General features: G+C 40.0%; 2 protein-coding genes across 3 annotated transcripts; one reads left to right on the plus strand and one right to left on the minus strand.

The window, feature by feature from the left end:
• Positions 1-11,338: 11,338 nt before the first annotated feature.
• On the plus strand, positions 11,339-39,079 carry SMAD5 (SMAD family member 5). 2 transcript variants are annotated; one of them, XM_085312829.1, is made up of 7 exons: positions 11,339-11,472; positions 29,063-29,648; positions 30,789-31,040; positions 32,051-32,170; positions 32,823-33,044; positions 35,562-35,818; positions 37,116-39,079. In XM_085312829.1, the coding sequence occupies exons 2-7, from the start codon at positions 29,246-29,248 to the stop codon at positions 37,257-37,259; spliced, it is 1,398 nt and encodes a 465-aa protein (XP_085168955.1). In that variant the 5' UTR covers positions 11,339-11,472; positions 29,063-29,245; the 3' UTR covers positions 37,260-39,079. The 2 variants fall into 2 exon arrangements, with proteins under 2 accessions (XP_085168955.1, XP_085168954.1); XM_085312828.1 differs by lacking the exon at positions 11,339-11,472 and adding an exon at positions 19,386-19,568.
• Positions 39,080-52,167: 13,088 nt separating this feature from the next.
• SMIM32 (small integral membrane protein 32) lies at positions 52,168-52,642 on the minus strand. Its single transcript, XM_085312649.1, has one exon. The coding sequence runs from the start codon at positions 52,623-52,625 to the stop codon at positions 52,305-52,307; it is 321 nt and encodes a 106-aa protein (XP_085168775.1). The 5' UTR covers positions 52,626-52,642; the 3' UTR covers positions 52,168-52,304.
• Positions 52,643-71,809: the final 19,167 nt, after the last annotated feature.

Genomic DNA, 71,809 nt, shown 5'->3' on the forward strand with positions numbered 1-71,809 from the left:
AGATGGCATTAATTTAGCACAGCCCAAGGCTGCTGTGCAATATGCTGCTGCTTGGTCCTTGTTTAGAACCAGCCCTAAAACCTGCAGCCTCACGTTTGTAGGCTGCTATTTTATCCTTGCTGCAAGAAGAGGAAACCTGGGCATTTGAACCCAGTTCTGAAATTCGCCCAGCAAAGTTCCAGCTGACAACGGGAGAAATGTTAGCACACAGTGAAACTCTTGGGGCCCATCCCAATGCTTGCTGACGTCAATGGAAACCTTTCTGTTGACTTCAATAGACTTTGGATAAGGCCTCTGGTTTGTAATTGCAAGCATACATAGCTTCTCTCCTTCCTTCTTCTGACCAGAGACGCTAAAAGAGAGTACGTGACATCTGCTCTTCAAAAGCAATGGCTAGTCAAGCACCTTGCTTGCTTACTTACAAAGGGAGCAGGTAACTGGAGTAACATGTATGCAGATAGTATTAGATGTATGGTGTCTGTTTTACTGTGATTTAGTTTCAGCATATTCAGCATGAAGAATGCCATCTTGATGGCAGTCCCGCAAGAAATTCTCAAGCTGCCTCCTCCTGTCCACCTTTGGTGTTTACCGCCAGCCCCTGTTCTCAGCCACTTCTTCAGGAAGGGCCTACTTCTCAACCTACTTTTGAATTACTAGCTGTAAAATTTTGGTCTAAGCAAACCCAAAGAGTAGATTTTTTTTTTATTCTTTATTCACAAAACCACCATAATTTTCATGCATATAACTCGTAGGTGCTATCTGTCCTTCTGAGAAAATAAAAACAGCTAGCCCACCAGAAAGCCCATCCTGCAATCCAGCAGCGTTATTTTGATGTGAGAAAGTTGAATACAGAGTCCTTCTGCTGTCTCTGATCCTCAGGTTCCTCTCCTCCAGCAGAGCCTGCTCCCTGTTCTCTTCCAGCTGTCGACTGGATCCTTGAGAGTCCCCCCGTCACCACATCTTTCAGTGATTTTAGTGCAGGTTATTTGAAAATGCAGGCACACGAGTGAAAATATGACGATGGATTAGTTGTGTTTTGACTATACAGTATCTTTTGCTGCTAGTTTTAATATTCTGTACATTCCCATATGATTATTTTTTTCTGTRTTGTCTTTCTTTCATTGAGCTTGTGAATGCAAATCAATTCTGGGATGTTATTAATTGTTCTTCTAGCTGATAAAATGCCTGTGCGGCATGAGGGAGCGCTAAGTCTTGTCTGCGTCTTCTGAGGGCAAGCTGCATGCARTCAGAAACTTTGGCATGCAGTTTACAGTTATTCTTCTAGTAAATGGATCAGTAAAGAATTGCTGATTTTATTTTTAAAGAAGTGGGGGGGAAAAAACCTTTTCTCAAAATTCTGAGAAAAYTGAGGTAAAGGTAAGCTTTTTTCTTTTTTTTTTCAAAACCTCTTAGCTGTTAAAAGAACAAGCAGCTGTTAACTTTGTGCTGCTAAATTTACTGCATTGCTTTTGCAAACTCCAGCCACTATGTGGTATTCCTTAAAAAGGCGGTTTAGATTCATGAAGGAGAGCTTTCCAAAATTTTCTCCTCATTTTGTGTAAATTTGTCATTATGCTGCAGAAACCTTGTTATTGTTCACCGCAGGTTTTCAGGCAAAGGCTTCCTTTCAACCTTTCCTATATAGTAAATCTATGAAAATTCAGCTCAAGGACAGATATGAAATTTGTTGCTGCACATTTAAAGCTTTTCAGTATTATTTTGGTACAATTGCTTTATTTTACATAGGTATGCTGTTGAATCCGCACAGTCCTCTATTTAAATCCGTTCTAAATCTTTTTCTGCTGGGTCGGCTGGAAAATACTGTTCTACCATCCTTGGGGTATATTCTTAGCCAATGGTAGAAGGATATTTCCAACCCAGGTCTAGTCAAAAGGGGAATATTGTTAATAAATTTCATCTTTAGGACTTGTAAATCATCACAGGARTAAAGAGATTTAGAGAGAGGGTTCTGATGTTTCCAGTTACTGTGGGGGTTGCATAAGTCCAGTTTTGCTGCCATCTTTTTAACAGAATAATTGACTGATTCAATTTTTTCCCCCCTCTACTTTTTCCTTTAGGAACGGAAGACAGGATTTGAAGCTTTTCTTTGCAACGCGTCTAGGTAACGTGGTGTCCATTCTGTGGGCCAGACTGCAGCTGCCACGGCGCATTTGCTAGGAAGCAAAGCCTTTTTGGGGGGGGTGAGAGCGGAAGGCACAAGCTTGCGAATTCCTGGGGTGCACGGTGCAAAGAGTGCACAGCCTGGTCCTGCTGGCAAGGCACGAGTCAGCACGCTGCTAAAGGCTCTGTGCTTCGTGATCCTGCTTTGTAAGGCCACAGCTACCTTTGGCACAGTGTCCTGGTCCCGTGGAAGCCGAGCAAAGCGGATGAGTGCTGCCTACAGTGGACGGGTCTGGAGGAGGTAAGCAGATCCCCGCACTGACCACTCACACCAGAAGCAGCATCAAAGAGAGCAGTCTCAGCAGGGCAGCCACGTCCTCTCCCTGGATGTTACCAGGAAGCGGTGTGGCTGCGTGAGCAGTGAACTCCTTTCCTTTCCAAGAGGTTAGCCCACCGTGCCGTGATGGGGCCACCCTTTGTTCCAGGCATAAAACTGGTGTAGGACCCGCTTCCTGGAGGGAGGGAGGAAGGAAACTGTAAGGAAGGAAGATTAACATCGCTCTGAGTCATGACCTAATTCACAGCCTGCCTCCGGGCAGCACGTGTCCTGCTGACCATTTGTGGGTTTTAGGACAAAGCTACAACAGCCACCTCTGACTGCGCCTTCTTATGTATTGCAAAGTAATTACTCTGAGGTTTTTAAGTTAATATTCTAGAATTTAGTGTGTAAACTGTTCTGCAAATAGGAAGCTGTGGAACAGATAAAAAAAAATGGGCTATTTTTGAAATTTTACGATGAGCAGAGGTCAGTGCATAGGCAAGGAAGCACAGTGCCATAAAAACTGTATTACTGCTCCACTATTGGGCAGGTCTGATGTACTGAGTTGGTGGCTTTGGCTAATCCCAGAGGGCCAGATGTTCACACCAGACATTACTATCATAACTGGTGTTAGACAGAGTCCGTGCTTACTATCTCCAGAGAGATTTGAAGAGTAAACCCAAAACAGAGTTTGAGCAAGTCTAAAGAACCCAGACAGAAGATGTCGCAGAGCCTTAGCGACTTACACTCATTTTGCCTTGTGGATATACAAAATTCTTCCATCAGTTACATACTCATTTTAGAAGAGCTGAGGAGCAGTCAGGAATAATCAGTAACTTCTGGCTTGCACAGCACTGTGAGGAGCTTTCGGAGTAGGAAAATGCCCTTTCTTGTTCTCCCTTGCCGATACTACATCTTTGACCTCCGTCACAGTCCCTTCAAACCAGTGCTGCTTGCTAAGGCTAAATGACCTTCATCCACCTGATATTGTAAAAGATATAGTTCAGGGTCCGAGTTTCATGAAAATGAACCCACTGGAGACGTTCATTAGCCAAAGGCTTGGTATGGTGATTCAGCTGAACGTGGAAACGAGATGTGTTCCAGTAACACGCTAACCAAAAAAGCAAACCTGCCATTTTCTCGTGTTGGAAAAGTGGGAGGTGTTGACAAGACTTTGAAGACAAAGATTGTCTGTACAAGGGGGCGGCCAGTGGGGAACACAGACGTTGCGGGCTTTGACACTGGTTTGCCCTTTGCTCTACCCATGCAACTCTGACAGATTTGGGGTTCAGAGAAATCACAAAGGAGACAAAATTGTCAAAGCTTGAGATGCAATCAATACCCAGGTGAAAACAATCCCAATTTCGGAAAACAAGGACARCAAAACACTGAACGAAGGTTAAAAACTCTTTGCTAACATTTGGCACTCCAGCCTCAGATCCATGGAAAAGAATTTGATAACTTAATACAGAGATATTCTTGTTTGTCGCTTCTCTCCAATCTTTCATGGTCATTTGAAAATTAAAACAGATCTTCCTCCTCTAAACAGTCTAGCACAGCGAAAGCAGTTTGTTACAAAACATGTTTAAGAACGTTTAAATAAAAATATGTACCATAAAGAAGGAACTATTCATGATTCATCACTACTCTGACAGGCTGTGAAGTTATTTCACCCTTCAACACAACYGCTAAAACATAATGGAATCCCTACTGAGTGTTTTCATGCCTACCAGAACATAAAAAACGCGTAACAAAATGCCCAGTGTGCCCCTAACTGTTAGTTTGGATGAGTAAGGAGGCCAACAGAAAGCAGTGGCACTGTGGGAAATATTTGTGGTGAAGGAAGGAAACAATAACTGAAAGGAAAGTGATAAAAATGGGTGATTCTCTCACAACCGTGCACCAGCCAGGGCATCACATTGTGCCCCTTGGAACGGAAGACGATCTGCAGGCAGAGCATCAATATACACTAAGGGGTGTTTTTTTGTCTGTTTTTTTGCTCTATCACCATAAAGGATTTTAAAGGCCAGATTTAAAAWAGACCTCCAGTGGGAAAGGAGGCTGTTTCTGCTCCTTTTGGTTACAGAGAGAACTGTTCAGCTTAGGAGAAAAACTATGTGAAATATGCTTCGAATGCACCACTTTAATCTATTCTTTTTTACTTCTAATTTACTCACTAATGTACAGAAATGGAGCACTAAAATGGCGCATTAACATAAGGCTGAACTCTGCTGTCACTAATCAGGCCTTATTCAGAGAAAAAGCAAAGAGACCTCTGCCTGAAAAAAAAACCAAAATGTATGATTTGGCCTTTAATATATAATCATCTCAATTAAATTTTACTGAACTCATTGAACTTGATGAACTCAAAGTGGTTGCACAGGTACAAATTAAAGGTGAATTGGCTGTAAATGATAATTTGCTCTAAAGAAGCTATTAACTCTTACTGCTTTTTTCCTCTCATTTGCAGTGGAGATAGAAAGCATTTACACTGTGTTTGATGTTTAAATGCAAGGAACGTAGTAAGAATCATCCTGAATTCTTGCCACTCGTAACAAGGAAGTCACCTTTTATAGAGGTTCAAAAGCCTTTTTACACTCAGAAGCTGGGCTGGTTTAATTTTGCTCTCATTTAACACTGATGTCGATTTGTAATGATCCAACAGGAAGTGATGGCTAGAGTGTTGTAAAACTGGTGGAAACAACTGGATTATCGTTGACTCATCACAGGGTTTTCCATGTCAGGAATTTGAACACCTTAAAATCATTCTTTCCTTGGACATCTTCTTCCAGAAGAAAGGACTAAATAATATGCTTTGGGCTTATACATGGCCTTATGCTCTTTTCAGTACAAAACTTGGGAAACTAAGAGAAAAGGAAAAAAGGCAAGCAGAGGAAGCAACYGGTCAAGAGTAGGACCAAAGACAAATTTTCCTCAACTTAGGAGATGATAGGTATTTGTCAGTCARGTAAAGGGTAAGACCCAGGGAAGCCATTCTATTCAGCATTTTTGTTGCCTATTAATTTTGGAGTTACTAACAGTAGTAGGAATACTTTGCACTTTGAGAGAACAGCTTGACCATTGCAARCTTCTAATGGTCTCTCTTGATTATCATTCATCCTTGCTTCCTGTAGCAATGCTGGCCTGCAGGGAAAAAAGTCCAGTCTTTCTCCACCTCTCCTGGGAACGTGGGAACGCATRGCATGGGATGTTGAGAGTGACTGCTCTGCCTTCCCTACCAGGAATATTTTTAAAGATTTCTTATACACACCTTTGTTTCTTCAAACCAGCTGTTCTTCACATGACGTTTGCACGTGGCAGCTCAGGTGCTGCCATCCCTGGCGCCCTGGTCACATCCACAGGTGCCTTCCAGCTTTTGCATGGATGAGCAGCTGTTGGCAGCTTCTCAGATCTCCAAGCTGGTCATGAAGCATTCAAAATTTTTTCTACACTCTTGGTTCTGAAGGTATCAGGTTTCCTGTCTAAAGTTCTCCTAATATCCGTTCAGCATTGTTCTTCTTCCGCTAAGAATATTTTTTCCTGTATTTGAAAATAATTGAAGCGGTTTTCACAAGATAAAAACGGAAGTATGCATTTGATGTATTTTTTTTTGTATGCCAGGCCTTCATTAATATCGCTATTTGTAGATGTAATTGTATAGAAAACAGAAATGCTAATTTTACTGCACTTGCTTTTGGTCTGATTCCCAAAACTCTGAAGGCGTTAGCAAATTCTGAAAATTTTCTATTTCAGACTAACTGAAGTAACTATTACAACACAAAATTTAATTCCTTTAAGATCGGATTTTGGTGAAATTGACATTATTTTATGTTGGATCTCAATTTCCATCAAAAATATTCTAGCCAGTGGCAGAAGTTAGTTTATGTCAAATTTCCAACTATACTTCAACGTCTTTTTAAAATRGTCACTTCTCTGGTGAATAGGTCAAACGTTAATGAAGTTTGAAGTTATTTTTTGAGCAACCTAAGACTTAAAAAAAACCCTTTATTTTGTATTTTACTACTTTGGTGGGGGAAAAGTTACTAATTAAAAGTACCACGATAAAGAAAACTGCTTTTTGGCCCTACAACCTGGTTTACTCTTCTTACAAACAACCAACGCCACCAAATTACCAGAACATATAGTATTTACAATGCTAGCTACAATCTAGCATTCCCAAGCCTCACGGTTTTATGTCTGTGAAAAACTTGCATATTATGATTTCACCTCAAGATACAGAATCTCTCTATTCAAGTTTATACATGATGTGGAAAGTCTGAGATTTACTCCGAGGTATAAAATTAGTCTAGTTCCAGTGGAATGATAGAGATGTGCCAATTTATATCAAGTGAAGCTATGGCCCACAATGTCTCAGAGACATTTGCTTTTGTCGAGAAAACAAGCAATCAAACGTTCTTCATTTTCATGAAAAATGAAGATTATGTCTGTCTTTACTCACGTATAGAAGTAGATCAAAGATGGTACAATCTCTGTTTGCAAGGCAGTTTTCCACTAACAGATAATTAATATGATAGTATCAGGGAAATAAAAATCTATTCTGTGCCTAGGTGTTTCCCCTCATGGACTGTAAGACTACTTGGTTTATCATTTACTGACTTTAGGCAAAAAGGTAACTGTTATTTGCATGTTCATCAGTTTGTGCTTGAGAGTAAGAGATTTACTTAAAAACAAGCCCAGCAAGCTAAACGAAATGCCAACGGTCTTCTTATCCTGCAAGAACAGAGCACTTAAGCCTATGATGAAAATGAAGTTAATTGAATTTAAGCGTGTGCTTAAAGTAAAGCACAGCCCTAAATGCTTTGCTGAACCAGAAGGAGATTATTCTCACGCTTAAATGTAAGCATGTGCTTCAGTGCTTTGCTAAAATTGAGGCTTGTAGCCTTCTACCAAAAGTTCCTGCTATCCTACAAACAAAAAACAGCACCAAACTCAGAGCTTTTCTAATAAATTTGTTTCACAGAATGAAGATCAAGGTGCTGCACACACAATAAATTGGCAGAGTGGATCTGAAACGAGAACACGAATATTAAAATATGGGTGTGATGAGTTATGTAAAAGAAAGGCAGGAAAGAGCTTATTTCAAGTTGAATTGTGTGGCTCTCTCAGACACACATCCTTGGTAATCTAGAATGAAAACACTTACTTTCCTTGTGAAAAATGGCAACATTTAGTATGCAGTCAGAACTTTAACGTAACTGCAACCGCTTTGTTTTTATACTTGATAGCCTCTGTATGCRCCATCAGGCTAGTGTTTGGAATTCAAAATTGGGGGTCGAATAAGCAATTTCAGATTCTGAAATTGCCACTGATACATCTGACTGATTTTGGACACGTGGCCTTTTCCAGCTGGACTTAATTTTCCTTGCGCTTAAAATAGGAATGAAAATACCTTTCTCTTCAAATGTGTAATATTGAAGTATTTGTGCGGTGTTTTGCTGTCCCTTTGAGCTGCATCAAATAGACTTTGACATAATTCTGTCCCATTGGAATATATAAATCTGTTAAAACGCTTTGTGAAATAACATGGGTTTAACTAGAAGTTTAGGGAAGGAGGAAAATGGAAAACCAGAAAAGTCCAGCTGTAATGTCCCACTTCACCACTGTCAAAACAGAAGTTTTGGAAATGACTTTTCAATTAGATGCTCCTTATACGCGTTACAGTTTTAACAGTGAAAAGAACTTTTTTTTTTTTTTTTGGTCAAAATAAATTTTGTCCTTCCCTGCTACCGTTTTCCCTTCATAGAAAACAGAAAAAAGCTATGTTGTATTCCTGTTTGTATTTTACTACTTTGATGGGGGTTCAGGATGAAGCTGAATTCCCTAATCATAGAGGGAACTTTTTACGGGGTTGTTGTGCTGTCACTGGAAAAGAGAAAGACCAGATGCATGTTTCTAAGATCTTCATTATCCATAATGATACAAAACTGTGGAGGAAAAGATATTATACAGTAAGTTCTAGTAATATCTGCATTGGGATATGAGCTTTGCTTGCTGAGCTCCAACATAGTGAAGCTTCACTAGATTGCAGCTTCTACTTAAATCACCTTTAATGTGGAGTTCTTAATAATGGTTTCTTAATGTAGCTTAGAGTAATTAGCACATTTTTGGGTTATGCAGTGTGAACTCATTATTGAGTTTTTTAAGTTTTGCTCCTGAGAAAGTGAGAGTGATAGAGTGAATAGAAACTATTTCACAGTTGCCATGACTATGAACAGTTTTATTCCTTTTAACAAATGGATTTACACGTGTAATTTATAAATATGTAGCAATAGTTGTAGAATGGTGGAGAGGTATAACTGGAGTATCACACAATTTGCATAAAATGCAGGTCAGAATTTTTGATTTTTTTGCAGTAAGACATTAGCTGGAGGATGAAACGCAGTTGTCGTAAGAGTATATGAAGAGCACAGTATGGCCACACTGGGTCAGCTGCAAGGTGGGCCGAGCTCTGTATGCTGCCCGGCGCTCATCAATACTGAGCGCCCAAAGGAAGACTATGAGTACAGGGCAAAACATCATTTCACAGAATATGCTCATAGCATTTTGCARCTAGGAATTGCTGCAACCAGAGTTGGTGTTTTCCTATTTAGTAGCCTTTAACGGATTTTTCTTTCGTGAATTTGCCCTGTCACCGTTTCTGGGTTTTGAATTTATGTAAACTTTTAGTATCCACAACGCTGAGTGGCAGAGATCTGCATCTCTTACTACACTTTGTGTGAAGAACAGCCTCCTTTTGCTTCTATAAAGCGGGCAGCCAAGATTCTTCTCACYTGTTCCAGAACTGGGTGGGATGCTAAGTATGCTCTTGCTTTCTCTGTTCCACTTGGGCTTTTTAAAGATGTCTATGATATCTCTTTTCTGTTGTTTCTTTTCCAAACTGAAAAGACTATTTAGACATTCCTTGCATGGGATCTATTCAATGCTTTAGATCACTTTTTTTTTTTTTTTTTTTTTTTTTTTGCCATTATCCATACCTCTGCCAGTTTTAGGATTTCTTCTTGGATGGAGCACTAGTACTCCGTGAGGAATTTGAGATGCAGGTGCACTATGTATTTGCAGTCTCATAAAGATGTTCTTTTTTTGTTTGTTTGCTATTTCTTTTCTAGTAATTCCTGACATTCAGTGCACTTATTGGTGACCCACAACGCACTCAGTGCTTGCATAGGACTATTATAAGATCTTGTTCCTGAGTAATAACGGATTAGAACAAGTTACCTTGCATGTGACTTTAATCTCATGCGAGTAACTTTACATTCACATTTACACTGAATTTCATCCGCCATTTTGTACCCACTCAGTAAGCTGAACTCCTCTTTAAGTTCTTCACGTTGAGTTGTCATATTTATTACCCCAGACAGCTCAGCTATACACAGATTTTGTCGGCTTACTCCCTTCTCCAGGTCGCTCGGGAGTATGTTGAACAGCACCAACCTGATCATGCCTGCCCGTGAAATTCCACTTCCCTCTGCTATGAAAAGTAACCAGTTACTGCTACTCTCTGCTTCCCTTCTTTTGACTAGTTGCATATTCTAAGGAGAGCATTACTGCCTTTCCCTGGCAGATCAACTTCCCTGAGAAAGGGGGGAGACGCTGTCAAGAGCCTTTCAGAAAACCAAGTAGAATTCATCAACGAGAATACATCTCCCCCACACGTTGGCTAGATCCTTCAAAGAAAGCCAGCAGTGACCTGTGAAGTCTGACTTTCCTTTTACAAGCCATGCCGTAAATGCTCTGTCATATGCATTACGGGGAGAGTCGGAATCTTGCTTTTTCCTGTTGGCTCCACTACAGCTAGATAATTGGAGATCTGGAAAGGGAACTGTAATGAGAGAGAAAAACAAGGTTTCTGAAGAACAAGAGTTTGAGAGAGTTATGCTTATCATTTCGTGCATGCAATCTTCATGAAGAGCAATGGCTAATTGTTGGAYGTAATAATTATTTTTATAATGAATGATTTGATTCTGCAAGCACATAATCACATGAATTTTATTTTCTCATCTAAGTGTTTCTTCTAGGGTGTGCAGCTGTCAGGCTCTTCCTATTAATTGGACTTTGAAACCTCCGTGGGCTTTGTTGTCAACAAGAATAATCAGCTTTTTATTGTGTTTAGCTCAGTACATTCACAGAGAAATGATCCGTCTTTTACAGATAGTCTGATTTTTAAATGTATTTTTTTTTTTTGCCATTTTTATATATATGCACTGACTGGTAAAAAAAAACAAATTCAGAAGGCATGGTACAAAGACCGTTCATCCTTTTCAACTGTACTTTTTACATGAGAAGTGCCAGTACCCATATTTAAATTGGGCCATCTCAAGGTGTACGTGTGTGTGTGTATGTGCATGCATATACCACATATACCATCTGACTCCATTAAATGTATATATACATTTATTTTTCTCTTTTTACATATTATATACACACACATGTATATATATTCATTTAATGCATTCAAAYTGTGAAAATCTTTATAGTCTTTTTGTGCAGAGAGATCTACTACACAGAGGCAATACACTGTGACTATTGTTGTTGCCATTTTGCAAACAAAAAGAGATGCTCTAGATAAATTATTCACTGGAAAGAAATCAGCTAGTTCTGGTAAAGGTATGATTTATACCGGTGAAGTGCTTTTGATATGGATTGTATGAAAGACATAGTATAAAAGATGGCTGCGTCGCATTGGATTTAAGAGCGTTATTTCAGGATGAAGGAAGGCAACAAAAATAGACTTGACACACAAGTATTCCAGAAAGTTTCTAAAGTGGGAATTTGAATTCTCTTGCCGCTGCGCGCACACACACGGATCTCTCCCAGCTTGGGCTTTTTGGCCGTATTTGTTATCTGATACCTCAGCTCTCCCAACAGGCAGGGGGATACTTTGCTCAGGGCTCCACCCCCAGCCTCTCTGTCGCCAGTATGAGAGAAAAAGAGAGAGAAATAGAAATCACTTGGAGGGGAACTAGAGAAAAAATAAAGGGTCCGAAAATGGAGCTGCAGTAACTTTCTGGAAGGTAAAGCTGCGTTCGTTTGTTACTGCTTTTTCTACAACAGCATGCCTGCCACTTAATTTGCTAAGCTTTGACGCGTGGTTTGGAGCAGAGGGAAAGGGATTTGCTGAAATGGCGTCACTTTCCCCAAAGTTTGCAGATTTTACTGAGTTTTTTGTTTGTTTTCTTTGGCTTGGGGGTGGAGGGGGTGTACTGTTCTTAATACAACTGGAAAATGTGGCTGAGGTCTATATATATGCCTGTGAAAATAGAATCCCTGGGACAGTGACATTGATAGCAGATACTATTGTTAACTTTTGTGATTCCAATTAAGTCCTGAAATGTTAAAGATTTATTTAAATTGTCCMGAAAACAGGAATTCTCTACAGCTACTCTAATGGAGTTGGAATAATGCAGGTAAAGGAGAGAGTTTTTCATAAATCCCCCTTCCACGTCTAAATAGCTAAAGACAGGCAGGGAWTTTGTGCTGAAGTACAGACTAGAATATGAACATTAAAGAACAAAACATTTTAGCTTTAAGAGTTACATTTCAGCTGGGTAAGCAAACTATAGAGCATTTCTTATTCCATATGTTTAGCTCAATCCAAACATAACATTCCAAAGTATAAAATGTGTTACAAAATAATCCGTACTTAATGACAGATGAAGGAATATGCCCATTCCAAAAATTATCTAAAATTGCCTTGAGAATCCTAAATGTCATTTYCCAAGATGTGGTGAATTGTAACTAGGGCTGTGAACTATTTTAGTGACAGTGCCTGACATRGGGCCCATCTAACAAGTTAGAGCAAAAAGTCTGTGAACTTTTTTACTTTCCCTTTACTAAGTCGAACACGAAAGTGTTTAGACAATAACAGCAATCTCAATTTATTTCAGATTTGCAGAAATGTAACAAAAATTGAAGATGTGTTGTCTCCCTTTTCATTTCCCCACTTKTATTTCTTTTCAAAACCCATGTAATAGAGCAATGCTTAAAGAGTGGAAGAAATCCTACCAACAATATCACAGTGAATGAAAAGAAATAACATTTTTGATTATTTTTAGGAGAAATAACTCAAAAACTATGTAGTGATTTTCTCATCCTATCGCTTTCTCTCACAAGTTTTAAATCCTGTTTTAGCAAACGATCCAATTCCACAGTGACATAACAAAAAAACAAAGAAAAGAGAAGAAAAAGACTTCTGTGAAAAATATCTTTAGTGTGAATAGAAGCAATTAGCTTGCAACATGCTGTCCAAAAACTGCACGTGCAAAATTGTGCCCAAAAGCACTTTCATTTTACGACAGACATTATTATGCTTGTATATGCAGGTCTTGATACTGTAGAGGAAATTATTTAAATCAATTATTTGGTCATTAGGGTGGAAAAGAACAGTTGTGGCCCGAAATGTGGCATGAAGWTTACATACAAGTTGTAAAGGCCTCGTCTCATATAACTTGGGGACTTTGGTAGAAACACGCTCAGAAGGAGACAGTCAGCTCCTGCCAGCGCTTGTATGAGAAAGCTTTAGCACTCGATGCACTGTCATCGCTAACTGTTTGATGTTGTGAAGTCCTGAGGTGCTAAGATGCTGTTGGATTGTTGTCTTGTGAATAATTGTGAGTATAAGGCTATCTACTAAAACTGGATTTGTTACTCACACGCCACACTCATCTACTGTGTCCTCTCTCAAAAAACAGATAAACTCAGTGTCCTTTTCACTGATCTAGGTCAAAAGTATCTGCCTAATGAATGGAGAGGGATTTTAGCTATAAGCATTGTTCAGAGATATATAATGGGATGAATTATCTTTATGGCAATGGTTACTGTAACAAATCACTAGTACTTCATATTGTTTTTTTTTCTTTCCTTTCATTTCTTTCCAAAGGAAATGCTGTAGGATGTGTATATTTCTTCATTTAAAGATTAAAATACTGATTTCCCCTCTTCTTTATCTCTGCTCCAGAGATATTTCTGTTTATTGTATTCAGGCTTCTCCATAGAGTGGGTGTAACTAGGAGAAGAATTTGGCCCATTATGTGAGCTAAATTTTCAGTGCTTCCACTATTTAGAGCTGCGCTGTGCTAAAAATAGTTTCCCTGCGGTTTTGGCCACAGAGCCACAAATACAAGTTTTCACTGCATAGTTATTGTGGATGTCAGTCCAAACTCTATGGCTAAAAGAAATGGAATTCCAACTCATGACCGTGTCAACAGATGATTAAGTTGAATGTGAGGCTGCACGTTAGATCTTCTTACTGTCCCAAGCAGAGAATGTGTCCCACCCAGATGCCAGTCACTTTCAAAATAGAGCACGCTCGCAAGGAGGCGCTTGGGCTTGGATCGAAGAGCCTTGGGAGATCAACAGTCTATTCGAGCAATAACTTTGAAGGTTGTGCCCGGGAGGGCAAACAATGTACAACATTAAACAAGTGATGGGGAAGTGGGTAAATCCTTAAAAAAGAAAAGAAAACACATTTTTGTTCAAGGCTAATTTTGAGCAGAGTTTACATAAAAGAAAAAAAAAAAAGGCCTAACGATGATCACATGGTAATGGTGAGCAGAAGGAAGTTAACCAGGGTGTTAGACTAACTCTCTTTGTGTACCACCTCGTCTATCTCATCTCTTTTACGATGCAACTTACCTGTTGTCTACAGGTTTTTGATCTGATTGTTACAAAGAGCTTTTAGGAGGCAGGGGCTATTTTCTTCTGAGCTTAGCATTTGGTGTCACTCTCCAGAAAGTGTTCCTAGACTGTGAGGTCATGTCACAGAAATAGTAGAAAATCACTAATTTAGAAGAATGAAAGTGAGCATACTACATGTTTCTGTACTACTGAAGCAARGGTGAGTGCAAGCCAGGGGATGTTCTGGAATAATAGCAACACTGGCAGAACATTTAAAGGAATTCTGCCTTTTTTTTTTTTTTTTTTTTTTTTTTTAGTATTTCCTCTGTGAGAAGTGTATTATTTTGTATTAATCCACTGGGACATTTTTTCCATTCCTCCAGGAAGGTTTCCATCTCCCCCATACCTCCCCTGGTATTGCTCTGATCGGAATCTTTCCGTAGGTTGTAATGGAAGAGTGTTTACACTCTGATATGGACTTTGCAACAGTTTTCAGGGTTCACAGGCAAAGAATTCCTTTATTTATTATCTCCTATATATCTTACTTTTCCTGCAGCATCCTTTTCCCTTCCTAGGATTTTGACATTTTGTCTGTGCATTAGAAATTTGCTTCTTTTGTGTTCAGTTTTGCAACTTTTTGGTTGACTCTCAGGTCTGTCAAACTGGACATACCATTTCTAATATGTTTTTTTTTTTTATTCTGTAGAGTGTGAAAAGAGAGTTGAGTTGCACTGGTAAAACTTTTACATAATGTCTTTGTTTACAAGATCTTCACAGATGTATCAGTATTCAGTTACCTGTTTGATCTCATTCCAGTCTATTAAGAAAAGTTTTCAGCTTTAAACATACTTGGAAGTATTGCTTTGGCTTGCCYTTCCCTCCTCTCCTCTGCAATTTCATTCTGATGTCTTATATCTGTAGCTTCAGGACATGAATATTTTTTCTCTCCCCTTTTCTTCACTTCTGTGTGAGCTGTGAGTAATATAAAATATCCAGAAGAGTGGCTACAAAAATAATAGGGTGCATTATTTACTCTCCTAGAATTCAAGGCTGTGAGCTAGAGCATGTATCATCAGAGTAGCCCACATTACTAGAAGCTTTGTAGATGAACACATTAATATATTCCCTCTAGCTATTACTTTTTTTTTTAATTTGGGTTTTAACTTTTCTTACATGTGTGATGTGATGTACATAACACTTGTGTTGCTTTTTTGTTGTGAGGCAGCCACTTACTATCTATTGTGCTTGTTCTCATCATGCTGTAAATTGTGGGGTTATTTAAGAAGACCAAATGGCCAGAATGAATGCCACCTCCTTTCCACTTGTTGAACTCTACTCAAAAGTAACACTGTTTTTCTGCCTCAAAAATACATGTAAAGGTATGTATAGTATGTTAGCCCCTCCTTAGCCTTTCCCACCCTGAAACTTTTCGAATAGGGATGGCATGTTCCTCTTCTCACTGCCAAAAAAAAAAAAAAAATTCCTTTCTCAGCATTTCCCCCTTCCCCCATTTTTTCTCAGCTGACAGCTGTCAGAGTGTAACTTCCATGAGCTATCCTATCCATTTCCCCCAATTCTGTTTTTAAGCTGGATTTGGCTTAAATATGCAAGCCATCTTTCACACTATGGATTTTTTTTTTAATATGGTTGTAAAGTGGCTTTGCAAATGTTTAATGTGGTACAAACATGGTAACTGCTTTTATTATTTTTATTTTTTTTTAAAAAAAAAACATTTTCACCCTGCCATCAATTTAGAAAGTTAATAGGGAATTCAGTTGAACAATGCAGTCATTTTAGAAGTCACAGGAAGGCCAAAGTTTCATAATAAAGCAATTTTTTTTCAAAACTATTTCCTTATAATTCAAACAATCTATTTAATTTTCAAACTATTCATTTCCAACCAAACAAAAATCTCATTAAGAAATGCAGGGATCATATTCAAAATCTTGAGAGAAAATCAAAATAGTGTAATTTGAGATACACACATTGCTTGTCAACCATTCAAGGCCTGATCCAAAACAGTAGTAATTTTTCTATTTATTGCCCTGTACTTTGACCAGACCGTAAGGTTCTAGCTATTTCCAACATGAAGTAAACTTCAGCAGTAGCATAGGTTTATAAGAGAGTTTTCTTTCTTCACTGCCATAACACTGTGTACAGAGGAATCCGAGATAGGTAGTTGTAATCTAGTTGACCAGGACCGAATGTACAAACATAAGTGCAATTTTCTCTGCAGAATCTGAACACACAATGTTTAAAAAATTCAGGTAACTGGAAGGTTATCTATTTATTTTTCTTTAGATAATCACACTTGTAGGCCTGTGAATTGTAAATGAGGATTGTTTTCTGTTAACTGTGTTCAGGATGACTTGAGTCTACCAGTTGCAAGCTTTTTGTTGAACTTGTTATGTTATTACAGTGCACCTACAGAAGCATGGCACTAGAGAGCAGCTCTGTTTTAAGTGATGGAAACCATGCATGAACTAGACAGTTGTGTAAGTGGTGTCAATTTTATTGTGACCTTAAGGATGTACAGACCTGAATCATTAGGTATCACGTGTCATTCACTCTGTGCTGTACTCCATCCCATTGACTAGAAGGAGATGACTTGTTTGTATATTTGGTCTTTGGACTTCAACGTAAGACAAAGAATTACTCTGTAACAAAATGGCCAAAAAGAGGAAAACTATTTTTCATCTAGCTGATAATATTATTTCCCTGTACCAAAATAGTCTGTATATTGTGCTTAAAAATTGCTGCTTTCTGAGGACTGGTGTGTTASAAACAGACATACGTAACCTGTCTGTAGTTTTAAATTGAGAACTTCGTACAGCTTACAGCTTTGTTATCCCTTGTTCTCTCCCATATACTTGCATATAGACCTTTAGCTTTCTTCATCATTAGATCTCTAACACCTCTGTAGGAAGAAGCACATAGTAGCTCAACATTGTGGTTTCATTTGACAACATACAATTGTTTTGTAACTTCTCAATATGAGCACATTTTGTTTCATAAGAGACATGATGGCTGGCACATGAACAACACCTAAAATGCCTGCTGCCAATTTTTTGTTTGTTACTTGGTTTATTAATTAAGCTGCACAAAAGATTTGGAAAAGGACCAACAGTTTTTTTTTTTTTTTTTTTTTTTTTTTTTTTTTTTTTTTTTTTTTTTTTTTTTTTTTTTGTCCCTTATTTTGGACTGCCTGGCCAAGGTAAAACAATTGCTGGTGCAGAGATACATAGGACTCTCTAAAGGGTGTGAGCTCTGCTCTTTGACTAAACTACACCAAAGCCTTGCTCCTTCACAGTTGTCATAAACTGTAGTAGAGATTCACTGCTGGGCTATTAATTGACCTCTGTATAGATATGATCACAGTGTACTGGTGTTGAAAACTTCCGTTTACAATAAAAATAATCAAGAGAGACACGGTTTTAGCCAGTAGCAATTTACTCCAAAGCTCAAACACATCTGAAATTAAAGCTTCACTTTGGCACGATGGGTATTTTGCCTGTTTCTACAAGTTTTATATTGCTTTTTCTTGTTTTGTTTTTCACAGTTATYTCACCCTCGATTTACACTAATAAAACGTGGTTTCATTTAGCCTTTCATTGGCTTAATTATATATATATATTTGTGTATATATATGTAAAAAACATATATATTTATATACCATCACTTTCCATTAGATTTACCTGTTTCTAATAGTTTTTCCAAAATGAAATTTAATAGCAAGTTTCAATTGGTGTGCCARATGCAACTGGTATGCCACATTTATAACTGCTGCAAGTTGGTACAGTTATATATCTGTGATGATTTGGCCCAGTGTATATATCTGTTCCTACACGGTATTTTTGCCAGAGGAAGAAACTCTTCTGTAGATATTTCCATAGTGGATCAGACTAGGGTTCAGTTTAGGTCAGTGGTGTGTCTGAAAAGGGCTATTTCCAGCCCCTTCAGAGGAAGACACCCTTTGGATTATGAAATGATATGCCAGTAGAGAAACTTTTCTCTTATTTTGTGGGCTGAAGTGTRAAGTATTTTCTTCTTATTGCGGATGTTCTTGTTACTTATGTAAACRTAACATTTTTTATTGGAGTTCTGGCCTCAAAAGCACCTTATGGTGAGGAATTCCACCTGCTTCTGAACTAAGCGGACACTTTTTGAGTTTCAGATTTGCCACCATCCAGTTTGATTGCAGGCACACCTCACATTAAAAAAAAGAAGAAGAAGAAAGCCTACTTAGACTAAGCATTTATTATTCTAAATTATTTTCTCTTTCATAAAAGACTTTTTCAGTTCTTCCTTATTATGATTTTTATATAGTCTAGTTATTCTGATTATTAATTTCACTGGAAGTATACACATTCTTCAAGTTTAGCTGAAATTCATGTTGGTGTTCTAAAAATCAGTTGTATATTTAAGCAAATTTAAAACATCAGGCCATTCTAATGCCAAGTCATGGAACTATATTCAAGGCTTGAAACCGGATTCWTCTTTAGGTTACCTTTTCATCAATTAAGTTATGTAATTAAAAAAAAAGTCATGAAATTATGACTGCAGTATGTTTAATCAAGATTAGGCATTGTTGTGGCACGCAGGAGGTGGTTTTGGCTTAGTAAGTATGTGCAATACGCTTGTGTGTCCTTCCAGCAGCAGCTAGAGAAAACACTGGTCCCTTCCAATTCATGGAATAAGCACACCTGCACGAAAGTAAGAGTTTATGCCACACTAGTATTAGTTACAGTATGAAAATCATAAAGTATGCATAGAATTGCTAAGAAAATTTTTTTTGAAGCTTTACTAAGCAACAAAAAAAATGAGCTTCAGTCGGCGCTCTCAGCCATCCCTGAGCACCGCAAATAAAAGCCACCCACCGCAGACACACCACCACCACCACACGAAACCTATAACCGCCAACGGGGGGCACTGGGCTTTGCCAGCGGGGCGCCATTACAGCACCGGGGCCCGCAGCCCCAGAAGCGGGGCTTCCTCGTGGAGGAGCGCGGCTCTTTTTAACTCCTCCATCTTGCAGTGGATAAATTCTCCGTYAAAAACAAAGCCGCAAGACCCCCCCGCCCTTTAGGCCAATCCCGCTTATGCTGCCAAGCGGGTTGGTTTGCAGGGGGGGGCAGCAGCGCGGGGCGCCGCCACGGCCGCCCCCTCCCCCCATCTCCACAGCGCAGCTCGCATCTTCCCGCCCTGTCCGCTTCCTGCCGGCCGCGCGGGGCCGTCGCGCATGCGCGCTGCGCCGCCCGCGCTTCCCCCTCCGCCCCCCCCCATGCACCTCCCGCCTCCTGGCGCGCACATCCGGGTCCCGGCGCGCTGGCCCCGCCGGCGCCGCCGCGCCGTTGTCCTCCCTCCGCGGGCTGCGAATAAAGTTTTGTTGAGAGCGGGCGGCCGGCGCCTGGAGGCTAACGGACGCCCGCCCGGCCGCGGCCGCTGCCCGGTGCCCGCCAGCGGCGGCGGAGGCCGCCTCGCTGCGCCCTCTCGGGTGGGTCGGGGAGCGCCGCGGCGGGAGGCTGCGCGGCGGGGCCGGTGCTGGAGGCGGGGGGGGCGGGCGGCCGGCGGGGGCGCGAGGCCGCCGCCGCGGTTTGGGCTTTCCCTGAGGGGGGAGTCACGGGCCCTTCTGGGAGACTTTTATTTTCCCCCTCTCCTTTTTTTCCCTCCCCTTTTAATTTTTTTTTCCCTTCTTTTCCCTCTTCCCGGGAGGAGGGGGCGAGGCCTTCCCGCCGCCGCGCGGGTGGCTGGCACGGGCCGCGTGAGGTGAGTCACGGCTCGGCGGTGACAGCGTTGCGGCGGCCGGGCCGGGCCGGGCCGCGGCGCAGGGGCCTCCCGCGGGCGGCGGGGCCGGGGCCGGGCCGCCACCGCCGCGCARCGCGGGCTCGGCGGGACGGCGCTGTTAAAACATGCTCCGTGATGGTAAAAATAAGTCTGTGCACGTAACTGTAGAAGCCAGCTGAATGCTAATAAGAGTTTTCTTGTTGCTCCCCCCCCCCCCTTTCGTGAGGAGGAACTCCGCTGCTCTTCCACGGTCTGTGGCCTAAGTAAACGAAAGGGGAAGAGTAATAAATCCACATGTTCCGAGGACGCTGATAAAGAGGCGCTTTCTTGCCGACGTGGTGTTAGGGCACGCTTGTCTGTCTTGGCCTTTCTTGGCTTCATCCAGTATTGACAGCTGCTTGAGAACAGATGGACCTCTTAACTGGTTTAGAATGGCATTTTTTGTTTTCTGTGAGTTGTAAACTTAATAGAGGAAATATGGTCTTGTGGTTAAAGCACAAGACTAGAAATCAAGTGATCCATGTTCTATTCCAGCTGTGAAGTTTCTGGTGTGCTTTTAAGTAAATCTACTGAATGTATTTCTGTGTAAAATGAGGTAGAGAAGAACTCATTTCCTAAGGTTCGTTAATTGCTGTTGAATCTTTAGGTGGAAACTGAATTTTGAGATTTTATTTAGCGAATAACCTCGGCTATCTACTTTAATAAAAGCTGCCAGAAATAAGTGTCAAAATTTGCATTAGGCTAAAAGTTTTGTCTTTTCATGGAGATATTAGGCCTGTAATGTGGGTTGGTTATAGATGAAATCTCTTCCTGGTTTTCATGCCTTTATTGATTTCAGATAATATATCTATGAGATACGGCTTTATAATACTGAAAGGTGAAACAAATATTGTTCTATACAAAACTTACATAATTGAGATGTACAATGAAAATTTCTCTGATTTTCTGAAGGATTCTAAAATTTGATTGGGGGGGGGAGAGGAACAGTACAGACACATTTCCCAGCTATGTGCACATGCTTTTCAAAAGCTGTAGTACTTTACAAAGTTGGCATCTGGTGGCAGTGGAAGTTAATAGAAGAAGCAAATAACTTAATTGTAGATGTTTTGTAATTAGCATGTTGTAATTTTTGAGTATGTACTATCTGTGTAGGGTGCTGCTGGATTTAATGTCTTAATCTTTACTGTTTGGTAGTGGCTTACTCTTACCTCTGATAATAAAATAGTGTTCACTTGGCCTGGAAATTGCTGTTAAGTGTTTGATGTCAAAAAAAATTTTGATGATTGGAATACCTGCCCTTTTCTCCATATTTGAAAGGAGAAGTGTTTGACAATATGCTTTAGTGAGAGAGGAATCATCTGAAAAGAAAACTTTCTTAGTGAAAGCCCATGCGATGCACAAGACAAACAACCGTGGTGGATATGAGAGATGGAAAAGGAGGGAGAGAAGCTTCTTGTGCTTTTCTTTCTCTTGATGGAAGAATTGCAACAAAGGGCTGTGATGCTCCATACAGCCATGCTAAAATTTTTTGTTTGTTTGTTTGATCTTTGGGATTTTAACATGTGATCAAACCTGAAGGAGTTATTACTTTGACCCAATACGTCTCCATTCTTGTTCTGAGGTCAGATTCTTTAGTCTTACAACTTGAGTGGATGATCTCTCTCTCTCTCTCTCTCTCTCTCTCTCTTTTTTTTTTTAAGTTTTCATAATAATAGAACATTATCTGAGTCTGATAAAATTCCCTCTCTTGTGATAGAGTGCAAATGCTTTATTAAATGTAGTGTGCGTTTCCATACTTGTTTGAATAGTCTTTGCAAATTATGTTGTGATCTTAAATATTTCAGAGGACTTTCTTAATTGCAAGAAGATGTTTTCTATATTATCTTCACAGTTGTCTGAGGGAAAATCTAAGAACTCTTTTGTTTTGTTACTCTTGGCTGAATTACATATGTGCAGAAATGCTGCTTCTATGGCAATTTTATGCAAGTCCCTATTTCTTCCTTATTCAGGAGTTTAATGTTTCATGTTGATTAAAATGCAGGTTTTTCTTCATGTCTGTGATAGCTTCATCAGAATAGCTTTTAATGTGTTAATGTTTCTTTTTAGGATTTTTATATAATTTTTTTATGGCAGCAAGTTCAGTTTATTGAAAGCAAGAGAGCAACTTGTGCTCAAAATTCAAAGRTATTTTATTCTTGTGCAAACAGAACACTTGAGGCATTTCATGGCTAACATTGATAAACAGCTCATTAAAAGCAAGTTGAACAGTAATTTAAGACTTTTGCTGTTATCATTAGTTGTGATGTAAGTTGCTACATTGCTTTCTGGAAACCTTTTTAGCCATGTTCCTGTGACCACGTAGAAAAGTTTGGCTGGCACTTTGGTATGCTTGACCAGTGTGGGTTGGCAAGGTGCAGAATGTCGTCTGCCAAGTCTGTATCCCTACTGACCTACCACCAAGGTTGAGCCTGCCAGGACTGTCATCCTTGACAGAGGATCTTTGTCAGAATAGCTGCTACTGATCCACCAACTATGAGGTAGTGTCTCTGAATTCTGGGTCAGTGGATGTCACAAACTGACAAATTTAGAATACTTTGCCATTCATTCATTCTGTGCAAGGGGAAAGAAGGCTTAGTGAATTACTATTGTCAGTGTTCYCTCCAAACCCTGTAGCTTTTATAAACTTGTCACAATTTTAATGTAGTTCACTTGGAACACGAGTGTTTGTGCGTGTGTGTGTGCGCGCGCGCGCACATGCATACGCGCTTTTTTTTCTTGTTCTTCTGTCTTTTAAAGTTCTGTGAAAGTCTGTACAGTCCCTGCTTTCAGGTTACACTTTTTGTTGCCAGTTCACATCTTAGTGGCCATATTTAGATCTTGTTCTTTAATGATGGTCTTTCAAATGAGGAGCTTAATTTTTGGAAGACTTGGTGTAGGTTGTTAATTTTTAATACATTTTAGGGCTTGTGAAAAACAGAAGCATGACAAAGTAAAGGATGTCCTCTACATTCCTAGTTTTCCTGTAGGTATAGTGTTGAGATACAATTATGAAACCTTTGGTATGTCTTTATTTTGATGAATTGCCATTGTCAATGCCAACTCTTCATTCTAACCATCTAGTTGCTTGTCTGTGTCCACCAAACTATCACTGGAAGCATAGGTTTTTGGTTCTGTGAAATCTACTCACGTTCTTGTATGTGATTTTTAATTAAGAAATGAATATTAACGTCTATCTACTGAAGTTAGAGTAGGTACCAAAGTTTCAGAGATGCTAGGTAGAATTGATGGCATTTTTCAGCATAATACCTCTGTTGGGAAGTGCCAGTTAGTTTGAAATAGAAAATTAGAAAGTGTGAGGAAATTGCACAGTTCTGACTAAACACTTATGGAAGAGAGATTTTGATTCTTAGATGGAATTGGTAATTTTTGAGAGCTAATCGCTCAGTAGAGTAGTTGCAGACACCAGGGACATAAGAACATGGGACTTTCATGTTCTGAGTGGATACCTTAAGAAATAAGAGGGCAGCTTTTTTACAGTTCGGGATTTTTTTTTTCTTCCCTCTTCCCTCCCCTGTATCACAGTTAAAACTGTGTTTTGTCATGATGCAGAAAAAATTGAAAACTTTATTCTTTGGTCACAATTTCTGCTGAGCTTCTCTTGGCAGTAGTTGGAAGTGAGGATGCTCTTGAAATGCATTGGAGCGCTATTAGTGAACTTTTGACAGGGACTTCTTTCATGATATAAATCATTACCACTTGTGTGTGTGTGTGTTTTTTTTTTTTAAGTGATTGTTGCAGAGACTCTTTAGGAAAAACAAAAGCATTGCTTTTGCATCATTAAACTTCTATGGCTAGCTGAGTTATATAGCTTTTGTGATAATGATTCTTCCATGCAGGATGCCTTACTTGCTTTTTGTGCTTGGCCCCAAAGCTTTTTGTTATATTTCTTTCAAGAAAGTGCTTGCTAGTTAAATACTTCTCAGATGACAGAATTATATACTTAATTTTCTTTAACTGTTTTAGGTGAAGTACAGATGTGTAAGTAAAAATAACATGTATTATGAGGGAAAGCAGAGTTTGACATTTTAATATGTTTTTGTTGTTCAAAGAGTGGTCACAGTTGGTAAAATTTTTGAAGATGTTAGACAATTTTTTTTCCTTGTTATTTGCATGTATTATCAGTCAGATTACTTTGCTTCAAACATGTCTGTAAAACAATATAAAGAAATTCAGTGCTAGTATAAAAGCAGTTATCACAGGTTTCAGTCAACTGGATGCCCAGTTAGATATCCAAGCCCTGTTTTGACAATACTGCGTGGAATTCCTAATTAGTATTGTGTAGCAGATCTCTTTTCATCTCTTACTTGCATTAAGGAGAGGTAGGAAACAAATCATGGATTGTATTCTTCATGAGTAAAATGTTGAATGGCAAATTTTGAAGAAAAACCTTTTTTAAATTCAAAGACTGTGGCAGTGGTAAGTCATGTGTAGGTTTCCTTTTGTTAGCCCCTCAAGTTCTTCAGTCGTGGTGTGAGAAAGATGTTATCTTAATTTATTTGTGCATGGAAAAGCTAATGATCTTCTATATTTGTCTTGAAGAAAAGACTCTAATAAATGCCACTGGATGAGCGCATGCACTGGACTACAGTGTGACATAGAGAAGAGTGTATGTATGTAGTGTTTAATGATTTTAAAAGGAGTTGAGAAAATGATAAGAAAACAAAGCATTGTGCAAGTTTCTATCAGGAAGTTTATAAGGAAAGAGTTATAGAACCAGGTAAAGTTGATATGCAATGAAATTGTATTTTACAGTATTATCTTTTTTTATAACATGCTCTGAGTTTCTGAGCTTTCTGTGTGAATATATAATGTGTTAACATGCATATGGAGCATACATCAGCATTTCCAAGTTTTAAAGGGCAATAAAGTTATGCATAAGTGCTGACTGCAACACACTTCTTAACTGGCAAGTCTGAAGCAATTATAATGAACTACCAATTGTGTAGATAGTTATAAGGGTGGTTTGTTTATGTTATGAAACTGAATCTCAAAGCAGCTTCTAATCATGAGGAGTGAAGTTCCCTGTTTCAGATTGGGTACTATGCTACAGGAAGCTCTCTTCATTTGCAAGCAAGTAAATTTAGCAGGAAAAGAATAATACTTGCACATTTGAAATAAAAGCTCCGTGTTGACAGTAGGAAATGATGAGGATCATATAGTTGTTACTCTTTTTTGTTCTTCTGAAAAGCATTCATTGTTATGCTGCATGAAGTGATGGGTTGCTTGAGTATCGGTGCTTTAGATTTAGATTTCTCCTGATAGGAAATTCAGAGTTGGAATCAGTGGCAGAACATGTTGTATGAAAAGTGTATCTTATTAAAATATAAGTCCACCATATGTAATCTCATACTGATTTGTTCTGGCCTGAGTTCCTTTCAGGCCCCTTTAGATATGGAATCAAGTTAATCTTCCAGATTTGCCAATATCATACGTTTCGGTTCCTCTTATGAGATTTTAACCTAAGTTAGGTGAAATGCTTAATATTTGTGATGACAGATAAAAGCATCTATTTCTACCTCCTTTTCCCAGCAAGTGAAATTTAATTTATGAGTTCTGCTGTTAACTAAATTTGTTTACATGTGGCTGGGTTGATGAGGTGTTAAGAAGGGGTTCAAACAACCGACTTGTTCATGCCACTTATTTTCTTCCATTTGCTGTAATCATTAGCAAGAACTTTAAACATATAAATAATATCTGCCCCAAAATCTAGTTTTGATACAGAGATTACTTTGTTATATTTATACTTTTAAATACCCTTACGCCACCTAGTGCAATGCGTTACGCTCATTTTGTGAAGAGCATTTGTATCTAATTGCTTTCAAAAATGTAATACATTTTTCAGCCTATGTTTTCTTGTAGCTCAGTTGAAAAGTTACTGAATATAAGAAGGTAATGCGTAACAAACCATCTGTCTCTTAAGGAAATTTAGGAGAGCTTTTTTTTTTCCGCCTCATGAAAGTTCTTACCTGCTACTGCTTTTATAGAGATATGCAATACTATGAATGAAATGCAACTCCTACAAAACATTTGTTTCTATTCTTGTACATTATTGTGACATAGTCTTGTGCTTCTGTTGCAATTCATCAGAAGGTGTGCTCTAAAGTCTCAGAAGAAATTAACTCAAAATTTAGATGGTCTATTGAATATTTAGAAATGTCATTCTGTATTTGGATGCTGAAATTGCATAAAATTCAAATACAGTTTGTGCAGCTCATTCAGAAATTTTAAAATCCTAGAAGAGTTGCAGTTTCTGTAAAAACGGTTAATTTCTTTACATAGATGCCTAAACCTACTGCTTCATGACCTTTTGTAGTTTCTGAAAGAAAACACTTTTGGTCTACAAATAATATACAAACCTTTTAATTTCTATTTTTTTTTTTAAAAAAAAAAAAAGATAAATCTCTATTTTGCCTTCCAAAGTGGACTTCTTAAAGGTCTATTTTGAAAGAAATTCAGTGTCATTTGTACTGCTGAAAGCCTATTGATAGTTTGTAGCAAGATTTTCTTTCCCTTTTCTTTGATAGGTAAAAAATACATTTCAATGGAAGAGTCTTGGAAGCCTCACAGGTGGCCAGAATGGTTTTATAGTAAATGTGATTAATATTTTCAGCAGTTTTGACATTGTCTTAACTTTAGGAATTTCTATTTTATGTATTTACTATAATAATCCATTATAAATATTTCCTGTGCATATCTCTGGTGGTAGTAAGAAAATGCTGTCTCTTTAAAATAGTTTAAAACAGAATGTTTCTGTCCTCAATTAAGATTTTCTTTAAAGCATATATGAGAAGTAGAAATTCTAATTGTTTTATCCCTGTTCTGAGATTCTTGGTGGGTTCATTTCCTATTTTAGTGGTGTGAGCAACCACTGAAATCCTGTAGCTACTGAATGTTCTCAAAGCATGAAAGTAGGTTAATTGTGACTCTAAACAGCTTTTACTTTTCAGAACACTAAACTTTTATCCTCAATAAAAGAATAAAATTAGCCTGTATTCTTAGCCAAGTTTATCTCCCTTTATATATTTCCTGTTACTTTGAAGGATGCAAAGTTTTTCATATGTATAATTGTTTTAGGAAACTAAATTTACACTCAAGGTGAAGGCATGTTCTTCCAGTTCAGAAGAAAGCTAGTGATGGCTTTTTTCCTGTTCTCCTTCCCCACCTCTTCCCTGCCAGTATCTTCTTATAAATGCTTACTGAAGCAGTGACAGACCTCTGCCCATTTCATTTGTTTTTTTCATTTTGTTTTAATGAGAATTTAGGAACAAATAAGATGTTTAACCACTATTTCTGTTCATTTTTCTTTTCCCAGTTTTTGTCATAGTATTTGAAACTAAGCTGGATCATCAAGGAAGTATGAACAGGATTAAGCTCCTGGGAGAAATAAATGTAGACACCCCCTCACTCCCTTTGTTTTTGTTTGTTTTTATACTTTTGCCCTCTTCATAGAGAGTGTCTGGGTCTGTTCCCTCCTTCTCTCACCATTCTCCCATACCCCCAGCAGAAAATCTAGACTGGTTACATATGAGACATTACAAATGCTTTAACTAGGGGTATTTGCTGTGTATCTTTGGCTGATGATGCTTAATATATGACTTGGTGTAGGCTTAAGCATTTATATGAATTCAGTACTAAAATGCACCAAGTCTCTAGGGTTCCTGAAAGCTATTTTTTAGTTGTTAAATTGGTTATTATAGGAAAGTACCCAGCCATGTATCTAAATGCGTCTAAAGGCTTATAAAAGCCTTATTGGGTGATTGATTGATTAATTTTTATTTTTTAGTTAAAGATGAGAGGAAGAATGATCCCTTTGATTAAAGGTGGTGATGCAAGAGAACAGAGGTGGACTTAAATCTTCATTTCTTTCTTTCTTCTCTTATGTGCAGAGTTAATGTCCCAGGGTATGTTAGGTGTTCTAATTCACCACCGTTAATCAAAAGTTGAGAGGCAATGTTATTTGGCAGTCTCTGTAGCAGGAAAGGAAGCATCTTTTGTTGTTGACATCCTTTCTCTTAGCTCTGCTCTTGCATTTTGCCAGCTGCTCATTGTCTATACTTGCTTATTTAGTATTCACAAGGGATTTTATAAGTTCTTATCAGTTTGTTGCCACAGCACATCATTTCCTCTTGTCATCGTTACTTCTTAATTTGTGGGGGGGGGGAAACAGGTTTGCATTAGAACTGGTGAGTAGTTATTTTTTTTTTAAAAAAAAAACACCATTCATGAGCACTGTATGAGTTGCACAGCATTGTTTTGTTCATTCTCTCCTTTCTAATGCAGTTTGTAGTAAAGGTCTCACTTTTAGTACTTACTCTGCCATGCCTTCCCCTCCGCCCCCTTCTTTTCTGAGGAGAGGAAAACAATTTTTGTGCCAATGGCTAAAAATATCCTGTGCTTCAGATATTCCTCTTAAAAGATACAAGGAAGTTCAGCATAAAAATAAGGATAGCTGAAAAGATTGACCCACCTTTCTGAATGGCTGGAGGGAGGTTGGTTTGGGGAGGTTGGTTTTTTGGAGCTTTTTATTTAGTTATCTACAGTTTCTTCCTCATCTTTTTATACTCTAAAAATAGAGGGTACTTAATTTGAGCTCAGAAAACATGTAGATGCTTTAGTTTGCTCTCTTTTTTGAGAAATAAGGGTGGATTTGAGAAGTTGAATATTTCTCTTGAGTATTGACTGTGGAACTGTTGGTTCCACCTTACTTCCTCTTTATTTCTTAAAAGCAAGTTTAAATCTTCTGGTGAGTAATTGTTTGTCTAATATCTAATTTTTAGGGGACAAGCATTGTGCGAGGGATAAAATACAAGTATATTTCAAAAACCTGCCTTCAGAACGGTGTGTTAAGTTCAATCTCAGTTGATCATTTTTTGTAGAATTTTTGGACATCTGTGATAACAGAATGATGTTTTCCCTTTGGCTCCCTCACTCTCCTTTTCCCAGTAATCAATAATGAGACAACTGRTGACTGATGTTTATCTTCATTTGGCTTGGGAAAGAAGTTCTAGTAGTTTTTTTTTTTCTTGTTTTTAAAATTGGGCACAGTGGTGAGGTTTGAAACAGTCATTCTTTTTAACGTCTGACTTTGTACCTTTTTCTTATTTACTAATCACTTAACTCATCTTTTTTTTTTTTTTTAAATAGAAATTGGAAGAATCATAATTTTTTGATGTGAAGACTTCATCACCGACATCTATAGGTTCAGTTGTTAGCCTTCAAGAAATAATACAGCTCGTCAGTTGCAATAACTGCTTTTGTATACACTGACATTTATTTGTAAGAAGGAAAAAAAAAGACCTCAACAAACCTTTTGAAGACTTGTGTCAAATGACGTCAATGGCCAGTTTGTTCTCCTTTACTAGCCCAGCTGTAAAGCGTCTGTTGGGCTGGAAACAAGGAGATGAAGAGGAAAAATGGGCAGAAAAAGCTGTTGATGCTTTGGTAAAAAAATTGAAAAAGAAAAAGGGTGCTATGGAAGAATTGGAGAAAGCCTTGAGCAGTCCAGGACAGCCCAGCAAGTGTGTTACTATCCCCCGTTCTTTAGATGGGCGACTTCAAGTTTCTCACAGAAAAGGCCTTCCCCATGTTATTTATTGTCGTGTTTGGCGTTGGCCTGATCTACAAAGCCATCATGAGCTGAAGCCATTGGATATTTGTGAATTTCCTTTTGGATCTAAGCAGAAGGAAGTCTGCATCAATCCATACCACTATAAGAGGGTGGAAAGCCCAGGTATGTTTGAATATGGCTATCTAAAATCTGAAGAAAGTCTCCAGGAACTACCTCTTCTTCACTTCCTCTTGTTCCAATACTAGGTAGTGAATTAAATTCAGTGTAAGAGGGGGTTTGGAAGAGTAATGTTCAAAGTGTCGTTTTCTTATGGTTCTGGTGGGGTGATTATAGGTTCTATACACAGCTATTTCTGTGTGATAAATCATATTTTTCCACCAGATCTTTTAGGCCTGCTTCCCATAAAGTTAATGGCRAAATTATCACTTAGAGTAAAATAGGAAAGCAGTAATTGGAAGACTTCAGTTTCTTTGAGAAACTTGTTTATGAACCTCAGTCCTTGTGAGGAGGTTGGTAGTGTTCTTTCAGGGACTTAATCAGTTAGTAACATGAATCAAGGAAGAAAGCTCCCTGCTTGACTTCCCCTTATCAGGCCTGCAGAGCTGAGCAGAACTAAGAGTGATCAGTTAGAGCAAATGCCAAAATGTGTCAGGTAGGAAGTCTGCTGTTAACGACATGGTTGCCATAGGAGGTGAGGAGGATTGTGGTTATGAGTGGGAGAGAAGAAATATATTACCCTGGCAAGTATAGTGAGAAGTTGCTGCTGCTGTTCCACAGAATGATTGTAGGATATGCTCTACTTGCATTCCGTACTTCAGATTATTTGAATTTAAAAACTAAACCTCTAACTTGGCAGTAGCTGTATATTGTGGTATAGACTGTGTCTATCTTTGGTATAAAGTACTATGTAAGGATCTAGTTTGACAATTATTTTCGGTAATATTGACTCTGGCTTTCCTTTTGCATTGTTTTGATAATTTACACTGGTTTTTATGCTTCTGAATCAGTACTTTCGTACACTGCATGTGCACTGTGCTTTTTTTAAAAAAAAGATTGATTCCAGTTCTGTAAAATTCAAGTTTCTGCTCTTTCTTGCAAGTTTTCTGTGAAATAATTTAAAAGAATAAAGGAGAAAAAACAGGACAGAGGGAAGACAGTTGGATCCTCTACTCCAACCCCCCCCCGCCACCCCCAAATAGCGTTGAAATTAACGTGGTGAGCAGAAGTAACACRTTTGTATCCTATACCTTCTATCTCTAATCTAAATTTCTGTGTTTTTTTGTTTTGTTTTGTCTGTTTTAGTTCTACCTCCAGTGTTAGTGCCTAGACATAGTGAATTCAATCCACAGCACAGTCTACTTGTTCAGTTCAGGAACCTAAGCCACAATGAACCACATATGCCACATAATGCGACATTTCCAGATTCTTTCCAGCAACCCAACAACACTCCATTTTCCATTTCGCCAAACAGTCCCTATCCACCTTCTCCAGCCAGCAGCACTTATCCAAGTTCCCCAGCTAGTTCTGGACCATCTAGTCCATTTCAGCTACCAGGTAAGTATAGCCTAAACATGGACTTGTTAAAAAAATAATTGAAAGATTTTACTGTAATGCTAAAATCTATTGCAACCTCTTTATGAATATGTGACATTTACAATAAAATGTTTTGCCATGTGTATTTTAGGGTTTTTTCTTTGTTACTGATTGGAATTAATAGTTCTAGTTTTATTATTCCAGACGCTTTTCATTGCAGATGCTATAGTAGTGAATTATTCTGTAGAGCTTCAATGCGCAGTCTTTGGTGAATATTTTAAAAGAATATCTAGCAGTGAAAAGAAATCAGATGTAACTGACTGAACAAAAAATGTACTCGTGTCTGTCTCTAAACTAAAATACTTAAATGTGGTATTTAAATGGAGCAATTGAAATTGAATTTTCAGTAKGAGAAACTTGACTGATTTGTGTGAAAATAGAAAAAAAAAAAACCCAAAACTGAAAGAGTCAAAGGGAAGAAGACTGTGAGAAGAATATATTGATGRCATTTGCTCAGGGTTTTCTGAAATGGGGAACAACAAGGTGTTGATACACCTGCTATATAGAATGGAAGAATGCAGAGATCCACACTTAYGTAATGAACTCAGCCTACAGAAGCAGCAAGAAACCCCAGCCATTTGGTTTAGGCTTTCATTGTCCTATGGCAAATAGAGATAGCACTGCTCTTTCCTCCTTTATTTCTTTTGAAACATGGAGAAGAGAGTAGGCAAGAAAGTTAATGTTTGTGTTACGAGAAATGGGAACTGCAGTAATCCTGAGCAATTGCAAAAGTGTAGTTAAAAAATTCTGTCTCAGTTTCTCATGTATGTAATCTGGTTATTGAGTTCTTGGGGGTAGGAATACAGCTGTTGGAGACTGTAAAGAAAGCTGTCTGGGTCCTCTTCAGATTGCTTTGAGAATTTGTCCCAGTTTTTAATGTTTCTTGCAAAAGAGTGTTATTTGTGTATTTTGCAGTTGTAAGCAGTCAAAATTGTTTGGGTTTATTCAGTATTATTTTTTCTTGTTTGTAGCTGATACTCCACCTCCTGCATATATGCCCCCTGATGATCAGATGGGGCAGGATAATTCTCAGTCTATGGATACAAGCAATACCATGATCCCTCAAATCATGCCAAATATATCTACCAGAGGTAAATTATAGAGCATGGTATAAAATTAACTTCATTCGAGTTATTAATACTAATGACCAAATCGATCGAATAACTTCAAATGGTGCAATAAACCTGTGCTGATAGGTGGAGACAGTCCAAGACAAACTGAAAGCAAACCAGAAAAGAAGAACTGAGAACAGAGCTTGCATTGCTCATTTGTTTGACTTCTGGTTATCTCAGCTTTTAAAGTATTGCATAGTATTGGTTATAATAAGTTGAACATTTTTTTCATTTCTCAGAATTACTGAGTCTTTTACCACTATCTTTGTGTGCCCTTGGAATTGTATATACTAGAAGGCTCTGAAAGTTGACTCCTRAAGATCTAGTATAAAAGTGGACAGAAAAAATGTGTTTTACTTAATATAAGTCATTATTTTTTTTGTTTGTATAGATTTTTTTACTTACAAGGTTTAAAATAGGAAAATAATTATAAAAAATTAATGGAATAACTGAAATGCATGAAAGTTAAGTCAAAATTGTCAAGATTTTAATTAGTAAGAATTRTTCTTGTCAGTCATATCATATGTTGACTAAACCATTATTTATTGATACTGTGTAGGGCTTGCTTTAGTTCTAGGCTTACCAGTTTACATGAATGTTAAAATATTATTTCAATTTTGCTTATTTTCAGATGTTCAACCTGTTGCCTATGAAGAACCCAAACACTGGTGTTCGATTGTGTATTATGAATTAAATAATCGTGTTGGGGAGGCTTTTCATGCATCTTCTACAAGTGTCTTAGTAGATGGGTTTACAGATCCCTCCAATAATAAAAACAGGTTCTGCTTAGGTTTGCTCTCAAACGTTAATCGCAACTCGACAATTGAGAACACTAGACGACATATTGGAAAAGGTAAAACTTAATTGTGTTATGCATGATTAAGAAGTAGAGAGAAGTAGGAGTAAAAACAAGGATTTTTCTGAGAACAGTTATTGTTGCGCTACATAGAACTAGAAGTAATCTGTGTTGTATTATCTACCTCTCCAGTATCTGAAGGCAACTTACATAGGCGGTTTGACTCTCTAAATAGTTTAAGAATTGCATATGTGTGTGTTTGGCACTAATTTAAAAGATTAAATGTTACCTTTTCCTTACTGAGTTACATTGTCATATGGGCTTTTTTGTTATGGTTAATGATACTCTGTGTATAGAACTTTCTGTTTCAGCACTAAGAAAGTTATCACAGGACTTCTGAAGTTCCATGTTAGATCTGCTTCTTAAAGTAAATTATTCATAACCACTTTACAATGTATCAAAGGTTTTTTTTGTTGTTTTTGGTGCTGTCTCYAGTATGTTCAAATATCTTGCATGAGTTGGAAGCAGGGCTTTGAAGTGCAAATGCAAACTGTTAGGGCTCATTTGTCTAGGTGAATCCATGGGGTGTGTGTGTGTGTGTGGGAGGGATTCCTGAGGACAGCAGGTTTTGCAAGATCTGCTAGTTTTCCCATACTGTTTGGCTGATAGCATATACAGATGCAGAGTTTTCATCTTTGTTGATGGAATGTCCTTGCATTATCTTAAAATGTAGTATTCTTTTTCTGAATATATCAATTTTTGCAATTTGCTAATTAAGTCTTGAGAAGAGAACCCCTTTCCTGTTACACTTGTCCTGAGGCCTTTCTAGTACATGAAATAAGTTAGTGCAGTTGGTCTTCAATTTTTTGCTGCAAGCCACGATCAACCTTTAGTACATCTCAAGAGCCTTCCTGTTCCTTATCAGTCTTTTAATTAGTAATTAGAAGCTACTAGAAAGATGGCTTTCCATTTCTGTCATCAAAGAAAAGTTAATGTAAGAAAAGGAGAACAACTGATCTGGGGGGAAAAGGGGAAGCTTGAGGGTCTTTTGTTGATGGCAGCAGCTGAGGTATCTTAGGTATCTATCTGAGATCTGAAATGTAACAAGGATCCAAAATCATGTTGTAGAGTAGATGGTAATGACTACAACTAAATCTTCAAATTTGAAATGTCTACATCTCTAATACTTGGCATTAATCTAAAACCTTATGGCAGAAGTTCTGAGAACATTTAAGGCAGTTYTTGTATAAAATATTTATTACTCATTTATGGCTTTTACTTAGTCTTGTTTTTTTGCCTTTTTGCCTCCTTTAAAACTACCTAATCATATTTGCTAAACTCTTTACTGTAGGTGCATTGCATTGCAAGCCTAAGTGATCTCTAATCAATGTATTTGAATTATTTTTGAACTATTTTGTTCTTTTCAGCCTGTTAAATTATTCATCCTCCTTCAAAGATCTCTCACTAGGTAGAATTTAGCTGGCAAGTGGTAGTCTCTGTCTTTTTAAATAAACAAGATTTTTGTGGTGGAAGTGTGTTCTCACCCACACAGGATTTTCTGATGGTTGCTTATAGTTGATCAGGCCAGTGATTCCTTTAAGTAAACTTCATCCTTTCGTAGTCCCAAGTGGATCCAGAACTGTTCACAGCAGTTGTTGTCTGAAAGATTAACTTGCATCTGTTGACTTGCTACAGCCTTACCTGGCAAACCACAAGATAGTCTCTAGTGGATTCTGAGATTGTTTTCAGGGAAGATTTACCAAACTGAAGCTCATGCCAGCATCTAGGCCAATGGTAGTTGGGGGAAAGGAGGAAGATTGAGAAGGAAGGCAAGAATCTCAAAGTGGCAGTGAAATCCATTTTTGTACGCTGAAAGTGTCAGTGGCTCTTATGTGTTAGCTTTTAGTTGATTGTTTATGTAATAGAATGTGAAAGACATTGTTACAAGCTTCAGGACATACTCGTTTGCGTAGCGGAGTCCAGGCAAATCTGACTGATATAAGGAGTCTCTTGATTTCAAGGTTTGTGAAGCCTAGTGRTGTTTAAATTATACAGCTAATTGGACTTTCCTCTCCCATTGAGTGTTTGATCGGATATGATGAAAAAAATCTGAGCAGGCTATAGATACTTTCTCATTTGTGTCTATCGTATTCTCTCTCTCTCTAAGACCTCCTCCCCCAACCCCAATATGAATTTCCCTAAGCAGAGGCTATTSGTTTTATAAAACTGGAGTTTTAAAATCTGCAAAAGTTATGTGGGAAACTGYCTTGAAATAACTGTTGACATATTGAAGTAAACGTGGTTTGGGGATTTTTTTTTCTTTTTTCATTCTTTTCTGTAGTTGATGAGAGAAGGACATCTAGTGGCTGATGTATAATGAAACCTACCGTATTTTGAAGTGAGAAAGTATATTATACTGTGGGCATAGGACTTAGGGGGCAAAGGAACTTTTTCTGAAAAGCTCTTCAAATGGAATATCTGCTTGATTGTCCCCTGAGCTCAAGGGGGTTATATTAAATACTGTATTTTTGGAAAAAGTAACTTGAAACCATTTTATCTAACTTTGTTTTTAAGGAGTTCATCTCTACTATGTTGGTGGGGAAGTCTATGCCGAGTGTTTAAGTGACAGCAGCATATTTGTACAGAGCAGGAACTGCAACTACCACCACGGCTTTCATCCAACAACTGTATGCAAGATTCCTAGTGGCTGCAGTCTAAAAATTTTTAACAATCAGGAGTTTGCTCAGCTTTTAGCTCAATCTGTCAACCATGGATTTGAAGCAGTGTATGAGCTCACCAAAATGTGCACCATTCGAATGAGTTTTGTAAAGGTAAACAAATTATTTTGGAATATTTAAACTTACTATGGACTTTGAGATACTCAACAGTAATTACATTAACACCATAACAAAGCTATTTTGAGAAAGTTTGATTCTTTTCGATTTTAAATATGCTGAAAAATGGTTAATTTGGGGAGAGGAGAGAGAAATTAATGGAAGGAGGGGAAAAACACAATATTGACGTGTTGAAAGGTGGCTACGTACTTTGTTGCTTCAATATTCAGGACAGGACTTAATCATTGTCCATGTGATACCATAGTTTTAATAAAGAAGACTTGGGCTTATGCTCTAGGTTTGAATGAAGTGGCAAGAACAATGTGAACTGTAAGACCACAAAAAGAATGACTAGAGAGGAGCATAAGTAGTTGCAGAAAAGTGCGACTCCTTCAAACAGATCAACTCTTTTTAAAACTTCATTATTGTGCTATTGTGGTGACATGGTTTAAATTTATGAAGTCACTGTGCTGTTGTTCTCAGTAACGTTTCCACATTATTGAATCAAAAACCTGTCAATTGCAGGTTTAACTTGGGGTGTAGACTTGTGCCACGTAGTTGCTTTGCACTTTGTTCAAAAAGAAATCTTGATACAATATGTTCAAGGTTAAAATMAAATGCATTAGGAAAACTTTGTTCCATGGAAATAGAAATGTTAAAATCCAATGAAAGCTCTTTTTGTACTGAAAGAACTGCTGTAATTGTCATTTGCCCTGAGTTAAGAAAGATGGTAGGACTCCATGTTCCTCCTTCAAGTTGGATTATATACACTATTATATGTATTGTTTTACTGTTCTCCCTTCTCACTCTTCCCCTTTACATACATGCCATGGTGGTGCCTACAGATCCAGCTGAGCCTCATCTAGTTAAATTCTGTCCAAACATAAGATGAGACACTTCTCTGAAAGCTTACAGTTGTTTGCATGGTCAGTTATGATAAAAGAAATAGTGTTCACTTTGATGGGGACGTGGAGGACAGGAAGCAAGGAGGAGAAATAGAAGAGAGATGAGGTCTTAGCCAGGAGTCATTCCTGAGGCAGCAGTCCATTCCAAGGAGGAGCATACGTAGTCATTCCAAACCCATAGCAGAGAGGACTTGACTCAGGCTTCTGAGTGCAGCCTTCACCATCCCTCCTCCTCAGCCTCAGATTTTTTGTCTTTCCATAAGAACTGTTACTTGATCATGAATTGTCTTCTAAGTATCATAGAATATGACTTCATACTTGTTAGTACAGTTATTTCGAAACACATTATATTCTCAACTTGATTGGTAATGTTCTCTTCATTTTTGTAGGGATGGGGAGCCGAATATCACCGACAAGATGTCACAAGCACCCCATGCTGGATAGAAATTCATCTTCATGGGCCCCTGCAGTGGCTGGATAAAGTACTTACACAAATGGGTTCTCCTCTTAACCCAATCTCATCTGTTTCATAGTGCTGAGATACTATCTTCAACGTTATTTTTAGTGAACTTATTCTAATTCTAGAGAAACTTCCAGTGTGGATACTGTGAGCTATATGGAGAATGGATTTTACAGTTTAACTTCTTCTTTTTAATCCCTTTGTGACCAATTCCATTGTGTATAGCTGATCAATTTTCCATTTCAATTTGTTCTTGTGATGCTTAAGTGACGGTTGAGCCCTAAGGGAAAAAAAGTCTATTGAAAAATTCAGAACACTTTCCCCCTCCTTCAAATAGAACTTAAACAGGCATATGTCTTAACTGGAAATTTTTCTCTTTTTGAACTGTAGGGAGAAGAATTATGAAGACTGATTTCAGAAAATAAATACATATTATAGTTTTGGGTTTTTTTTTAATGTTTATAAAACTGAACATGTGCAGCTCCAGCTAGCAAACTGTATTTTTAGGGTAGTTGCTTAACATCTTAAGATTGACATCTGTCATAAGCAAAATTAGACTTTACAGCTAATTTGCCTCAAATTGAACAATGTGATTTTTTTTTAAGTGTATACATGAAATATACTTTTTACAAATGTTGGAGTGGTTTAAAAATACTTGTATTGTCTATTGGAAAATGCTGTCATAAACACACTGTGTATTAATGCAGAATAGCAAATCTTAGCCTTTTCCCACTTCAATTTTGTAATACTACTTTTAACCACCATTTTAAATAGTAATTGATACAAGGTAAACATCTTGCACGTTTCTGGAGTAGTAATTCTTGTTTTGCTTTGATTTCCACTCATGCCATTTGGATGTGTTTGCCAAGGCCTATTTCTTTTTAGGTACCCTTCTCTATTTTAACATAAACACTACTATTTGTAAATGACAGTTCTTACTACTTTTTGGAAGGAATAAGGTTGKTTTTTTTCTTTTTGATGTTCTGGCTGTTTATTTTACCTGTCTGGAATTAATCTGTGTTAGGCCTTTTGATCTCTCAGTAGACATTATGCAGTATTTGTGATTACACTGTATTTAATTCACTTTCAGTATGAGTTTGAGTCTCTTTGAAGACTGTGAGTGGCTTAGCAAATTAGTAACTGAGTGCAGAAGCTTTTACTTCTAGATTGTGTAATTTAATACAGAGGTGTTGGTAATGACCAAAAGTAATCACTTTTTTGTAGCCTAAATAAAACAGTGGTCTTGATCTTGTTCATAATGGCAAGGGTTCAATCAGAAGACTCATAACTATAATTGGCAGCTTTAGGGAACTGAAGGACTGCATTGYTATGATGATGAAATTACTCTCTCACGTATAAGGAATCCTATTGCCTGTATTGTTGTACTGCTCGGTAGAGGATTTCAACACTGTACAAAACACTAAAAGAAAYCAGCTAAATAACATATGCATAGTTTTCCCCTTTACGTAATAAAAAATAGGAGGCTGAAAGAAGTGTTCTAAGAGCATTAAGAGTGAATTATGTACAAAATTCCTTTGCATGCAGAAAAGGACCTGTTGTATTTTTTAACTCCTTATTGTCATATTTCTTTCCCAAACATCTTTTCAGAAAAGGTTCAGTGTTTGGGGGAGAGAGGCTGAAAACTCTAAAATGCAAACGCCTATTAAAAGATGCATTGCAGTTAACTACTGCAGTCCTGAGACATCGTTTGCTTACACAAGTTCTTGTGTCTTCTGTTGAATGACAGAATTCTGCTCAAATGTGGAAATCATGCATCACATGGTACCTAAGTAACAAATCATCTTAAAGGAATAAAATTGTTTACATGTCGTTAAAATGTTTCTTATGAAATGCCTTAAAGGAATAAAGATAAACTGTAACACTTTTTCAGAACCCTAATGCTCTATTGTACAGGAATTACTATATTACCTTTCTTTCTTTTTTTAAGCAGTTTGTCCAGTGTGTTTAAAAACAAAAGTACATCTTCAGAAAAAGGAGAGTAATATTATGTGCCACTCATTTTTTGGGTCTTCTCTTTCATTCTTCAGAATTGCAATCCACAAATGGTTCYCTTGATTGAACAAGATGCAAACTCAGTTGGCCACCGGATCAGGCTTCCATTTTCCTCTTTCCCAGGCCTGACTTTTGTTGAGTTGCTGAATATGTGTATTTGACACTACAGGATTTTTTTTGTTGATTATCTTTTATTATAAATGTCATGGCACATTGAACTAAGGAGAGATCCCGATTGTAGGTACAAGGTTTTACTTCATCCAAAATATTTCACCTGGCTTCATCTCTGTTCACTTGGATGTTTAGATGTGGCCATCTGAATGATTCAAGAATGGGTGCTGAAGTGGATGTTCATGAGCCAGAGCTGGCGCTTAGCGCTAGTTTTGTGGTTAGATTGGCTACCCATGCACTGAACCATAATTTCTGCAGCACTCTCCAGTTAACCCACATCTGATGCTGTCATTAAATACTCAAGTACTCTGGCATTTCTTTGCTTGTGTACATATTTTTTGAACTGTAATGTATGCAGTGCTGGGGATATCCTTGTGACTGCTGATTTTGCCAGGGCAAATCTGCAGGGGCAGTCCCAGTAAGATTTGTCCATGTGCTGCTTTTCTATTTCTTTAAGTAGAACTTCTTCTTGAGAGCTTTCTAGTTAGCAAATTTTGTGCTGCTGGTTCATGGTGTTCCTAATCATGCTTAGTTTATCCATGCTACTGATAAAAATTCAGATACCAGTGCACAACTGGGTTGGATGAGAACTTTGAAACTCTAATTATGCTTTAAATATAGTGATTGCTGCTTCTGTTACATTATACTTGTGTTTAAGTCTCTCCTTAATCTAGATAGAAGGATGGAGAAATTGGGTTAGCCAGTAGTTTGTTGGAGCCTTTCCAGTATAGCCCAGCTTAAACTGAATGTTACTCTTCAATGAAAGGTATTTTGGCTTTTGCAGTGTAAGTATATTCTTCTGTTTGGGCATTTTTCTAATTTGCACCAACCACAGCACTAATTAACAGCTTTGGCAATACCAGCAGAGCTCCTAGAACAGGCATATACTGAAGTTCTTTCTGGGCTTGCTTTATAGTCGCTAGGATAGGGTAGTAGCTTGGATTTTTCTCTTTAGAGGACTTCAGTCTTGCTGGCAGTCAATCCAGCACCTTGCGTAAGTATTACATTCATGTAATTGTATTAGACATGAAGTAGTTGTACATGAAGGGATGACATTGGGTTATAGTATCTATAGGACCAAAATAAAACTTACTAGTATGACTGGCAGATGAGAGAAGTCTAACAAAACAGCCCACTAGTCAAAATAACAATGGAACAGCCTACAGGTTGTGATTCAGTATAGAATTTTCTGAAATACTGGATTTTTTTTTTTTTTTTGCCTGAAGCTATGATTTTTCCTGCCCCCTCCCCCCCCCCGCAGTATTACCATGTAAAAATTGTCTACTCTTGGGCAGGTCTAGAGAAATGTTAAAACGTGTCAAGCTTTTCCCTATTTTTCTTTTTCTTTTTCTTTTTCCTTTTTTTTTTCTTTTCAAGGTTGTTGTTTTAGCTGCCCAAAGTGTTCCTAATAAGTCTTTAATTTTTTTTTTTAATGTTTTGCTTCAAAAGACAGTTGTGACTAACACTTTCTTATAGTAGTGAAGTTTCTTTGGGAAGGAAACCCACTTTTGAGTTCAAATCAATAGACCAAACCATCAGATTACAACATAATTTTGCTTTATTGTGCTGCTCCATAAACCTGCTTCTGTGTTTGTTGCAAGCATAACCTTTATGCTTTTGTTTACATTGTAGGAAACACAGCTCTAGCAATGAATTTTTTTCATTTAACTCTAAACATCTTTTTATTTTGTTAATTTTAAAATTATTAGGTTTTGCTATGTTATGTTTTTAAAGATATTTTTTGCATACTGCTGCTCATATTTCAATAAACAAAAAAGAAAACCCACAGATTTTTCTGATTTTCTTTATCTGTAACTGGTATGTGTCTCAAACAGATTTGTGTTCAAGGGTTGACTCATGAACTCTCCTTGCAACTCGCTGCTGATGTCTTACTGTGTACATATTCCTCTGTGTACATGTGATCTAATTGTGTTTAAATAGTTTTCCATGGCTTTTTGGCACCACAAAMGCTGCGGTGCTCTTAGAAACGGAGACTAACTTATTTTGTTAATTTAATGTGTTATTTTTAGTGTGTTCTTTTTAGTTGGGCTTGTAAAATACAACCAAGCAAAAATTGGTTCCCACTAACAATACTGTTTTTTTGGTATTGGCAAAAATAATTAAATCAGTACCAAAAAAAATACGTGGACCTGTAAGACTTCAGCAGCTCTCTTGCTAACATGTTTTGGGGATGACTGCGAGTTTTCCTATTGTGACTAGCCGTAAGTGTTTCTGGAAAAAAAAATCATCATGTGTGTAGAACTTTAAATTGATAGCTTTTTCATTGAAATGAAGGCTATATTGAAACTCAAGTACTGCTAAAACAAAATGGAAATTTAGGACCTTTTCAGTGAGCTCCTCTTACTATGTGCTATCCTAACTTTTTAAGGCTGAAAGGAACAAGATCTGCTTCTTGCTTATCTAAATATTACAGAAATAAGTAGAGGATGAAATCGTACCTTTTTTTTTTTAAGGGAGGAGCACACAAATTAAGAGAAATTCCTTCTTTTTTGTGGAATGAGTAAAAAAACACTGAATTTTGTGGTTTTAATTTTGTTTATGTTGGTGATGGGATTAGTTGTACCAGAGAGATCTTACATATCCACTGTGGACTCTTCCCAGCAAATGCAAGGTAAGGAAGGGCACAATATGAAGTCAACTATCTGCTGAAATTCATCTAGAAATCAGAACAAAATTACATCTAAAATGAGATACTTTATAGAAGAAGTTACTCGTGTTATCTTACTCTAAAAAATTCAGTTGAAAAATCTCGTGTCATTTCTGTTTGTATTTGTGGAATGCACAGTATTGTACCAGAAACAGACTGTTCTAGCTACTAAGGGATACGCATGGCTCCATTTCCACATAGAGCTGCCAGTCCATATAAGAACAACAGGAAGGACAAATTATTTGATTAATTAGTGCAAAGCTGAAACAAAAAAGGTGATACAAGATGATCTTTTTTGTGCTTCCTGCTTTGGGACTTAAGCTGGCTGGTAGACTGCCACCTAGTATTACCGCGCATAGTTTTGTTCATAACTTCTCTAATATTCAATTTTTATTTATTTATTTTTATTTTTTTACCCTGAACGTAATTAATTTTTTGTGTGGCCACACTGCTTTACTAAGGAGGATCTGATCACTCGGATACAGAAGGCTTAGATGTTTGCTGTTCTCAGTGTGCTATTTTGAAAAATGGTTCAAGGATAATACAGCAAATGCTTGCTTGAGCCTCCTTGCTGTTGGCAAACACCTACTGTCCTCTTAATATATGTTGAAGCAGTTTTCAATTCAGAAGTATTTTAAGAACAGACCTATTTAAAGAATTTTAGCTTTTACAGTTCTTTTAAGTGATGGTTCTTTTATACTGTATTTTTGAGATGATGAGATCGGGATCAGAAAGATCTTCCCAGAGAACATGAAGTGTAATGATAAGCTATCCCAGACTATTTAAGTAGTCTGTTTAGGTTAAGTGCTGTAGGACCCTGTCACACCTTTAAAGTTTCTGTTCATTTTGAAGCCAGGAAATGTTTTGCTCTCCTTGTCCTTTCTGAACCCCTTTTTTTTTCCTTCAGATGTTTTATGCTTAGCTGTATGTAAGCACTTCCTTTTCTCCAGTGGCTTGCCTGGTTTTGGATTAGATGGAAGATGTAAGGGAAAAAGAAAGAATTAACAATGACTTTTCTTCCTTTCCCCTCGCCCCTTATACTGTGTTTTGATATTCTTGCTTCTGAAGTGATGATTGTCATGGAMAGTTTGAATAAGATTTACTGTAACAATGCTGCCTAGATGATACAGACTTATTTGCAAGTGAGTACCATCTCAAATTAACAGTGTTGCAGTGGCTTTGTGACTTTCCATCTGTTTGTCATCATTTAAAAGTACAACAGAGCTGAATATTTCATTTTGAAAGCATAAAATTGCTAGCTTGCTTTCTCCTGGAAATACCAATGAACTTTAAACTCCTTAATGCAAATTTTTGGAGGAATAAAGATCAGAATGTCTCTGCGGCAACTTCTTTATATATGGTAGCCTTCTTCCTTCGACTGGGCTATTTAGGTTACTTGAAATTTCTTTTGCTGTTGTTTAATGAGAGTTTTGACTGAAGAGTTGGGTATTTGAGGTTTAGACCAGATGGTTTAGGTGGCCTTGTGTTAGTTAACAACAGCCTTCTATTTTTTTTTAATAAAGTTTAAATCTTAAGGCATTACTTTATAGATTTGAAGAGGTTTTGTTAATCTTACTAGTCTTTTTATCCGGGCAATGTAGAGGTATTGTAATAGTGGATATCTACATCTTTGTGTAGTTACCAAAGTAAGCAGTAAAATTCTTCATTTATGTTTCCCTCTAGAGAGGAGGGAAGCTTTGGTCAAAACTCTCCTCTCCTTCCCCTTCTCCCCTTCCCCTACCACCTCCCACCCCCAAAAACCCGAAGCCCAGCAACAACCTTGCATTCGGTGCTAAATGAGTCAGCAGCTACCTTTTCCTTTTACTGTGTAGAGAGAAAAATATCTAAGTGGCATTTAAAGTAATTAACACAGTGTCTTATTTCCTGGGGCTGCAGAAATCTGTCGTTGTTCTGGAAGGTGCTTTTTCCTAGAGCAGGCGAGATCCATGTCTGACACCATTCCTGGGAATACTCCTCATCTAGGAAACTGTTCCGAAGAAGCTGAGGAAAATTTGGAAAAATACTTTTGCTATGGATTGTTGCAGTTTGTGTGTGGTTCAATTCATCAGGATATTGGTGATCGTCTGGAATGTCAAGTCAGTGCAGTAAATCAAGCATTTCTGAATAGCTTTCATGAAGTGAGCACTTTTTGGCACAGAAATACTGAGTTTCCATTTAACCTGCCAAATTCAGGATTTTTGCCTATATAATTTAAAGCTTAACWGACAAAAAAAAAAAAAAAAAAAAAAAAAAATCTCCCTGCCCCATCCCCTTAATAAGCATACAAAATCCAGAAAGGATTTTTAAAGAAACTAAATAGTAACTCATCAATGAGTTTTGTCTAGGGAGCTCATCTCTCTAATTGCATACTCATATCACTGAATTTCTGGCTTAAAGCTTGTGATCTGAGGTATGGAGGGGAATGGTGTCATGTTTTATTGTGTTAAGTTTTGAAAGAGCGCTGACCGTATGGTGAGAGGTGTGACAAGTCAGTGCAGAATCTGGATTTTAATTTATTCCATCTTCATTATTACAAAGCTACACTGTAAACTTGGCAGTTTTTTACTGCAGCAAATGTCTGGGGAAAACTGGACCACACTGGGTGATGACATTGGCTCTGATTTCCCTTTAAATCTTAAGCAGTGTTAATCATCTGACTTGGGATGCAGAGTAAGCTGTTTGTTTTTTCCTGTGTGCTAGAGAACATTGCTGCAGAAGCCCCAAGACACCTGCAATTTATCATCCACTCAATTAAATGTACATGCATTTAGATACTGTATCACCTTACTGCTTAATGAATATTGGTGAAAAATTTGATTCTGATTGGCCTTTTGTGGTCAGCCAGCAGCAGCACTTTGAGTTGATAACATCCAACGCAATCACTCCTCTTTGTTTTACCATCTGTGTATAGATTGCTGAGTGAAGAAATGTCACGCCGTACATTTTGATGCAAGCGTAGCAGATGACAAGATCTCTTACTGCAGCTCTATGCTCCAAATTCTCACTCCAACCATTGCTGCATCTATTAGCAAAACGGATGAACGCTGCATACTACGAAGTAGCTCACTTAGATTAAAAAGAAATGTGCCCTTTCCAACTCTTACAATAGCTAATAGGTGTTTCAGTGTTTACAGTGTTTCCCAGGCAGTTTGCACCAAATCATTTTTGTATATATTGTTCTTGTTAATTGCCTTATAGGGCCATGTGTTCAAATGTGCTCTGCAAATACTTCTGAAAATTAAAGCAGTGTTTCTAGCTCTGGTTGASTGAAAACCCAAGGGAAGGCAGGCTTACAATCCCCTTAGTCTTCTCTGCTTCTAATGGTTTGTCTGAGGCTACAGTTTATTTAAACAACAAACGTCTGTTTGTAGGGCATGCAGGACTCCAGATAAAAAATACTGCAACTACTACACAGCACATTGGACTGAAAAAAATTCGGTCTGAAACTTCATTCAGGAAATTTGGAGGCAGGAATGCTATCCCAATGGAGTATGCTAGATTTTGTGTTTGTGTGTGTGTGCTGCTCTAAATTCATGTTGGACTGGTAATCATCTGTTCTCAATACGGCGAGGAACCAGCCTCACAGCCATGTTGTGTGTCTAATGCATTCAGAGCGTGGTGGTCACACCTGATGTGGCGCAGAAGGTTACTGTTGGGCAATTAGAAGGTTGGGTTGGCAGGTTGCTGTGAGACCTCCTTGTGAGAAGGTCTCTGATGACTGCAGGTTGAATAAACTAATAGCTGGATGACTGAATTTCATGCTGCCCTGGCTCATTGCTACTTCTGCTCAAACTGGATAGTTAAACACAGCTTAGGTAATTTTGCAAATACTCATAGTTTGAGTGTGGAGTATGAGGTGCTGCAGTGGTCAAGCTACAAGAAACGTTGCAATGAGTTTAGGTGGACTAATCTGCCAGCCAGAGAATTCCTAGCACAGTTTCRTCAGGAGCCGTCTCGTACTTCTAATCTTTCCTAGCCCTCTCAAAGTCAATGGAAATTTTGCTGCTAACTTCAGTGAAGCCAGGATTTAATCCTCCAGTCCTAAGAGGTGGAGCCAAAATCCATTCCAGAGCCCCTGGATTTTGGTTTTATTACTTCTTAAATCTTTAYTGTTTTTAACTGTAGGTATTTTTGTCTTTCTGAATCCTCAAACCTCAACTTCAATTCTATTTAATGAATAGTAATGCTTGTACTGCATTGTTGCCTAGAATTTGCAGCCGGGAGTGAAGATTCGGTAGATGTAGACGTTGCACAAACACTCAACAGGGAGATGATCCCTGATGTAAAGACTTTCTGGTATTTTTGGTTTTATTTGGGTTACTTTGAAATACAACCTTAAAATGTGCTGAAGTTGCTTGTCTTATGCAAAATTATCTTGCTCATAATGAGTATAGGGGAACTTACTAAGCTGAATTTCTAGTGTGAAAAGAGAATGTTTGGTTTTTAGAAATAAAATTTTGCTGACCTTCAAAAGTAATTTGATTATTCTCATTAGCAATGTAATTCTCATTAACAATGCACATTTTTCTTCATCAAAGCATTATAATTTTGAAGAAACATTCTGAATGGAAAATAACTATCATTTACATATATAGGTAGTTTTTTGTCATTTRTGCATTTTAGATATTTCACATTTTTTGTGTTAAATGTCCTTGATATCATTACTTGTGTAAAATATTGGTGATCTCAGTTGCTTTAATGAAAACAATGCTTTCAAAAGTACAGAGATGGGGGAAAACAAAATCCTTTACAGTCCCACGTAACTCTCTCTTAAAGGCACCCTGCTGCAGAATGCTGAAGGTACTCTGTTCACTGCAAGAAACAAGGAGACGGATCTACGGACCATCATAAGAAATGATGGAAAGACAGTGTTAATTATCTCATATCCCGAATTTATGCTGTGGAAGGCACGATGTTTCCCTTAGACGTATGCGACTGGGGAAGCTGCTAGCAAGTGAGCCCGGTTACAGAGGTGCAGGTGCCTCCCTGGCTGATCCGGTCTGTATTGAATTCATGACCGCTGTGTTGACCSGCTGTGTTTGCTGCCCGACTGGGGCTTGCTGGTGCTAAACTGGGAAGGAAACGAAGCAACGCGTGCGGAGGGTGGTCACGGGGCGGCTGCGTTGCCTTATGTCCTGTGCAGCGCACCTGCCTCCTGCTCGAGGTGTGAGTTGGTTTTGGCACGGGACAGAGCTGTCATCAGAGGAGCGCTCGGGTTACCGGAGACGTTGCTGTTCCAGAGGGCAGTAGTTGTCGGGGGAAACCGTGACAGCGTCATGTAAATGCTTTAGGAGCTCTGACCTTGCATTGGCAATGCAGGGCAGCTGACAGCTAGTAAAGGCAGGRTAGTAGGTAGTTTTCATACAGATTAACAAATGAGTGAGAAATCTCTTTTCCTCCTTCTTCTTCTGCCCCCCTGCTTGCCAAGTCTTATAAAGGAACATAAAATTCAAACTCATGTTCAGGAATAAACCTACTTAGATAACGTAAATACAACCGCTACCCACAYGTGCCCACAAAAAGACGAGCCCTAAAAAATTTGACTAATCTTGCAGAGGTGAGAGACGAGGGGATTCAGTGCTGCATTTCGCATTCCTGCTCCTTGCAGGAGGTCACCCGGTTAACTCCGAATACGAGGGTGGGCAGAGTGACTTCTTTTCTTTTCCTTTCCTTGTCTCTATCAGTCATTGGCCTCACTAAATAAGCGGGGACAGGCTTACTCCTGAGCTTCTCAGGGTTAGTAGGGTTATTCGCGTAGCATGCTAGGCGTASTTGTAGGCTTGTATCTTGAGACAGGGAAGCTAAATGCCCACACTGCCTTTTTCTGTAAAACACTTCAAAACATTTTTAACTTGACAGCTATTTTGTTCAAAAGGCAGTTCTGTTTTGTTCTTTCTAAACAACTGTTTTCCATTCACTTTTTGAAGCTGCAAATCTGTTATTTTAATCGACATRATTACTTCCAGGACTACGTAACATGTTGAAGGGCTGTGTAATCCAACCATTCACGCAAAATCTTTTTCTGAAGTCTCCTAGATCTAGAAACTCGGCAAGCTCAGGAGCCTGTTGAGCTCGGCAGTGAGTAGATGATGTAGACTTTTTAGATTTTGAGCAGAGAAATTTTAAAGAAAATGCAAGATAAAATAGACACGTTCCTGTAAGAGCTAAATGGAGACTTGATACTTGGATCTTGAGACTTGATAGTGAGATTTCAACTCTGTGGTGAACAGTCTCACGCTAGAAACGGTCTTTATGTGAAGAAAGCTTCTTAAGGGTCCGGTAAGATTAGAGGTAAATATACTACCGTAAGCCTGAAAGTGCAGCTTCTAGGAGTGAATAAATTGTGTCCATGGATATTATTCACTGATGGAACTAAAATTACTTTTTGTGTAAGTGCTCATTACTGCAGAGAGGAATTTGTGATATTGTCAGAAAGATAAAAATCGGGAGGGGGGAAAATTGCAGAGACTTGACAGTGTGTGGCTTGCTGCCCAGGCGACTTTCCGTGTGGATTTAAATCAGATCTCTCTGCCTATACCTATCGTTTTACGTACTTGCTCAGGGACTCGTACGTTAGGACTCGAAGGGAAGGGAGCACAAACCCTTAAAGCCAATTGCGCTGTAAGCACAACCCAGTTTCATCTTCCTTTCATGTTTTCAGTCTCGCCTCTCAGTTGATGTTTTAAGTATTCCAAATCCTGGGTATTGGCCACTGATTTTCCAAAGGCTCAGGAAAATGAGGACCGTAGTCGGAGCAGYGTTCAGGGAGGGACGTCGCTTTGCGCATCGGCAGAGCAGCACGAAGCAGCTCCCAAGGACTTTGTTTRTCTTTAAGTTCACTAACCAGCTTAGGTAAGTGTCCAACCTCTCTGCTTCGCTCTCTTCTCCGAGCTGCGGAGGAGCCTTCGTCTTGCCGGTTCCTGTTCTGAGGTGGTGTCCCGGGACAAACGCTCTTCGTTTCTTTCGAAGATGCTAATAGCAGAGGACTCGTGCGAGCGAGTGCGGTCACAAATTGCTGTGGCTCCTGTGGTCTGACACCCATCTGGGAGCGCGATCGCAGAGCTCAGCTGCGTCTCCAGCTTCTCTGTACGGATCCAGTGCACTTCCCAGCCTGAGGCCTTCCCAAATACAAGGGAAATATTTAGCTTTTTTTGTGCTATTCTTTGCCTGTTGCCTTGCTCTGTGGTTAAGGACAGACTTGTGAGTCCCGTGGATGAGTCTCTTCCTCCAGGTGTCAGTTGTGGTGGCCACGATGCTCTTGCCCTAGCAGCAGAAAACAGACAACTTTTTCTTCTAGTTTTCACTTGATGGTGGGGAGAAGGGGAAATGCAGAAAGGCAAACGACCGCCCATGAGAGAAGCCCCCCACAGCCCATCAGTAGCTCGGGGAACGGCATTGCCAGCTGTCTATTTATCGCCTGAAAGGTTAAAACCAGCAGCCTAGAATTAGCTCAGACTTACTAGAACCTTGCACAGACCAGAGCGTTGTCGCAGCTTCTGCGCGATGCCATGGTGCAGCCCTAGACAGAGCACGTTACAGTGCTCCARTGTGGTGATAGCGAACGTAGGTAGCTTGTAGTAAGAGCCGCGTCAGACGTGATAGGACATACTACAACTCATGACTTCTACCTGGGAGTCTTCCTGGCTTCGAGGAAGAAGTAGCGTGGCCTTTTTAGCACGCAGACCCAGATTCAGCAGAGCACGTAGGTGTGTTTCAGTGCACGAACGCTCTCCAAAGCGTGATGGGAGCTAGTTGTCCTTCAAAAGGAAGCGTATAATTAAGAGAGCCTCTGAATCCGGCCACATCAGTTCTCACAGCTCTGTGTCCTACATTTCTGATGTGTAGCTTGTCCTTAATATCTTACCCTACTGACCTCAAGTCTGCATTGAAAAATCACCGTTTTTGAGAAACCCTCGTGCAAGGGGCTCTTGCAAGGTGACGAGGGTCTACCAGCTTTTTGGAAGGCTGATAGAGAAATGAGGTTTGCTATAGACACCTTAGGTAGTGTGAATATACCCAGGGCAAACATCTGCCTTGCAAAAGGTGAGGGGAAGAGAATTTACATTTAGGAATCTGCATGTGGCACCTGATAAACCAGTTAGAATATGTGAACGCCTGTGATCAGGGAGCGGATTTTATAGTCAGTGTTTTGTCCACTGTGAATGCCCTGCCTGAATTTTCAGCCTGACAAAAGAGAATAGATCTCATGTTTTCCATGCATAGGTTTCATACATTGCTTAAAACRCCATTAGTAGAATTTTCTTCTGAAATTTGGGGTATCGATGAGAGCAATAAAGGACTCGCATAAAAGCTTTCCCAATAATTCAGTCAGAATCATGACAGATTCTTTCAGTGTGTTACTCCAACTTTCAGACCCTGGGAAAAATAGGATTATTYGGTAGTTAATCTTAGTTAAAGGAACACTTTAATAAAAATGAAGTGTGGTACAATGTGGCAGATGTTTTATACAATTCTAATGCTTTTGCCAGTAGAAATTTAGACCAAATCCATTGTAACTTATAGCTGAAAATGAGTTCTCATTACTTAAAAAAAAAAAAAAAAAAATTGCCTGACTTGATAGAACTTGATTTATTCAAAATGGGCTGAGCTATACATAACTTTAATATTTTTTCTGTTTCTGCTTTAGAGTAATTACTTGGAATTACACCAAGTTAAGTTTGGTTTGGATGAGGTTTAAAAATTGGCTACCTTTTGAGGACTAAGAAAAACTTGTTTTATAGTAGCTTAACAAATCGGAGTACAAAAAAACATGATAACCAGGACAATAATGCGGAAGTGTGCAAGTTTTTCCATATAAAAGAGATTACAAACAGGGATGCACATACACATGTTTTGGCCGTGTGTTTGGGTACAAGCCTGTACGTGCATGTGGTTGCGTTGTAAAATCGTCTCATTTGGATTAAATAAGTGATACGCACACAGCATTTCTGCCGTGCGCTGCACGCTAAGAACGGGTTAAGGGGCACAGCTGCTGCCMTGGCTTGAACACCGTTCTTCTGATGGATCATCCAGTGGCATAAATTTCATGAATTGGAGCAAAAATTGTCTTTTTTGAACCGCGTCCTGATGCACGTGTGCGAATATCTCCGGTTCAGTTCTGCTCGGGCGTGCGATGGGGAGTCRCGGGCTGGAACCGCCGGGCTCCAGAACCCCGCGCTCCGTAAAGGAACGTGCCGGCTAACGAGGCTAAGCAGACCTTTCACACAGCTTCYAGAGCAAAACCTGGTTGGTGATCARTCTCAAACAGTGTTTTGTCAACACTGATCAATSCTGAATACAGCAAACTACGTCCCTCTCCGTGAAGCTTGCTCCTAATTGCTCTAGAGTTACATAAAGAGCAAAGAGTGGAAATAATATCGTTCATTAAAGTAACTACTCTGATTGATTGGTCTGTGCTGTCTGCAAATTACCTAGTTTTGTGTGAAGCTCAGGGCACTCTGTGCTCCCTTCCATCAGTTTACATATTATTAATGATGTTTATTTTCTCTCCTTCCCTCTCCCCATCCTGCTTATTTTGGTTTGGTGCCTTGGTGAATAATTTCCTTTGTAGCTTAAGAAAGTAGAAAACAAGCTCCTTAAGTATTTAATGATTCACATAACTGGTAACTTAAAACCTGATAGAAGATGCAATAAAACRTGAAAAATACCCTTAACAGAATAACAGTCGAGTCTAAATAAACATTTTTATTTTTCTTTCTCTGCCAGGCATGGTTCCCATTACATTACCACACATTTTCAGCAGCAGTTGAGAGAAATGGGCCAGGAAAGTAAACTAATATTCTCAGTGTGGAGCCGYGGGTAAATACACTGTGTTTTTATGTTTGAAGTCACGGTTTCATAAGCACGGGTACAAGTTCCACCAGATGTACAAATCAAAGATTGTTGCTAATGCAAACATCCTTGCATGGACACTGAATGGGTTGATGATGAGATTTGCATACGCACAGAGCTTAACAGAGCTTTCTCTCTGGAATCATGGGGTGTTTTTTGCATGAGACTATATATATGATCTCATGATGCTTTATCTCTTTAGTTCATAACAGAGCTCTTTATTTACAGCTATTGATTTCCATACAGCTTTTTTTTTTTTTCAGCATTTTTTTTTCCCTTTCTGCGATGCAGCCTGTGATTTTAAAGAGGACTGAACCCACTCACTGACACACGGAAGTAACATCTTATTGCACAGGTTTTCTGGTTCGCGCTACTGGTGTGTGTCAAAGCAGACCCTCGTTTCGCTCCCTAGCGTTAGACAGTTTGTGTCTTCCACGGACTCCTCGCTTCTCGGAGCGATCTGTCGTAAGGAAGAGTAGCAAAAAAAGAATTTTTCAGCTGRCAGTTTATGAAGAGCACAATGAGTGTCACAGTCAAGAGCAGGAAGAAAAACAGAACGATGTAAGTCACCAGATCTGGCTTATTTATCTCCCCKTCTTTTAACGCCCTGGCTGTCGACATGTACAGAGCCGAGGAGCTCGCTGGCCGCTGCGTGCTGCCCAGGTAGGGAGTGTTAGTCTGAATCGCTAGGTGAGCTTCGGTGGCACTGGTTGAATTTAGCAATTCACTATACATGTTCCTGCTTAAATTTCCTCCACAGCAGAGGCACGGAAGGAGAGCAAACACGGTCAGCCTTCGGTACAGGGAGGGAACATTCCCGCTTGTAACAGGCTGAAAAACAGCCACATTTTGTACAAAAGTAAAAGCAAATTAATTCACTCGTATGGCTCAATAAGTTTCTCTTAAATCTTCTTGGATCATGTTTACAGCATTCATCCACAAATAGCAATCAGAAATGATACAGGTACCTGCTGCTCTGGCACTTGTTCTTCCAGCACACCTGGTTTTGGGAAGCAGGGCGGCTCGGCGGCCGGTCGCTTCGGCTGAGGCGGCGGGATCCGCTCCGGTCTCCGGGAAGCGCAGCGCGGCCGCTTCCCGCGCCGCGGGACGGGCTCTTCGCCCGGCTCCCCGCTCGGTGAATCAGGCGGAGAGGAGCAAACGCTTCGGCCGGCAGCGCTCGCCTTCTGCCGAGGGAAGGCACGACAGGGCTTCCAGATGATTTTTCCGAAGTGGGATGCACGCAAATCCAGGGTTAAATAAGAGCCGTGGAAAGAAGCAGCTGCTGCTTTGACATCCTGCTGAATTTCCCGTCGCAGTTTTCTCCCGCAGGAGGCTCCTTGCTGGCGAAATCCCGGTGCTGCGCGACGCGTTAGTTGACTTTCTTAATCGCAGTTGGCGGCGTGCTATGTATCCAACAGCAAGAGGCTTAGCTTGCTGCTTCAGCTTTTCAGACACTCCTTTCGGCTGCTTTGAGAAAAACAATAATAAAAAATAAATCTGACCAATGTCCCTTTGTGTAGAAAAATAAAAGAGAAAAAAACAACTTAAGTTGGGAGGAGGGAGTCAGTTCTTTGGAAACCTCTTCTCCGCCCTTGACTCAGCCACGCTGCGAGGGGGAATGTGCATAATTATGTCAAACATGACTTTTTTTTTTTCCTTCCCGTTAGAAGCTCCACTGCAGCGTCATTTGCTACACTGTGAAGGGAAGAATTACACGGTGGTGCCGAATGTTTCTGAAGCCCGTGATATCTGGCAGTGACATGATGCTAAAAAGGAAGAGATCTGATAAATCCTAGTGAGTGTTTCAGGCTGGGGCTATAGGTTTGAAGCTGCGGGGAGGGGGGGAGGCGGGTAACAGGGAACGGGACAAAATAGAAGAATATTGCATGAGAACCTTCCTTTCTTCTTTAGACCTTTATTATTAAAATAGGTCGCTCCAGTATGTTATCTTTTTTTTTTTTTTTTTTTCCTTTTGGTGCCTAGACCCTCTCCAGCCTGACAATTAGCATGTTAATTCTTTTCATCAAATTGCTTTTATGCTGCTATTAGCTGCTGGCTGCTTGCCAGTTCTCTTTCACAATCTCCCGCTCCCATGCATCAGATAAGCATGGTTAATACTTTATTTTAACACATTACAACTTGAAAAGGGGGAGGGGGGCAGAGACAGGGGTGGAGAGGAGGCAGAAAGCAAAGATCGCTTGGTAACTTGACAGAAGAAAGCACGAAACACTTTCTCTGTTCCCAGGATACTGATCCGAGCAAATTTCTTGCTTATGACAAGGTATTGCAGCCAACAGTCCTGGATGGTTAAATCTTTCAATYAACATAAAAAATGTCTTAGCCTTGAGAGAGTGAATGAAAAGGGAAAAAAAATCCCATGGTTCACCAGTTGTAAATAAAATATAAAAGCCCCAACACTAGAAAGCAGCATCCTCCAGGCCTTGTTCGACATRCTCTCCATCTTCTGCCAAACTTTCCTGAATTAAGCACCTGTTGCGTTCATTAAATCTATTAAGGTGCTTAAAAGTTGTCCTGTGCTTACACCTCTTTGGAGCTGACAGTCTTCCGAAAAGCCGTTACCTGCGCGCTCGGCTCTGAGCCCAGGCGAGGGCTTGTCCCGTTCCACGGGAAGGTGCTGCGCTAGGGCTTTTGCTGTCTCTCTTTTTTTTTTCTTTTCCTACTTTTTCCCCTCTATTCCCTCTTCCAATAACTCTTCCACGTGTGCTGCTCTCGAAAGAGGCAGAGTTTCCTTCCCGATCTGTSCCGGACGCTGGAGGCGGGCTGACGGCGAGGCGTGGTGACCCCTGGAGATGTTTCTCCTGCTTTCTGAGCGACCGTACCTGGGAGTATTKGCTGCTCTGAACAGGACAAACAGCCAGCAAGGTCTTTGGGAAGTCATGGAGGCCTCAAAAAACTACTGCCACTTGCAAGTGTTTTGTCAGTGGTGCCTCCCCGAAACTGGAGCGAGATCTTTGCGAGCGGCTGCAGGACGCTCTCGTCTTCCCAGGGCCATCCTGTCTGCCGCTTTCTCCTCCCTGCGCTTTTTTTGAGTTTAATCAAAACTGGCATCCTTGTTTGTTTGTTTATTTTATGGAACGTTATTAGTTTGTAGAAAAAGCAGCCAGGCAGCTGAGGCCGGAGTTTTATAAATAGCAAGGATACGGTTTCAGTGTGGTATAGCCTTAAAAAAAAAAAAAAAAAAAAAAGTTAGTTACAAATAGCTTCTTTGCTAATATTACCAACTCTGCAAGAGCTSGAGGCGYTTTCCACCCAGCGCGGAWGCTGCGTGTCGCCCGGGAGCCGAGGCGGCGAGGGGCCGAGGGGCGCGGAAGGGCTCCGCTGGGGCCGCTCCTCGCTCGCCCTCCCGTGCTCCGGGAGCATCTCGCTGCGCCCTGGGGCGCCGGCTTGCGCGCGGGTGCCGCTTGCCAGCCCGTGTTTTCCCTTTTGCTCCCACCAAACGTTATCTCGTGCTCTCCGGGAAGGGTTATTTTCCGCCCTGAAGATGCAGTGGTTCAGCTCCGGGGCTGACGACTCGGATCGAGAGCCGTTGCTAATTGCCATAGTCCAGCTACCATGGAATAAATCCTCCGTGTGTTTTGCAAGCGCCCTGCGCGCACGGAGGCTCTGGAGCGTGTGGAGCTCCTGCTTTTTGGCTGGCGGCCTGAATCTGATAGGGAACCTGATGAGGAGCCCTGGGAGTAAATCAGATGTTTTCTRCAGCACCATATGCAGGCTGAATCTCAACCCCCTCCCCCCAATTTGCCATAAATAATACCTTAATTACAAACATAAAAGCTGATCTTTTCCTATTGTTTTCCTTAATTTAGAAGATCATTTAAAGTCTTAAGTTGCTTGTAATTTTTCCTCATTAACTTATTTCTTACCTAGCTTTGTTGCGTATTTTTTGTTTGGTTAGGGATGTTTTTGGCTTTTTAGGTTTCCAGCGTTTAATGACTTATTTTATTAGTTTTTTTTTTTTATGTGCCCTGGAAACGATGCCGTAAGGAGAGACGTGGAGCCTCTAACATTGCTGCACTGAACAAAAATAAGCTTTTTTCGAAGGTCGAGCTTCCTTCGCTGGGAAGGAGACCCCGCTTCGTCGGCACCGGTGGTCGGCGAGAGCGCGCGAAGGGCAGGGGCGAGGACGGCGCTGGGGAAGCCCGACACCAAGTCGCGGCCGCTCGGCGGCAGTTTCTGGCGAGGGCTTGGGCCGATCTTGCCGTTGCCTGAAATAAATACCAGCGTAAATTATTCCTAACGGAACGAAATGGAAGCAGCGATCGCTCATGACCCCCAGCCCTGGTCAGCCAAGCGCTCTGCGGCCTGCCAGAGGAGTAGTGTCTGCTTGAACGATCGTTCRGCCAAGCTATAAATCAACAGGATGCAAATTTTAGCGGGTAAAAATTGCGTGGGATTAGGTCCCGCTCTGAAAGGTTGGGATCTTCTCCCATTTCCAAACCGGTAAATAATACGTGAGCTATCTTTTATATGCTTATGCAACCCCCACCATGATAAATATCACCCCAGGGAAATGAAAGCAAAAAAGAAACATCATCTTTCTCAGTAATGTAACCATTTACAACCTGTGTTACGATCCTTCTGCTCTTAGGAGTAAACAACAGGCGGGGGAATTAGTTCTATTAGCAGACCAGAATGTAACAAATCACGAACTGTAATTTTCCAGTGCCACATAAAAGCTGCCTTAAGCTTTATAACGAAAGAAAATAAAAATAAAATACAAAAATCATTTATTTTTTAATCACTCTAAAGGAAAAYGCTTATTACCAAGTGTCTGAGAAACAAATACTGAGGTTCATGCTTTCAAATCTAGASTCTTAAAACCAAGCACTAGGTCCCCAATCAGAGAATCTTACATTTTAGGGCTTAAATAGGGATCTGGATGCCTGAAGAAGTTGGCCTAAGTACAAAGAAGCCTGAAAATCTTTCGTTTTATGAGGGCATGCATGTGATAAAGTTCTAACATTAGGTTTTTTGAGGCACGTCTTCAGCAAGTGAAGGAGAGGCATTTAGAAAGCTTCCAAACAATCTGCGCGTCTCRCCCAAGAGGGAGCTTGTGCGCGTTGCATTGGGGCAGAAATTCCTTCCAGCGCAGCACGTGGTTGCTCGGTCCAAATCTTCCTCTTTTCTCTGGATTGTGAAGAAGAGCCTCGGGATCCACTTGTGGAAAGGCCACTAGCAATAAACATCCTGCACCTCCTGCAACCCAGGTAAGCTCTTCTGGGTGCCCCTGCTCAGGCAGCTGTGGGGAAATAGCTCAAGCTGTTTACTGAAGGCGGCAGCACCGGTTTTCCGTTCCATCCCTGCTCTCCTGCCTCCCATCCAGCGTACTCCAGGAGGCTGGTAGAGCTTCTGAGAAGCTCGTAGAGGGTTTTGCAGTGCTAGAAGCTTCACCCATTGCAAAACATTTGTCTCCTTCAGTGGTAGAAATATGGGTTCCCTGTGTCCCGGGAGGTGGGAAACTGATTTTCCACTTGTAATAACTTGCRTGGCATGTAAAGAAGAGAAAGTAGAACCAATGCAGTTTTATGCAGCAGAAAATGCGTGCAAGGCCACCCCGTGATGCTGAAGTGGCTGCAGTGTTAGTGCATGAGCAGCAGTTTTGGAAGTTAAAATAAAAGCTATGATTACGGAGAGAAGTGGTCTTCTGCATCTCTTTCATTCTTAGGGAAGTGACTTCTGGTCTCACGAGGCTCCTTGGCTTGTCGGCAGTTAGGTGCAGAATGGGGCAGCGGCTCAGCAGCTCTGCGGGTTTCGGCGAGCTCGTGCCCTGCCCTGGCCCGGGGCAGCGGCGAGGGGGTAGCGGGGCTCTGGGCAGGAGCGACGGGCAGCGAGGTGGTGCTGCTGTGACCTTGCCCGAACAGCTGTCAGCTCAGTCCTCAGACGTGAGCAAGCTGCTCCTGATCTTTGAACAGCTTAGGCGTGTTAGCGTGCAACTGTATTAGTCCCGTATCTCCAGCATGATACTCATTTTCTTCCCTGAGGCTGGTTCATGCTGCTCTAGCCAGTATTCAGCAGCCTGATGCTGGCCAGGGAGATATGTCCAAGAACAAGTATCTGCATCAAAAGGTCGACCAGTCTGTCTAGCTGTAGGCAGTGTGCATATTAACCCCACACCATCCTGAAATAATGGTAATTGAATTCTGACTAAGAGAAGAAGGGRTGATGTGCTACATCTCACTGTCAGGTTTTAGTTATGAACATATTTTTCTTCTGGTGCTCAAGATCCTTTGTGAACCCGGGGGATGAATAAAAGGCAGTGTCTGTCCCTTCCTGAATATGTTCTTCAGGGATCAGAAATGGATTTGGGGAGGCTGTGAGGAATAGAGCTTTTTAATCTACTTCGCAATCCAACCCCTTTCCAAAAGAAATARAATGAGTCTTTCTCCATGCTGCTGCTGCACAATACGCATCCCACATATATATATAACCATCCTCCTGCATGTTCCGTTGTTATGCTTTAAAATTTTATATTTAACTATAACATTAGCTTCATTGTAGGGAATTTCAGTCAGCAGGAGTTGGGGTGTGCTCTTGATCTTTTGAGAAAACTCTTAGCAATTTTTTTTTCTCTGGCATTGCCATACTTCATTTTTGCCAGTATTAGATATTTGGGTGGGACAAGTAGTATYAGCGAAGCTTTACAGATCATCACAGTGTTTTGTTAGTGGAGCCCGTCTTCCTTCTTTGCTTCTTGCTTGTACAACTCAYCTGGGCATGGTTTATCAATGCTTGGATGCTGTGGCTTTTTTAATCACATAGCAGATGACAGGTTGAGTAGAGGGCGTTTTCTTCCCTCGCTGGTTATTGTTTTTTGCTTTGTGTATTGATACCCATGTTGAACGTACATTGTGAGAAGAGTCCACACCAACTGATGAGTTGTTACACCTAGATGATCTACTAGACATAGATGGAAGTTTCTTTTACAAATCAACAGCACCGCCCCATCCCTGCACAAAACATCTCAAGCCTGCTTCTCTCTCAGATTATGTTGTGTGGGACAAGTTGTCTATCTTGCAACCGARTCCTTGGTCTGAAAAATGGGTTGGGTAGTATTTCCTTACTGTGCAGGGCTGGGGTCGGGGTATTAATACCTGTAGGTTGCRTGGTGGTCTGATATGATTAAAAAAAAGCTTAAAGAAGTATCTAAAATGGTGTGGAAGAGATGCTACGCTGTACCRAACAACGAATCTAAAACCTTAATAAATTTCAACACTCTCTGGACAGTTAAATCTTCATGCCTCCTGCCAAGTCGCCGTTGCTCTAGCCCAACACCTCTTCCCCATTAGGAAATTCTTTCCACTGGGCCGTATGAGGGTTTGCTGCGTGCGTGCTTCCCTGCTTGTGTACGTTAGTAGAGCAAATCTATTACTCAAAGGCAATTATTTATTATTGGTCTCGATGTGAGCTAACCCTGCTTGCAGAGCTAGCTCAGAGGAAGAGTGTTCACATAAACAGTAYCAACGCAGGGATGCTTGTGTGTCCRTGCAATAGGCACAGCAGAGCAGATCAAAGAGTAGCACATAACCTTTTCCAGAGTGGGCATAAATATTAGGGTCTTAGATAAACATAATTTCAGAAAATACCATGTTCTCTCTGTGGTCGACTACCACTTTAAGGYGTATTTTCATCTGTGACTGAAACAAAAAATAAAAAAACGGAACACAGAGTTTCTCAGCAGGCCAGGAAAGAGCTCTGATGTTTAATTGTTTCTGTGCTTCTTGATAGAACTTTTTATCCTTTTTATAATTTCTAAATTATTATTCGTAACAGTCTGAGTCAACAAATCAAATTTGCTGATTCTTTTTAACTCTTTTTTGGTGCTAAGGATAAAAGCCTTATGTAAAACCCAAAGGGCACGTCTAAAAGAGGGCGGCCAGCCGAAGATGGAGGAYGTGGCTCTTCCTTAGAGGGTCCAAGGTTTTGGTCAGCTGAACTCGTCTCTCAAGCTCCCAAGCCAAACTCAGTCACCCATAGGATAACAAAACAAATCGATTCATGTCAAATTTTTTAAACAAAATTCTTCATGAAGAAAAACAGCCTTTTCCTTTTTCCCTTTCCAGAAAGACCTGCAGAATATAAGAAAAGTACTGATGAAAGGTTTGAGGAAAAAGCTGTAGTTTCAATTACTACTGCAGAGCTGATCTGAAAAAAAAAGACAGTTCTTTCCTTTTTTCCAGCTGTACAGCTACTTGGTCTGAGACTTGTGAGGAAATTGCCAGATTGTGACTTTGCATATGTCACTGTTAACGCTGCTGTAATCTCTTACAGGGGCAGATTAGCTGGGATCGGGGATGGAGCAGTGACGGGATCGTGAACCACGCTGTGATTCCCCCGTTTCAAAAGGGGGGATCCTCAGCATTTTGGGGGGGATGGACTCTGATGTCATGTCTTCCAGTGAGGAGGTAATGAGTGTACTGCGGTCTCCTAAATTTTGAGTATTTTGGGATACTTGGGAAGGGTTRTCTCAGGGAGTCAACCAAAAAGAGAGACGGGCTCATTTGCACTGCTCCCAGRACATATTTCCCCGAAAAGGGAGCGGGGAGGTGGGGGCAGAGSGGAAGGCTCCTAGGTGCCGGGTGTCTGTGTCGCCTTATTCTTTCCCGTGTGGTAGAGTCTGAATTCTGGGGAAGGACCTGATACATGTTACCAAAGCTCTCCATTTAGAGTCTGTGTAATTGCAGAAGTGACCAGGCAAAATCCCGGAATGGAGCAGGCCAGCGCTTGAGTCGGAATTTTTGTAGTGTTCCAGGTTTATAAGGTTCCCCATTAAACGGAGGAGAACGGCCTGCTTGTTTCTACGGGAGTTTACTAGCCAGACCTTTACCACCTCTTAAAGCAAGCTTTGGTTGAGGTTCTTTCTGCTTTTTTTTTTTTTTCTTTTTCTTTTTTATAAGCTGCAGGAAAGAGGAAAGCCCAGGGGCCAGGCCGAGCTGGGAGAAGAGCTGTGAGTCAGGCAAGCCCAGCTGGCAAAGTCTGCTGGAGAGGAAACACCTCTTGCCCTCTCGGGTTTCCCGTTGGCGTGCCTGGACCTTTGCAAGTCCCGACTCTTCACTGCCCGCATTAACTTCAGCRGCTCCGTGGCTGGGTCTCTGCGACTCTCCGACCCCCAAAGCCAAGGACTTTTGGTCACTTTTGGTCGCGGGAGGTGCCGGCAGTTGCTGCGCGGGCTCTTTTGGCATATCCCTGCCGTATACGTTGCGTGAGCCGGGTGTCGAGACCGAGCCGCCCTGGAAGACGGTGGCAGAGACGGCTCGGGCTTGCGGGGGCTGCCGCGAGCGGGGGCGGCTCGTGGGCGAAGCGCTGCGGGGGCCGCGGCGCGGGTCGCGAGCCGTCGCCTGGAAGAAATTGTGAAATGCCCCCGGGGGAGCCGGTGTGAAAGCCACGCTTCGGCGGAGAGCAGACCCGTGTCCGTGCGACGGGGCTTGCTGTAGCCGTCCTAAGTCTTACCGCTTCTGGAGCGACGGCTCTTCCGTGGAGCAAATTAAATTGGTTTCAATTTCATTGCCATAACTTCATGGAAATGGGTTTCAAAAGCTCAATAACTAATATTAGCTAGGATAATAATATTAGCTTATTCACGTGTATAATAGTGGTCATAAAAGGAAAGCTATATGAAATATAAAGCTAGGAGAAATACAACTCTCAGCCCTTTGAAATAGTTGCCACTAATGTCCCTCCTTTGTAGAATAAAAATTCACCTGACATTTAAATTTGAAGTCGAAAGCAGTGTCATCAGAGCTGTTTCTTTCTGAGAGTATACAACAAGCTGTTATTATTCAGTGTGCAATGTTCCTTAGTAATAAGAAACATTTTCCTATGTATGGGCAAATAAATTTCAGTTGTATTTTAATTAGTTTTGAACTCATGCCTATGAGAAACACAGTACAGTACTGTTATTAAAATCCGTGCTGTATAATAATTAGTACAGTTAATACAGTCTCTGAGAACTGCAAACTAAGGGACAATTAACTCCAGTTAATGGTGGAATAATCAAACCCTTGCTATCAGTTAACCCATTACTAAATTTTTAAATAGGTTGCGTAAAGAGAAAGGTGGTGATCACTCTCTAATTATTTTTTTCCCTAGGCTACAGCAAGCCCGCCATTAATTATGAATACTCATTAACTTTAACTGATTATATCTGCTGTAAAATCTCTTACCTGAACTTTTTAGTTTTACAGTAGGGCAGTTTTGACAAATATAGCAGGAACTGTCCTTTAAAATTTTTTTTAAATCTTTCCTGGAATGCGTATTTAAAGCAGAGCAAAATGACTAATGAAGTTATGAAAGTCATTGCTCAGCTCTGTCATAAAATTTTGTTGATTGCCTTTGAGACAAAAATTTGAATTATAGCTAGGATATTTTCCCCCATGACTTTTTTGTTTAGTTTTAAAACTCCCTAATTGTTCCACACGATAATCTCCCTTTGTATTTTGCTGTAAATTAATTTGCTGTACTGTCGGGAACCTAAAGAAAAACATCTCTAAGTAAAAGCCTATAATCTTGCAAGAGGAGCTTTAAAAGCACGTATTCTTTTTAAGAGCCGAAGTAACCCCTCTTTCTCCTCTCTCCCGCAGGAGACGCTCTTTTCCCGTAGTGCCCTGTGCCAGCCCCGGGTCCTGAAGGGGAGGCTCACAAGACGCAAATGCAGCTTAGGAAAAGCCCGATGCAGCCTGTTTGGTTTAATAAGGAGTTTTACTGGAGTTCGGAGTAATCAAAATCCAAGCTCATAGAAAAGCTTAAATAAATCTTAGGTATGTTTTTTGGTTTTGTTTTTTTTTTAGAATTTATTTCTGCCTTAGTTTTTCCTTTTTTGTGGCTCCGTACTCTTCACTGAACATTTATGGTGGTCATTTAAGCCGAGTCCTTCATATTTCCTGAATTGCTTCAAAGCAGTCTTCCCACATATTTTGGGGTCCCCATCCAGCTTTGAGGTCATCCCCAGTGACAGACTGCCTCTGGCTTTTTTGCCAAAATTACAAATTTGTAACTTTTTCTTTTCTTCTGAATGTTTGGTCACTGGACTAGATGGACCCAGAGAAACGCTATTTCCAAAACACTCCTAAGACCAGAAGTTCAGGATTCTGCAAGGGGAATTAGTAAAACTATTCATTTAAGTGCATCTTAAAATATAGGATGATGAACATGACTATTTCCCTACAATATTGGCAGTGTTTCCTGTGGTAATTAATTAGCTACTCATTGATGCTGGGCTAATTCCCTGACTTGCACATTGTCGGTCAGGTAGAAATCCAAATGTTCGCCCACTCCCTAAACTATTTCCCTTCTCTGCCACCACCAGAAGCACATGACACATCTTGTAGATCATGTGAAAGAAAATCTGATAGTCTCTCTTCTTCACTCCAGTGGAAGGGGAGGGGGAAACATGATTCTCAACTGTATAATCGTTTCCTCTAAAATAAATCACTTTATCTGTCTTAATGCTGTCACACTTGAGTTCTCCAGTGATCTACTTTTTCCATCTGTATGCATAACTGTAATCTTCTCTACACCTACTCTATGTACTTTCAAGTGTCAAAATCTAGCCTCAATCATTCCTGTCGTTAGTCTCTTGTTTTTTACAGGATAGGGGGCAAAATATCACAATCCTTGGGACCACTTTTGATGATTTCTGTGCTCACTTTTCAAAGCTTATTCGAGCTATGAGAAATGAGATGTGACTGAGTCTCGATTCGGTTTGGTTTTTGTCACCTTGCGTCACCTTCACTACTTTTGAAACCGCTGGGTATTTGAATGAGTCYGCGACTTGTTTCCATCACCACTCTTGCTACAGCCACGCATAACTTCAGGAGATACCCACGTTACCCAAATTCTATCGAAGTTGACTTACTGCTTGTTATTAAGTAATTCTACATGACTCACGCTTTGCTCTGATATAATTTTTTTGTACTCATTTGCAGAGTATTGTTCGAACAATTGAGCTCCCTCACCAGAATCACCATCTTTTGTAGCGGGCAAGTGCAGCCGCTTTGCTCGTTCGCAGAGCTGCTGTAAGAGCAATGGGCTGACCCATAAATTATGACTTTCTTGTTTTGCTCAAAATACGGATTCTACTCGGCTAACTGCAATAACCACAGGGAAAAAAAGACACCGTCTCGGAAGCTATGCATCTTCATAGTTTAATTTGACATTGTGCTGCTCCTGCTGAGCCGTGACCTACTTTGCTCACAAAATTCTCTCGTTGCCTTCCCCCGTGCACGAGGCTGCCGGTGCCACCAGGATCCCTCACCTCGGGATCTGCAACCGCAAGGTCTCAACCAGTGAAGAGGGATCCTGTGGTGGTTTCCACGTGAATCATTCTGTCAGGCATTGCGCTGCTTTTTGCATGTCCTGTAATATCTGATCTTCTCACACAGTTATTRTTTGTATCATTTCTTGTCTCTGTTTCTAGGCTGCTTTCTGTAATTACTCCCCTCAAATTTACGGCTGGGTGAATTTTCCTCTCTCATGAGAGATTTTGATAATTTTTTGATTGGATTGATTTTTGGGTTGGCTCAATTAAAATGTTTTGCTGTGCTAGTTCAAAACACTTCCTCCTTCTTTTTTATAGTCTTTTCTTTTTCATTATTATTTGAAAACMRTCCTTTTCCTCTACTCAATATATTSTGTGCATCAAATCTTTGTAGGATGCTTACTCATGGAGAAACAGCAGACAAGAGATTAAACATCAACAGCTGTGGGAATGACCTACAACATATGGGACATTTGGTAATTATCCGGGCTGTCTTATGTAAGATGTAAAATTATGCTGCTCTGCTAAAACATGTCAGTAGAGAAAAAGAAAGTGATAGCAAATGACTCTTCTCCCAGAAATAAAGGTTCTTCATTGCATGTTCATGTTTTCTGGCTCTTCAGCAAAGGCCTAAAATCTGCTTGCTGAATTCAGGTTTGTTGCGTAGTAAAGGCAGCATCTCTTAGAAGCAAGGCTTAATATATTGGAGAGATTATGGTACTGAAAGGCATTTATTGATAAAGAGGTTTGCAGCATAAATATCCACAGCTAAGAGTGATTTATAGATCTGTGACTACAAGGACTTACTGTAAAAGGAAGCCTGTGCTGCTGTAGCTCTGCCCCCTTTGAAGTCAGAAGGAAATTTCTGATGAATAGCAGGAGATAGTGGCAGAAAAACAGTGCTGTGGACTTGTGAAATTCCTAGTACTTTCAGCGTGCAGTATTTCATGTCCAAATGTGATAGGCAGTTACACTTCCTCAGGGCTGAAGTCATCAGAGAAGAGCGGATTTACAGCAGGGAGAGCTGTAAAAGTTGCATGTGAAATATAACTTTTAGTGGAGACAAATTAGGGAGTTCTGTTTACAATGACTGTTGAATTGGGCTAYGACAGGGACAAACTTGCAGAAGTCCCCGGCACCTAGCAGTTTCCACAGCCACAATTATGGTCAGATTTTCCTTTCCTGAAAGTCTGTACTGTTGTACAGTTGTACTGAAGACTCGATATAGTCACCTGTGGCACACAGGAGACTGGATCGTAGCTTAGTTTCCAGAAAAGTTTATGAACCAGCCWTCTAATCTCATCTCATACTTGATATTTTTGAATTTAATCTAATGAGACATTTACTCTATTCGCTTTAAAGATCTGACTGAATTAGTTGTCTATGCTTCCTCTATTACCTGCGAGGAAAGTGGGCTCCTCGAGAGGACAAYTCAGAAAAGCTGTTGGAACCGCTTCCCTGGCTGTATGGGGAGTTTAGCTTTTATCCTACACATCTAGGTGAAAAGCCTAAAGTCAGGTGGAATAACTACCCMCTCTAGCAATTTCTGCAATTTCCTCCCCAAATTTTAAGTGATGCTGTTGAACATAATAATGTGTTTGAAAACTAGCTTACACCCATTGGGATTTAAGGACTCCAAATTAATTTACAAGCTTCCTCTGGGAGCTGTTCTGGTGGTTAATATCCTCCCTGAATTTGGAACTTAGAGTTACATTGACTGTTCTAATTGCACATTTATCCGCTCCGATTTTGGATACCAATATCTRTATTTATTGGAAATAGAAATACTCTATGATAACATACATTATTTAAAAAAATGCGTGCCTATGCAATTAAAAAATATRTGTACAAAAGTTAAGGTATTTTTTAAACCCTTTGTTTAACAACACAACCCAAAAGATTAAACCTGGAGTATTCTGTTRGCAGTAAGGTATATCCTTCCGTGCTTCAGATGATCCGAAGTTACCCTTTGCAGTAATTCTCAAACTCTTTACTTGCTACTTATGATTTCATTTTGTATTATGCTTTGCTGGCTTACAGTATTACTTTATTTGGGTTTACAGAACTCATTCTTGCATACATAAAGAAGCTGTTTCCACAATATCATTTAGGAATAAAAGACTCTAATCTGCTGTACTCAATTTAACAAATGTTTTTCTCTCTGGAGAGTCCAATATTTTTCTAGAAAATCTCAGCAGCTGCACTTTTTGAAAATAATACCTGATTCAAGAATGAAAATTTGCCTCAAAGTTAAGAGAAAGAAATATAAACCAGTGCTCCTCTTCCTCAGGAAACTCCCAGACAGTTGTCTAAGTGTCAAATGTAGAGTGGATTTTTTTTTTCTTTTTCTACTGAAAACTTCGCCTTCCTATTGCACCGTTGGCCAGGAGGTAGCACTGATATACCATGGTGGAAGGATGATGATATCCAGAGCCTCTTGTGCTCTGACTTCTCTATGCTTCCCAGGAGGGTGTGAGGTGGATTAATAGTTTCTTCCTAGCACGAGCCAGGGCCAACTTGACCCAAACACAGATGCTCGAGGAAATACTTCATCTAACACAGTCTGCTGGGATAATGCAGGAATGGAGGTGTGCAGGGGAGAACAGAAACGTTTAAAAAGGGTTTTGGCACTAGGATATAGTACTGGGTCAGATTCTATTTGCCTTCCTCATTTCAAATATTTTCTTATTCTGCAGTTGATTTCACTGATTTCACCAGGGCTATTCACTGTGGTAGGTACAAAGTGTTGTAACTAAGGCTGAGAGAATCGTACTCTCATCCCTAAATTGTGTTTGAGAGCTATTTGTCCATCCTATAAAATACCTGCAGTCATCTAACCAGAGTGAAAAAGTAAATCGTCTTGAAGAGCTTGGGGTTAGCTAAAAAACCCGAGAGTTCAAAAAAATATTTTCATATAAGAACTTCTAAGAAGGCTGAAAATTCACTCTTCGGATATGCAATTGTCATTCTATTGAATTTTTTGACATATGGTTATGTAAAGCATGTAATATCAAACCATACCCATTTACTCCTTCCAGAAGGCTGTAACTTCAGGAGTTAATGCAGAATTATTTTTAGTATGTATTCAAGTTTATTCATGCTGAAAGGTGGTACTTATCTTTTGTAATTTTGGAGTAGCTATTTGAATAAAAACAGGAGTATAGTTCCACTTTAACTGCCATGTGACATTTGCAAGCAGGCTAAAACCTCTCCCAAGATGCCAACACCCTCAGAGGTTTTTTCCCTACACTATCTCAGCAGTACACATAATGCTTGTGTTTGTGTTGGGACCTACATCTATAAATGCGTAAAGCGARTAATCAGTCTCCGATATGCTGAGAGAATGTTATACCATAAGTAATAAAAGTGTCTGTAAACCAGAAGAAAGCATAATTTTCAGGGTTTGCAGGGAGAGCTCGTTGAAGTTCAGCTACCCTTTTGAGTCCAAGCTCCATATTMAGTTGTCATCAGAGAAGTTCTTAGATAAAAATCTGTGGATCCTCAGCGGACTATTTTCCCTGAAGCTGGGTAAATATTTCTGCTAGCCAAGTAACTGAACCCTTTCTCAGTTCATTGTATGTTTGTGCAGAGGTTGCAAGTTTCTCATGTTTTGGGGTCATTGCTCAGATAAGGCTTATGCTGTTGTTTCTACTCTCTCATGGAACAGTTAAGAATAAGGAGTATGCAGGACCAGTGTGCAATTTCAGCAGAAGGAGCTTGACTGTTTGTCCAAGAGGACATGCAGGGATCTGGCTGGGATGGACTAACAYGAAGGCAACAGCAAAAGGTCAGCAAAACATATTTTGCAAAACTTTTGCAAGATTGATTTACAAGTACTTGAATATATAAGCCTCTTATTTGGAGATAACTGCGGATCTGACACGAGAAGAAGCTATGCTGTAAAAATAATAAGTGACTCACGATGGTAATGAGGCTATAGTTATGCAATAACAAGTTATGCTTATTTCTTTTGCAGGCACTGCACAACTGCACATCTTGATGTTCAAGATAAGCTGAGTTGTTTCTGCCTCGGGGCTTGTGTTCATACCGCTGTGAAATACTATCTTGCAGAAGAAAATATACCAATATTTTCCAAAATAAAGACTTTCACGGTCTCTTTTGCAAGCAAACATATCCTAAAAGTATTTGTTTACTGGATTCATTGACAATAATGTTCAAAGAGGCATTTTAAAACATACTTCTCCTCCTAATCTATCTTTCTATTTAGGACATTTTGAAAGCATTTTCAGATTGTGAGTCCTAATGAACCAGCCCTATACATGCTTGCATTTCCTCGACAGTGAAGTCTCTTAACTCCCAAGCAACACTTGGCAGTTTGAATTGCGTAGCTGCTGCAGATCGGTGGAAGGCAGAGCTCACAGCAATTCGCTGTGACATGACCAATTTACAGGAACAGGGAAGTGTGCTGGGCAGCCAGTGTTTGTATTTGACTTTCCCCTGGCAGCAGCTGAGAGATGTAATAGACCCATTACTGGCAAGAGCACACTATTTTCTTAGACCATTAACTGTACTTGGTCTCAGGGTGGATGTGGCCTCTGGCAGAACCTGCAGCTGGGATGGAGGAGGCTCAGTCTTGAGTCTGTCCAGTCCTTCCAGCAGGTCTACGTGCCTTCACCGAGTGGTTAGCCCGGGCCAGGCGCTTGCTTTGGGTGTCCTCTAGGCAGAAGCTGACTGGGTCCCTGAGGATGAGGAGCAGACCCTGCATCTCGTTCACTTCTCATAAAGCTTTTGACACCYGTAGTCTCATCGGGGCAGCCAGTCTGAGACCATCACTGGCTGCAGAACTGAAAGCTCCTTGGTGTCAGAACAGAGGAAAAGGAGCTCATTAATCCTTTTGGAGGTGCTGGCAATTTTCGCTTCAGGAGTTTGTATCTTTTCCTCATCCTTAGCCTAAAYGCAGTATTTCCATAACTCATTAAGGGAGCTAATTCCAGATGACTGTAACAAATCCTGGACTGTGTTAATTCACTAGCATCAAAGATGAAAAGCAAACTGAAGTAGATTCTCTCAATTACAGTTATTTTGTCTTGAGTTTGGAATTTCCTTAGAAAAAGCTCTAAGAAACCTTCCCTCCCTGTTAGTGTTACTACTGAGTAAGAAATAAACTTTGCAAAGCTGTTTATTTAAATGAAGGAACTGTTTGGTGCATACAGCRGCTAGCGCTCATACGGGAGCTATTGTGTTCTACCTACCTTCATTTCAGTGTGGTTATTTGGTTTGTGGTTAATGTATTTAAAGCAGACTACTGTTTTCTATTTACCATATTCTCTTGGTAAATTCCTTTAGTTCAACATGTTTTTGAGAAAATGAGGGCTTTTTTGCTGAAATGTTTTTATCAAAGGTATTTCTGAGGAGGCAGTTCAGGTAACACATCAGGTTCCTTACGTTTGTGGAACAAACAGGCCTGCTGAAGATATTTTCCCCCCTGAAAATATTAACATAACCCTGCTGGAAGGAATTTCCCTCATGTTTCTGCTAGCACAAGAATCCAAGAGCTCTCCTTGAGCCACGTCAAACTCAGACTCCTTCAGGRGAGGAGTAGTAGTAGATATCTGATCTATCTCCCACCACTCGTGTCCTCCCCTGACTCCTGATTCAGGTAAATTCTGTGCAGCAGTGTTGAACACAGCCACTCTCCAACTCGTTATTAGGAACATTTATCACATGGCTCACAAGATGCTAGACTAGATTCTGCCAGTTGTGTTACCCTCTCCAACACCTTCCCAACCTGTGGTTCATGCGTAGCCACTYGGGCAGTAATGTACATGGAGGTTTCAGTATTGCAGCCCTCTAAGTACAAAAGAGATACGATTTATCAAGAATACTTGAAGAAATGGAAAAATAGTTCCTTGCACAGCTGTTTCTGTCCCTGCTGCAAAGTCAGCCTGTTGGCGGGGCAAGTAATCCTTTGGCCATGGAGAGATATTAGGCCATACTTCTTCAGCTACTTTAGAAACACCCACAGGTATGGTGAGATTCTCAGGTCTGATAATTCTCTTCCTTTCTCTCCTTGTGATGTGGGCGACTAAGTATTTTGTACTGTGCTTTCCCTTCTGAGGGAACGTATCAGCGACAGCCCTCCTGCCCTTTTGATAAGTAAAGATGCATTTTTGTCTGCAGCCAGAAAGCTTGACGTATAAAAAGGTCTCTATTTTGCAGTTCCTATCACTGGTCCCCCCTCTCCAGGAGACTGTGTAAGCAGTTACTCAGATGGAGCCAAAGCGAGACATCCCAGTCATCTGACCAGCTACACTTTTGATCTCTCCTGATCTCCTTAAGGGCATCTCCTTCACCTCYTCAGCCTTTTGCCCTCCTGAGTCTCCTGCCCGTGGCCCACTGTGATGAAACCTCAGCAGACCTGAGTGACCGCCAGTGCCTGCGATTTGGCCCCACCAGCAGAAATGACAGAGCTGGGAAGAAACAAAGCGTTGTTTATTTACCCCTTAGCTCTGAAGGCCTGCAAATGATTAATGTGTCTGCCTACCATTTCCCACGCGTGTAGGAAGGCCCAGATTCATCAGATGGTGAGTACAGAATATCTCTTGTGTCACTGTGCCCTTCTAGGTCGCTCCTGACAGTCTCACCTCCTCCCTTTTCCAAGCACGGCATTTCTTACCATGCATTTGTGATCTACATCCCACCATGGGGAAAATACCTGTCAGTGGAGTTTTGTCAGCTGCCACAAGTATAATTGGATGTCTGCTCCAAGAGAGCAGAGGTGGCAGCCAGCTCCATCAGCCTGCAAGCAGAGTGACCTGCTGAGCAAGAGCGACAATTGCTGCAAAACCTGTCAGAGGAGCACTGCAAGAGAGAAATCCTTCCAATGACGGTGATGTTTAAGAAATTCTGTAATGCAGATGATTTTTCTAAAGTAGGTCAGATCTCGTGAGGAGTTACGCATCTTCATTTTCTCCCCCGCAGTTCAGACCCTCTATTCAATATGCCTCGGATAATYTGTTTTTATTGAACTTCAGCACTACAGTATGTAAAAGCTTATTCTACTTAAATGGTTGGTTTGAATTGAAGAGCTCTGAATGCAGTGTATCACACCAACCTTGCTTACTCCGCTTAGATCGCACAYCCCAAAGAGCTGTAAGGGAAGTGTAGAGTTACTGCCTTCAAGCCCTCAAAGCCATCCTTGACTCATGAAATTTCCAACACTGCCATTCTCTGTAAGGGAGCATTACCACGACCACAACAGTGGCTGCCAGGAGGATTAGCTAGGCAAGTCCCCTGTCATTTTGCTAATCTGTTCATTGCGTTAGTGTTGAACTGAGGCCATCTTTTTATTCTTCCCTTCTACCCGCATCGTTCCTTTTCCTAGAAGGCTGCATCACTATTCATGCCCTTGCCTCACAGAAATTGCTGCACTCTGGCTTTCGTGTTACCACAGCAGTAWTCAGTTTAGATTCGTTTCTGAAGGCAAATCTGATGACCTAAATCTGGAGAAACACCACCACGAATCAGACCCATTAGCTCCTTGACGTTTTATTCCTTTGTCCAGCTTCTGTTTAAAAGTGTATAGTGACAACTGCCACGGTGAGACAGAACTAAAAGCCAAATATCTGAACTTCCCCAGCTGAAGCTGTGGTACAGCACATGAGTTATATATCCACAATAGTAA

Source organism: Rhea americana, unplaced genomic scaffold (assembly GCF_003343005.1).
Source record: "Rhea americana isolate MKP2758 unplaced genomic scaffold, rheAme1 scaffold_37, whole genome shotgun sequence".
In the NCBI taxonomy this organism is placed as follows: domain Eukaryota; kingdom Metazoa; phylum Chordata; class Aves; order Rheiformes; family Rheidae; genus Rhea; species Rhea americana.

What these genes read in the sequence shown, in the direction of transcription:
- SMAD5 (XM_085312829.1), top strand. Translation starts at nt 29,246, where the DNA reads ATGACGTCAATGGCCAGTTTGTTCTCCTTTACTAGCCCAGCTGTAAAG. An exon ending in TAGTCCATTTCAGCTACCAG is followed by an intron (nt 31,041 to 32,050) that starts GTAAGTATAGCC and finishes TCTTGTTTGTAG; the next exon opens with CTGATACTCCACCTCCTGCA. An exon ending in GCCAAATATATCTACCAGAG is followed by an intron (nt 32,171 to 32,822) that starts GTAAATTATAGA and finishes GCTTATTTTCAG; the next exon opens with ATGTTCAACCTGTTGCCTAT.